The sequence below is a fragment of the Larimichthys crocea genome, unplaced genomic scaffold (genome assembly GCF_000972845.2).
Source record: "Larimichthys crocea isolate SSNF unplaced genomic scaffold, L_crocea_2.0 scaffold82, whole genome shotgun sequence".
In the NCBI taxonomy this organism is placed as follows: Eukaryota; Metazoa; Chordata; class Actinopteri; family Sciaenidae; genus Larimichthys; species Larimichthys crocea.
The window spans coordinates 121,804-182,751 of record NW_020860793.1 but is presented as its reverse complement, the minus strand read 5'-3'; the positions used below and the strand labels follow the sequence as shown (position 1 = coordinate 182,751).

At 39.5% G+C, this 60,948-nt stretch overlaps 1 protein-coding gene and 1 long non-coding RNA gene across 2 annotated transcripts; one reads left to right on the top strand and one right to left on the bottom strand.

Moving 5' to 3' along the window:
- Positions 1 to 341: 341 nt before the first annotated feature.
- LOC104917814 (cingulin-like protein 1) lies at positions 342 to 57,318 on the top strand. The gene is made up of 23 exons (XM_027277034.1): positions 342 to 542; positions 21,647 to 21,760; positions 24,731 to 24,861; positions 35,312 to 35,429; positions 35,686 to 35,864; positions 36,037 to 36,121; positions 44,710 to 45,201; positions 46,449 to 46,739; positions 47,680 to 47,781; positions 47,986 to 48,144; positions 48,256 to 48,357; positions 48,595 to 48,653; positions 49,183 to 49,330; positions 49,423 to 49,527; positions 50,371 to 50,523; positions 50,824 to 50,991; positions 51,083 to 51,256; positions 52,117 to 52,206; positions 52,341 to 52,424; positions 52,789 to 52,907; positions 53,921 to 54,029; positions 54,521 to 54,684; positions 54,852 to 57,318. The coding sequence occupies exons 6-23, from the start codon at positions 36,083 to 36,085 to the stop codon at positions 54,988 to 54,990; spliced, it is 2,697 nt and encodes an 898-aa protein (XP_027132835.1). The 5' UTR covers positions 342 to 542; positions 21,647 to 21,760; positions 24,731 to 24,861; positions 35,312 to 35,429; positions 35,686 to 35,864; positions 36,037 to 36,082; the 3' UTR covers positions 54,991 to 57,318.
- A 548-nt stretch (positions 57,319 to 57,866) lies between these two features.
- LOC113745489 (uncharacterized) lies at positions 57,867 to 58,441 on the bottom strand. The gene is made up of 2 exons (XR_003462158.1): positions 58,334 to 58,441; positions 57,867 to 57,959 (listed from the first exon to the last, which is right to left on the bottom strand). It is a non-coding gene; the product is annotated as an uncharacterized LOC113745489 (long non-coding RNA).
- Positions 58,442 to 60,948: the final 2,507 nt, after the last annotated feature.

Here is a 60,948-nt window from a genome sequence, read left to right as displayed (position 1 = left end):
AAATGATAGACAGACAGATAGATAGATAGATAGATAGATAGATAGATAGATAGATAGATAGATAGATAGATAGATAGATAGATAGATAGATAGATAGATAGATAGATAGATTTCAATAAAGATAATCAGTGACATCAGACAGCCTGTGAGAACAAGTGAAAACCAAAACTGAAATAGTTACAAGAGTTCAGGCGTGAGGCTGGGTCACTACATCTCCAAACATGGTGAGGGCGGGAGAGGTAGAGAGAGAGTTGGAGGGGGGTTCCGTAGAAATGAAGTCTTCTTCTCTCTTCTCCTCTCCTCTCCTCTCCTCTCCTCTCCTCTCTTCTCCCTGTCGTTAATCCAGCTCAGTCGTCACAGGCGGCCAGGTAAAGCGACAGCTATTTCAGCGTGCGTCAGCGACGTCGTGCGCGCGAACATTACGCACGTCTCCGGTGTGCAGCAGGTGTAACCCTGTGGACACACCCACAAGGCAAACTCCTGTCAGGCAGAAAGTGCAGCCTGTCAGTCGCAGAAGGGCACCGCAGAGGGAACGTCAGCAGGTAAGAGGCTGATCATTTACCTGGACACTTTGTTGGATTTGAACCTGTCTGCTGCCGCGTCGCTTTGTTGTCATTGACTCCGGAGCTGTCACACATCCTGTCGTTCCGCTTTCACACACTTCCGTGAGTTCACCTTTTTCACGTTTCTTGGAGCTGGAGTTAAGATGATCTAAGTTTTAGAGGGACAGCAGCTAAGCAGACACCTGTAGAGTTCAATCACAGAAACTTTCGATCCAAACTATCACCAAAGTGCAATCGAGTAAAACATCACAGTGTAGGGACTGATGTAGGGTGTCATTAATGAATAAAGCCAGAAGGTTCCTTTAAATGTGATAACAACTGGAGATTTCAAGATAAACGTTGGTAACACATATGCTACTGTAACTTCTCACAGGATCATTATTATGTCAGTAACAGTTTAGTTGGATAAAAGCAGCATAACTCAGCAGTTCATAACTTAGGAAAAGCACTTTTCCTCTTCTTGGAAGGCTTTAGGTTTTCAAAATGGGAGATTTTCGGGGAGATTTAGTAAACAGGACAGAACAGACCTTTTGTGCATTTGCTGTACTATGTAGTTATGTCAAACAACAATATTAGATTATAAGATTACTTGGCTAAATTGTTGAGCATCTATGGGATCAAATATCATAATAATGATCCCAGGGGTGTCCAGGAATGAAGCTTCATATGATGATCCCTGCTGCAGAGGAGTACAAATATTTCAGCAAAATTACAATTTTGTTCCATTCAGGAGCCTCTGAATGTCACTAAAGACTATTATTTGAATCTCTTTGAGTTACTGTTAACTTTGATAAAGTTGCCATGAACATAACTCAGGCATACTGTTGATCCCTAAAGCACGATACAGTCTGGGATAACATCATACGTCATAAGATTGAAAATCCTCACAGCTGGAACCAAACAGAGTATTAAGGGGCAAAGTGCAAGATTATATCTAAAGGTTGAATTAATCTAGGACATAACAACGTGTAACAAAACGTGCAGGATCTGTTTATCTCTGGGGTCAGGGTGCATTTATGGCTTTGGCTGCTGATTTCCAGTGCAGGGAAATACTCATGCTGTGTTTGTTGTGGAAGAACAGACTGACCAAATAACTACTCAAAAAGCACCATAGAGTTATGAGTGTTGTCCTGTCCTGTTGATTAGTTTCGATAGATGCAGTTGTTTCCAACTCCAAATTGTGGGAATTGAAAAAAAAAAAAAAGACTGATAATGAAACTCGCTGGTGATTGATGAAATTTTAGAGATAATGTTTTGTGCTATCTCAAAGTGCCACGAAGGGCGAGTCTGACTGCACTGTACACTGCGCTCTGATAAGAGACCTGCAGAAAGGAGACGTTATCTTTTTTCCAGCTGGGCGGAGGGCTGTAATGTCAATTACACAAGCTCCACCACAGTGTCAGTTATTAGTTAAAGTGTGTCCAGTGTGTAAGATTTAGTGGCGTCAGCCATGAGTCTGCATGTCACAACCAACTGAATACCATGCCTGTAGAAGAAATGCTGTTCGCTGGCCGCAAGGCTTCAACATGTTTAGTAACTGTTCAATGATGGCGACAGTTTGTGGCAATAATGTTCCGTAGTGTAACAGAAGTTCACGTTGAAGCTGCAATATCTGTGTCTGTGATGTCCATGAATATTCAAATAAATCTGATTGTTAAGATTTTTATGATTTGGTCTGTAGGTCGCCCCTGACCACAGTTAGCCACAGTGGACCTCAGTCATCATGAAACATCTTTTTTTCTTGCTATATATGGTATGTTATGTTCACATGCTAATGGTAAAGTCAGACATCCTGGACTTTGTAGTTGGCTGCCAAATAGCGTCACTGTTTGGATTGTTTCCTTGGGAAATCCAGAAGTCTGGCAGCGGGCGGTGGTTGTGTTGGCCTAAATTATATTATATCTATATCTATATATATATATATATATACACACACACACATATATACATACATATACATATATGTATATGTATATGTGTGTGTGTGTGTGTGTATATATACCACCAAACTCTCAGAGCTTTTTAGTTTCATGATTAATTGGTGTTGGAGTTGGTGGAGGCCAAACATTAGCCAAAACAGCTTTATATGGTAAGATAAAATGCCTGCTTGTTGTGGAGTTGTTCATCTCCCAAGTGGCCAAACAGACGACTAAAAAAAAAAAAAAAAACCCAGAAGATAATCATAGCTGAGAAAATGAAATCACAGAATGCGGAATCTAATTTTGGTGGCTTCTCGGCTGTAGCTGTGCTACAAGTATTAGAGTCTGCTACGTTATAGAGAGATCTCAAGCAGATACATTTGAAAATGTTTCTCTGTTTGGGCCTCCAAACTGTTGTTTCTACTCATGAAACCAAAGTTGTATTTCAGTGCTCTCCAAAGATGGCCACATGTTGCAGTGTTAGCAGGAAAAACAAAGCTCACCTTAAGTGTCTGCTGTGTCTCACGTTAACAGACTGTATGTGTGCTGTCGCTCTGCAGTCTGTATGTGAAACACTGTTGTGAGGCTGTTGTCTCACTGACTTCAAAAGCAAACAGAGGAGTCAGTCATGCATGCTGAAGTGTTTTCCCAGGCCAAGGAATTCTGAAACCCCAACTTAGTATTAGCTGTTAGGATCTCTGACTGCTGCCTATAGCTCTTTTCTTTCTATATATTCCTCCTCTTTATCTTTATCTTACTGTCTGTTTTTCTGCTCCAGTTGACTTTATTTCACGTTTAATCTCACTTTCTCGTTCTGTTTGTGTTCTTTCTCTGCCTGGCACTCTTATTTGTCTCTTCTTCACCATATTATCTTTTAAACTTTCTTTCCACTCTCATGATGTTTTCTGTAACGCCTCGTGACGACTCTTTGACAATGACTGATTTGTTCTAATGGTTAAAACCTGACACTGCTTGACTGTGACAGTCACAGGAAGACATTAGTTAGACATATCCGTTCTTGTTATTGTATACTGTGCAGTAATTGAACCTGACTGTCTCACCACATTTTCCTCCTTTGCTCTCCGCTCAGACATTTTTCTTGAATTTCCTCATACCTCTGTTTCTCCTTCACTTTCCGTCTGATCACTTTCACCCCTTAACCATTTTCTCTTCATTTATTCAGACAACTTTCCTTTTCTCCAGTCCTTCCTCACATGTCCTACTTTCACATTCATCTTCATCTGCAGATCGACTGTGAAACAAACAGATTTGATATTACGACGGGAGGTCGTGCACTGCAATTTCTATCTGTTTATCTTCATCCAGATCTGTCTGTCTCACATACTGACACACACACACACACACACACACACACACACACACACGGTCTCAGTCTTTCTCTCTTTAATGCGTTTTGATGGGACAGCATTCTTTTCCCACTTAACCAACCAGACCAACGAGAAAACACAACTGTACTCTCTCATAGTTTTGCCCAGCACACACCCACCCTCTTTCTCTCTCTCTCTCTCTCACACCTCCTCACAGTCTCTCACACATACCCTCTGCAAATAGAACATATGTCAAAAGCCTGAATTTTAGTCTGGTTACTAAAATAATGCTTTTCTTACATATTGTGCTCTTGTGTTTACTGTCCTCTTCACTTCCAACATTATTTAAATCAATATAAAGTCATTGTCTGAGCTAACTGGCATGCTAACAGATACTGTGATTGAGACGGGGTTGCACCAGCTTCGTAAATCCTTCACAAGTTTGTGTGCAAAGACTTTTTTAAGTTCTTAGTAAGTACTAGTTGCAAACTAGTGATTTACGAAATCGGGTTGCACCAGTTTTTAAGGATATCCTGGCTGGTAATAATTTAGTTGACTGACAAGAGGTTACTGCAGCATCACAGCTAAGCTAACCTTACCAATGGTGATCATTTATTGGTCTATTATTACATATTTTCCTATTTCTCAGTTTACTCATACTGTCAGCAATATTACCTCTTTTACCCCTTGGTCTTAATGGGCTATCCTGTATGTTAGCATCATGCCAACATTAGTTCTGTCAGTTAGTTGGTTTTGAGTCTGTAAATCTGCACTTGGTAAACAGTTACTATGCATTATAACTATCAGGCCTTTTAAGCATCACTGTTGTTGCTATGGTTACACGCATTTTCTGTGGCCAGTCTTCCCTCGTGTAAAACCTAAACGTGGTTTAAAAGCAGCGGCTCTGTCCTGTCCTGCCACAGTGGGCAGTAAAGAGCTCATTCAAAAAGACATAAGGCTGCGAGGATTAGCTGGTTTGGCAAATCCCACCTCTGACAAATCTTCCCTCAGGTTTTTTCAATGAGAAGCATCCGGGAGTGTCTCCCACACAGGATGTATTGGGTGAGTCAAGGGCTTTAGTGGATTTATTAGTCTGTGAAAAAGGTTTTTATAAGTTCAAAATCAAGTGTGTGTACTGTATGAGACACATAAGTAATGAGATGATAGATGATGTCATTGTTTTTAGAAAACTTGATTCCTTTCCTGCTGATACCTGTCTGTGTCTGTGTCTGTGTGTGTGAATTAGGGATGGGCGATATGGACTAAAAAATTAATCCTGATAATTTCTGGTATTTATCACAGTAAGGATAAAAATGACAATAAATAAACACCAATTCAGCCTAATCTATAAAGACTATAAATCTGTCACCAAAACAATAATAAAGGCTAGGGGGAGCTGATGTGTTGCTGTGGGCGTGTCTGTACCTGCTGACCTGCTGAATGTAACTGCTGTAAAACAATCAGGAAATATATTTCACTGATTAATAACAGCTTTATTGAAGCCGGCGCTCACTCTCTGTTATTGTTCTCTCTCTCATATATGCGTAAATTATGAGTCAGACTCACAGATTTAGAAGCTGGTACATGAAACAAACAAAGTGAGAACACACACACAGGTATATTATCAGAGTTTAGTCACCTGGATAGTCTCTACTTCACGGACATTTCAGGCTGTCGGTGTCTGTTATCATGGGATGACATATTCTTACCGTGGGGAATGTTTTTGACGATATATCGTAAACGACGACATATCGCACATTCCTAGTGTGAATATCCTCCCATTCACTAAAACCTCCATTACCTTAGCATCTAGCTATGTCATAAAACTAGAATGATGATCTCAGACTTGGCTTTAACACACACACACACACACACACACACACACACACACACACACACACACACACACAAATTATGTACACACTTCTTGCCAGGTTTGAACGGTTGCACCCTCTTTTTTTTTTACATCTTGGCAACAATGCTGATACTTAAAGGAGTCACAGCTTGTCTTATGAAGCTGTGTATTGTCTTTTTGTGATTTATCTCTCATCACAACCCTCTAACATTCATTAATATGGCTTAATGTGAATCTGCACACACTAAACCTGTTATATGACCAGTGTCATTCCTTCATCATTTGTGAGAATAAAGAATCTGATCCATTGATTCAATCCATGATCCAGAGAGAGGAGCAGAGTTCAGTGACCTTTTCTCTCAATGACACAAAGACTAAGTGTGTATTATCATGTTTCAGTGCATGTCTGTTGCTGTGTGGTGAGTTTTTGTTTGGGGTGTTGTCTGTCTGTCAGCTGTCAGGATGCTTTGAAAGAAGAAAAGTATGTGTCTGTGTTTGCCTCCATTCTCTTCACTGTTCTTTCTTTTTTGTATTTGCATATATACATATAGCAAACTACAAAGACATATAACTACACTCGGAAAAATATTAGACCTGCTAGACCATCGATGAAACTGAGAATTAGAACAAATTTATAACGACTTCTAATAATGCCAAAAAACAAAAGGCTTCAGGGTAGGCGTAGGCCTAATGAAGCATAATATTGCCTTCACTTGAATTTAAATGATCAATAATCATCCCCACCAGCTGTGTTGATAGATATGTTAGATAGAAGTGTTAAAAATACATACTGATCATGTCCAGTAGGGTTTCAATGGTTGTTGGGGGTGTGGTGGTGTGTCTTTCTGTCTATGTCTCAGTTTGAAGACTTAACCAGGAGCTTGGCTCTATGAAAATATAAGTATTTAGCTTCTGCCGCTCTAAAGTTCCACCGAACAAGATGTCTTTTGTGTGGTACATTCATTTCTATTATAATACAAATGTCAAGTCGTCTGGTATGTGGAACACCCTGAGGTGGCATCTGGCTCCCGTCAATCATTAACACAATGGAATTCATGTATAGAAGGAGAAAGTTCCCATAAACCACTAAAAAAATCCTCTGTGTGTGTGTGTGTGGTTCATTAGCGCTCTGTGTTACAAGTCTGACATCAGTCTGTTTTATTCTGCACAGGGACAATTGTCAAAGTCAGTTTGAGATTTATTTGTTAGCCATTTAGTTATGAAACACAGGCCTAATCTAATGCTAATGTGCTATTAATGATGAATGCACCAGTTGGTAAATAAACCGGTTTGCTAAAAATCTACTACTACTGTATGTATATGATCAAATAAATTAAATAAGCTTATTGCACAGTAATAACCTTAGTTGTAAAACACAAGCTGAGCCAATATAGGAAAAAGGAATGTGATATCATCAACAGTAACCAACCGTGACCTGTACCACACCGCCCATCTAGCTAGGTAGTCAACCTGTTCAACACGGTTTACCTTGGTTAAAGGTGCAGTGTGTAAGATCTGGGCAGACATGGAATATAATATTCATAACTATGTTTTCATGCACGTATAATCACCTGAAAAGAAGAATCTTTATATTTTTGTTACTTAAAAATTATCCTTTTATATTCTACAGTGGGAGCAGGTCCTCTTTCACAGAGGCCACCATGTTGAAACACCATGTTTCTACAGTAGCCCGGAACAGACAAACTAAACACTGACTATACACAGAGCCTTTCAAGTGTCGTTTCTCCTTTACACTAGGAAGGTGAGGGTGATGTGAGGGGATTGCAATGTAGGAATCACACCGGTAGATGCAACTAGATTCTGCACACTGGACCTTTAAGCTTTAATCTCAACATGGTTGGTAAACGTTGTTGTATAGCATGCAAGCTCCTGACTTGATAAGCTTGCATTTGTCACTGAAGATCTTTTCTGACAGTCGGAGCACAAAATTAGCACCAGGCACCAGCTAAATGCTAATGAAATATGTTTCACACATACTTTAAACATTCCTGACGATGAACGACTGACTGATGACAAATGAGCATGACAGTAACAGATATTGATAGCAGGTTAGCTACCGTCAATGATAGCTGCCTACACTATCCTCCAAAAGTTGCGACACGGCCTTGGTATACAACGTACTGAATGCTACATTCTGGCAAAGAGCTTGAGTATAGAATTACACGATTACAAATGCTAAACTGTTAGCATGGACCACTGGAGGCAGTGCGCTTATAATGCTGGTGTTTATTCTTTTGCCCGAGAAGAGTGTCGATAAACTCTTGTCATTTTACAGCATTTGTGTCTGGCATCACTCAACATCCTGAATGGTAAGGTGTTAGCATGGAGAACTGTCACTCATCGCAGTAGACTGTGTGTAAGGCCAAGACTTAGACTAAGTGGGTCACATGGTGATGTGGATGGTTTTCTCACATATGAGAAGCACATACTTAACATTGCAAACAAAAAAAAAACAGCAACTCAACAGTGAATCATGGGAAAGTAGGAAAGTAGATGAAGGTGGTAGGTATGTTAGCAATGAGGGTGTGAGGCCTGGTCGGCTGACACACACGCAAATTTGTTTGGAATGGTAACATCACATACTTATGAACATTTCCACTTGTGTGTGAGTGTGTGTGTGTGCACGCCTGTGTGCGTTGACATGGTTGACTCACCCTGTAAACGACTCCTTGTTATTAGACTGCGTGTTTGTTATTGTCATATCAGTGTGGTGGTATGTATTTCAGATATCTTTTTTTTTTTTAATGAAAGATTTTTTTTGGCCTTTTTCAAGCTTTATTTTTGACCGAGACAGCTGAAGAGTGACAGGAATGTGGGGATAGAGAGACGGGGAACGGCATGCAGCAAAGGACCACAGGTCGGATTTGAACTCTGGGCCCCTACTTTCACACTGAATGATAGCAACATTCCTTAAGGTTCACTGCATCAGACAGTGTGAGAGATGAGCTGCATGAGTCTGCTTCAACGTCATATAAATGACGAGGCGATTGTGTGATAAATACCTGGTAAATCAAAGCATGAAAATGATTCAAGTAGAGACGGGTCATCAACTTGCATGGTCTGTCTGTGCTGCTCCCATGTTTGGAAAATGCATTTAGCCACCAAACATATCTGACAATGTGATCTAGTTGGTGTTGCCAGGGGGCACACACCTATGGGTGTGCAGAGCTCTTCTGTAGTACAGTTTGTCTGCAATCAATAAGAAGTGCAGTGAGGATGACCAGACCGAGGCGAAGAAGAGAGCGCTATCTCCAATTTATCAGCAGTTCACATATGGGTTGTAATGATTTCTAGTTAATTGGATATAAACAAAGACTCAGCAGACTGCTTCTGTGACTGAGCTTCAGCATCTTCTGCACAAATCATAAAGTAGTACTGAAAGAACACAATGTTTTAAAAAGCTCCACTCATATGAAGGTGAAGGGAGAACAGCTCATGGGAAACAATAACAGTCACAGAAAGAAAAGCTGTTGTAGATGTACTTCTCTAAATCAGAAGCAGGAGCATGTCCACATGAAATAACTCTTGAAATGCATTGAACTTCACAGATGTATGCGACTTTTATAAAATCCACACAGGTGATCTGAATTTAAGTATACAGGGCACAAGGCCATAGTACCCATGATTCACCTGGACTCTCTACTTAAAGGAAAGTGTCTACTTCAAAGAAAAACAAGGCCCCAGACAGCAGAGAGGTTTCTGGTTATTGAATCACGCAACAACATGGTCTCAGTTCAATCTGAAACACTGCACGTCTTCAGTGTCTTATTCAAACGATTCAACAAATTTGCGGCTGCCAAGCTAATTGCGTCTAGTCATTGTTTCAAATCCAGCACCAGAAGTGTTGTGATCCGTTTCAGAAGCGCCCCAGAAGTATTTCTCCGCTCGGCTCTGCCGAGAACACAGGGCTGTTCAACATCGCAAGCAGTCTGCATCAATCTGCACAGAGCAGCTCGGCCAACTTCAGATTGTCAAAACAGCTAAAAGAAAACAATTTAACTATGTAGAATATTTTACATTTAGGAGTACATAAATCCAGAAAAATGACCAAATCTGAGCAAGTTTGGCGGGCAAAACGCTTGGGTTCTGAAACGTTCTTGGTGTGGTTTAAAGTGCATGGAGAACAAACCAAAACAGCACCACGGCCATGACGTGCCAGAGGAGGTTTCACCAAGGGATTTAGGAGGGTTGCCTACAGGACTCGACATGACATGATGTCCATTGATTTTTATGGGCCACTTTCTAACTGCCAAGATTAATAATATATTATTATTCTTAAAAGGTTTCAATTATCTGTCCTGTTCCCAGATTTACTGATTTACACATAAAATGCACCAGGCAGGATATTGATGTTTTTGTAAGTTGATTTTAACAAGATGCAGTTTTAGAAGACGTAGAAGTAAATACAAAGAAAAACATATACTTGCAGTATAATGCAGTTCGTTGTGTCGCATTTTGTAAGATCCACTTTTCTTGTTTTAAATTCTCTTTTCCAAAACACTTATTCGTGGCTTTAACTGCAGATTGCCACATTATCTCACTGAACTCAGAGTGCTTCTCAATATGTTCCCGCACTGAAATCTTCCCTTTTCTGCTTTTCATCTCATTTCATCAGCCTTTCCGACGCTCGCATTACCCACAGTAACATAATGTTCAGGCCAAACGGTTTAGATTTTAGGGTCATGAGTGGTGTTTTGGAGCCCATTTTCTACATCTTGTAATTTCTCCTGCTAATGGATGCCTGAGAGTCCTAATTATTCATCTCAGTCATTTAAAAACTGCCACAGAGCTACTCCTGAAATGCATCTAAGTGCATTTTTGCATTTTATAGCTCCTTGTTTTTTTTTTCTTCCAAGTTTTAATGAGCGTTGTTTTGCATTATGCAGTACCTCCAGGCTTCAATTTGGCATCTGGGAAAGTTGGCTTGACTCCAAGACTGTGGTCACCCAGTGCTTATTACTCATTAAGCCTCGTCGGAGGGCCGAGTGGGTGCAGGCTTGGTGGGTGCTGGGTGGGAGATGCAGTGCTTGGAGAGATGTTGTTGTTGTTGTTGTTGTTGTTTTTGTCGATGTTCTAGTTATGGAAGTGACCGAAGAAATGAGAAAGTGAAGTTTGAGATGTCTGTCCGTCTGTCTGCATGCCTAAGCCTTCTTATGTATGCATTATGACTGGAAAATGATGGTGTTTGCTTCCAAGGAGACCTTTTATTCATGAGTTATTTGATATGCCACTTCTTTAGGTAATGTTTGGTTAGTTTGAGCAACTAAAGCCACTTATCTAAAAAAAAAATACAAATAACTTTACAGACATTTATATTTCCTGTGTCATCTCAAGGACCGGCATGATGTACATTTCACCAATGTCTGTCCACAGACAGAGTAACTGGTGACCACAGACATGTGACTGCCTTTGTGTATGCAGGTGCCTAATGTCGGATAAGCAACCACATTCAAATCAGCTGTGTCTGTATATCCAACAGTTTGAGGTCACGCTGCTACCACACTCACACCCGGAGAGAGGAAAGTCATTCCACGACTGCAAAATGTCTCCTGTCAACAAACACAGAAGTCATTTGGCTGACGCTGATCTTTCTAGACATTCATTCATAGTATGTTTTAGGTGTATTCATGCAGCTGAATTATGTGACCGTATATCGCTCTGCTTGAATATCTGTTTTCCTGCCTGCCTGCCTGTCTGTCTGTCTGACAGCTCATTCATTTGATCTTTTTTGACGTGTCTTTGGGAGGAGCTCGTTGTATGTTGCAAACCCGGCCCTGCACCCCTGTGTGTGTGTGTGTGTGTGTGTGTGTGTTAGGATGTGATTGGGTGGTGTTCAGAGCTGTGCTGTGCCAAACTTTTAAATAACCTGTGGTAATACCTGTGTGCAGTGTCAACATGTCATTAATCAGTCTCGTGTGCATGCTATGAGGGACAAAGTGATGTGACCAGAGCATGTCTCATCAATTGGTCATGCCTTCCATATATTCTGCAGATTCTCTTTAAATTTGGCTGTAATCTCCAATTTGGTGCCAAATTTTCCTTGAACTTCCTGTGCTCAAACTCTCCCTTCTGGGAAAGGGGAGGCGGTTTTAGATATCTGTGTTTAGTTTCTGTGTGAGTGCTTTTCACACTGGCTGCAGAGGAAACTGGTTGTTTTGTTCTTTTTTACACATTTAATGATAGTGGAGGGAATGACCGAGACGTGAAAATTGTTAAACACTGAGGAACTGGTTCAGCTCTGCTTTAATTAACGGGAGGAGCAAAGCGAGATAGAGCAAATACAGGAGAGGTGATATGCTTCTTATTCACTGCATCATTAAGTACAGGCAAACTGGTTCTGCTGTTTTATACAGCCGGTGTGTTTATATATAGAGACAAAGAGCTGCACTGCACACTGCACAGCACACTGCACAGTCCAGTTTGGATTAGGTTTAGGATTAACTAATTCAGCAGGACACGCCTGTTCTTATGCAGCAAGGAACAGAAAATGTTGTTTGTAAGTTTCCAAAGAGTTCCCAAAGAGACCAAGTACACAGTTGTGTGTTGTAGCTGCTATGCTATAATTATATTTTTAGACAATAGTGTGGCAACAGTTTGTGTTTGACCCTTTCCTGTTTGGACATGACAAGGACCCGTTGCATAAGGCCAGGCGTAATGCTGTGGAAGAACTTGAGCTGTCTACACAGCTCACCAATGCCCTGCTGAATGGGAACAAATACCTGCAGCCAGGTTCCAACATCTGGTGGAAGGCCTGAAACCAGAAGAGTGGAGGCTGTTATACAGGTAGCAGCACATTGATGACACCAGGAGTCGCACAAATCTATTTTTCTTCTTCATTATTTTAGATTTTGGGTCACACAAATCATAATAGTTGTTATTCAGCATGAAAGGAACATGTTGTCTTTACGTGAAGTCTGTCAACCAGGGGCAAAGATCCACTTAATTCACAAATACTTAGAGCAAGCACTCACATTTTTTCCTTTTTTATTAGAAAAAAACACATGAAAAAAAGTTTGTAAGTATACCGTAGTTATTTTTGTATTACTGTCTTGCTACGTATTGTATTGATACATGATATAAAAAGACTGATTTGTGCTTGTGTTTTACCTTTTTAGCTTTAGCAGTAACGTGAATGTATTCATTGCATGTTATGTATATGTCATTTGTACAAATTCACATCTGTGTCAGTGAAGTCAGAGCTGTAGTTAAAATGTGTTTCCATCATGACGAAACATTCCTGGTGGGTAAATAAGTCTGCAGGGCGTTTCCTCGCTGTTCACTCCCAATTCATAGCTGGTTCAAAGTGTACCAGCACACAAGGTGACATACCATAGCTGTGAGTCATGAACATGGCACGCTGGGTGGAAAAGATCCCATAGTGTTCTTCAGCACACACAGATTTTGTTTGCTGAGTAATGTAATGTAATGTCTCTGACCTCTGACCTTTCATCAGCTAAAATGTGTCAGTTATGGTCTGAACCGTTCTGATGATTTGAAATGTACAGAATATGATGTGTGTGTGAAATAGTTTTGAATTGACTTTCAGTTTTTTGTTTCACAAATCAGCCTGTACTCTTGCATTTCTGTGAGTGAGTAGTTTTAGATATGCAGTGCAAAGACTGTGTAACAAAGCTGTGATTCATAACTGCGGGTGGGGACCTCACCTGAATGCATAATAGCGTTTGTTCAAACAGGGAGAGTCTGCAGTGTCTCATCTGAAAAGAATGGGACGCTGAGCTGCCTTTCCAGGGAGGGACAGTAACTCTCTTATCAGAATGAAGTAAGTTTTTTTGATTTGATACAGAAGGAGTTTATTATAAAGCTCTTCCCACGTTAAGCTATTTTTTAAGAGTTTAATGCTAAATAAATGAAATTGGCTGGCTTGTTAGTTGTATTTGTTTGGAAGTATATACTGCTTGGATTTCACTGTGATCATGTGGACCTATGCTTTTTTTTATTAAGATTTTTTAAGATTTTTTTTTTTTGGCATTTTTGAGCTTTATTTTGATAGAGACAGCTGAAGAGTGGATGTGGGGAGAGAGAGATGGGGAATGTTTTGTGAGAAAGAGCCACAGGTCGTATTCGAACCCTGGGCTTCCGCAGCAAGGACTGAGCCTTTGTACACGGGACGGCTGCTCTACCAACTGAGCTAAACACCACCTCATGTGGACCTACACTTAAAATATTAATTACTAGTGCTCCTCTGCAGCTCTACTGAACATTTTAGCCTCTTTGAGCACATAGTTTTGGTTTAAGTTTTTGTTTATTGTGCGCTTCAGTACAGCCTGTTCCTTTTTATTTGTGGTGAGTGGATGGGTCAAACAATTGAACTCAGAACGCCACTGTTTTTGCCTTTTTGTTTACTTAAGTTACATACTTATTTTTGCACTTTAACCTGAAACCTTGTTGTGGAGTTTTATTGTGGTTCATTCATCTTCAAGTACTTTTCAACTTAATAATCTCACCTCTACTTGAATAATATTGAGTCCACGGTACTTCAGCTTGAATGTTGTAGTACAGTTTGTAGTACATGGTGCTTCATTCCATAGCAAGATGTCACTATCAGCCAGAATCCACTTGTTGACCTGACCTGACCTTCACTTTACTTTACAAAATCTGAACTACACAAAGGTATTAAAATGTAATGTGCCACTTGTCTTGAAATTAGCCCATTCCTGCTCCCCACAGGATGAACCTCTTTTTATTTTAAGTCAAGTTCTACATGTTTAGCGCCATTACTTATAAGCCTCTAAGAAAAGCAAATTTTTCTGTTGTCAAGAAGCTCACATACTCCCACCCCACAATTTTTATCAATCATTAACAATGACTTTACTTCAATTAAAAGTTTAATTTTAGTGAAATAAAGGTCAGCAAACAATTCATTTCATTCATTCATTTTCATGGTCCAACAGTAAGTCATATTCATAACTTAGTTGTATTCAATATTTTGCCCCCTGCAGTGCCTCTATGTGTCCGTGAGAGGGGTCCACCCCCCTACTGTAAGAACCACTGCTAACAGTAGGTTGTTTGTTCTTCCCAACAGTTCAAATATTTTGGTGTAGTGAACGTTGCAACACCTGGCAGTGTTTTAGACTTTAGCAGATGCAGAGAGCTGCAGACATGCAGGCAGGCTTCACCCTCCTCGTATCTGCCTGCTTATCAAGGTGTGTCTGACTTGGCGCCTGCCGCAGTCGTCAGGCCCCACCCAGACACACCCTGGGTTGGAAATTAGGACTCATCCGACTCAGGTGGGGGATGACGGCTGAAACCCAACCTTAGGTTTAGTCATGATATATATTTTTCTTAGTGCTGACTTGACAGGACTTGATGATGAGGCTGTTTATATTGAGTTCTGTATTTCTGTATTAGGACAGTAATAGTCTGACTCACAGGAAGTATGCCTATTGTATAAGCTTTCCATTGGGCGACTGTGTCAGTCTGCATTCTCCTTCCCTCCCGCTACATGTCTGTTTCCATTTTCGGCCCTTGTTGCCATGAAACAACAACAACCTGAGCTAACATGCTGAAAATGAGAAGTTACCTTAATCTTAACCTGGTTGCTAACCACACAGACTTAAACACCTAGCTGCTGCTACCTCTTGTTTTTGCCAGGATTTAGCTCCTTTAAGGCCAGGCCTTGCATCCCTACATGCAAATCTTCACTTCTCCAGCACTATTTTCCAAGCACACCATTGTTAGCCTTGCCTAAGACGACTGTGACTGGTTTAAAGTAATACAAACAAGTCAGAGGGTTTATCTTCCTCTCTACCACACTGATGACTTTCTCCATAACAATAGTCTATTTGAGGATTTTCAGTCAGGATTTAGAGTGCATCATAGCACAGAGACCGCATTAGTCAAAGTTACAAATGACCTCCTAATGGCATCAGACAAAGGACTCATCTCTGTACTTGTCCTGTTAGATCTTAGTGCTGCATTTGACACCATTGACCATCAAATTCTTTTACAGAGACTGGAACATCGAATTGGCATCAAAGGAACCGCCCTAAGCTGGTTTAAATCGTACTTTTTAGATCGATCTCAGTTTGTTCACGTCAATGATGAATCCTCCATGCAGACCAAAGTTTGTCATGGAGTCCCACAAGGTTCTGTACTTGGACCACTTCTATTCAGTTTATATATGCTTCCTTTAGGGAACATCATTAGGAATCATTCTATCAATTTTCATTGTTATGCTGACGACACCCAATTATATTTATCGATCAAGCCTGATGCAACCAATCAATTAACTAAACTCCAAGCATGCCTTAAGGATATAAAAAGTTGGATGACCTACAATTTTTTGATGTTAAATTCAGACAAAACTGAAGTTCTTGTAATTGGACCCAAACACCTCAGAAACTCTCTTTCTAGAGACTTAGTTACTTTAGATGGGATCACCCTGGCCTCCAGCTCCACTGTAAAGAATCTTGGAGTTGTTTTTGATCAGGATTTGTCCTTTAACGTCCACATAAAACAAATTTCGAGGACTGCATTCTTCCACTTACGTAACATCGCTAAAATCAGACGCATTGTCTCTCAGGCGGATGCAGAAAAACTAGTCCACGCATTTGTTACTTCAAGGCTGGACTATTGTAACTCTTTGTTATCAGGCTGCTCCAATAAGTCTCTTAGAACTTTGCAGTTAATTCAGAATGCTGCTGCACGTGTTCTGACAGGAACCAAGATCAGAGATCACATCTCTCCCATTTTGGCTTCCTTGCATTGGCTACCTATTAAATCTAGAATAGAATTTAAAATTCTTCTCCTTACTTACAAAGCTCTTCATGGTCAGGCACCATCTTATCTAAAAGAGCTCATAATACCTTATTACCCCTCTAGAACACTGCGCTCTCAGGACGCTGGGTTCCTTGTGGTTCCTATAGTTTCCAAAAGTAGATTGGGAGCCAGAGCTTTCAGCTATCAGGCTCCTCTTCTGTGGAACAAACTACCTTTCTGGGTTCGGGAGGCAGACACGGTCAACACCTTTAAGAATAGACTTAAGACTTTCCTTTTTGATAAAGCCTATAGTTAGGGCTGGCTCAGGTCATCCCTTAGTTATGCTGCCATAGGATTACACTGCCGGGGGACCCCACCGAGGGTTATGCCAGCCAGGCACGGTATTGGTTGAAGATGCACACATCTCCCTTACCGAAAACTCTCTCTCTCTCTCTCTCTCTCTCTCTCTCTCTCTATCTCTATCTCTATCTCTCTCTCTCTCTCTCTCTCTCTCTCTCTCTCTCTCTCTCTCTCTATCTCTATCTCTCTATATCTTTCTCTCTCTCTCTTCTCTCTATATATATATATATATATATATATATCCATCTCTCTCTCTATATATCTCTCTATATTTCTCTATATCTCACTCTCTCTATATATATATATCTATATCTCTATATCTCTCCATATCTCTCCATATCTCTCCATCTGTGGACATGTCTCATTAATGCATGTTACTAACCAAACTTCCCCGGAGTTTCTGTGCTCTGTCGTCCAGCAGGTTCTCGTGGATCGTGGCTGCTGCTGTGATCCTGCATGACGCCCACTACATATATTATTACTGTCATTATTACTACCATATCTATTACTGTAATCATTTTTATCATTCATTATAATTCATTGTCATTTTATCAGTCATTGTACAATATGTTTGTGTTGATTTGTCCTGTACACGTGACATCCATTGCACGTCTGTCCGTCCTGGGAGAGGGATCCCTCCTCTGTGGCTCTTCCTGAGGTTTCTTCCACATTTTTTTCCCTGTTAAAAGGGTTTTTGTGGGCAAGTTTTTCCTCACTCGAACCGAGGGTCTAAGGACAGAGGGTGTCACTCCCTGTACAGATTGTAAAGCCCTCTGAGGCAAATGTACTTTGTGACTTTGGGCTATACAAATAAAATTGATTTGATTTGATTTGATTTGATGATGGGTTCAGGGCTAATAAGAGCAGAAGACGTTCTTTTAAAAAAACATAAGTGGACAATTAGTTGTTGATGATGCTGTATATCCATTTAATAAATTAATACATTTACATTTTACCAATACAGATAATAGATTTTGAGTTTGTGCTTTATACAAGTGGCATACAGTTTATAATGTACTGAGTTGTTTAAGCAGTTAAAATATGAAAGTAATGACTTTACTCATCATTAGTGGCATTAAACCTTAAACCAAACCTTTCTGAGTATCTGTCTGTATATTTAGTTCTTGTAAGAGTCTAGGTTTCTTCTTTCTCTTCATTTGTAGCTATGTTTTTCCTCTGACACACACACACACACACACACACACACACACACACACACACACACACACAGTGAGAGGTTGAGTAAACTGATCAATCAAGCACAGAAACCCTGACAAACTCTGGCCCGGATATTAACTAACAAACTCACAATCTCTCTCTGCTTCTTCATCCTGGTCGGTGGGGAGGTTGTAGTTAGGGTCATCTCTATGTACACAGAAGTGCAGCCCACCCACTAACACACACATAGACACACACACACAGACACACAAACCCCCTGTGGTCTGAGCTCAGTCAGGAAATTAGTTTTGAGTCAATCTGTCATGATGAACACTTCTCTCTCTCCTGCAGTGAGTATTTTAGAAACATTTTACGGCTCAGAGGCTTTTTAGTGCATCGGAACAGTCAGATAAAAGTTAGTTAGTTAAATACAGGTTCTAGTTGTTTATTTTCTTTTGAGGTATTTTACCATTTCTTTCTTGTCTTCTTTCTTGCCTCTGTGAGGGGAAATCTACCTATAGTTGGTATTTTTTTAAAGCTGTTTAATGGAGTTGCAACATTTAACAGTGTTGGTTTATTTAAACTCTGAGATACCTAGGTACATTTTAGACCTTTTAACATCAAAGTATTGATATGTTTAGTTAGTATTTTTCCAGCTATCTAAATGTAATCATTTGTTAGCTTAAGCCAGCCATTTGGATGCCTTGAGCATCACCTAAAAATGTTTTAAAACCTTAGTAGTTATAGAATTGGCTAGTGTTTGTCTTCTTTAAGCCTACACAAATGTAACTGCAGGTAGCCTTTTTCATACCCAAGTATAGAGAGATGAAGTCAGGAGATCATGTCCAGGCTGGCCTATGCTCCATCAGCTTCTTTCAGCTCTTCTTTCATTGGTCTTTCTGAAATAATGGCGCATGTTCTATGTTTTAAGACACATTGCTATACACTACTGCACATAGTATTAGAAATTAAACATTTGTGATTTTACAAGATTAAACAAAATTTACTTTGCATGTGCAGAAAAAAAAACTACATCTCCCATGAAAGTAGGCTAGGAGTGCAGGATCATAACTTTGTTTTGTTTATATTAATGAACTAAGCTAAGCTATCTGCTGAAGTCATTTTTGTCATCTCTGCTGTCTGAAAGCCTTTCCTGCCTTCACTCCTCTGTCTTTACAGTCAGACTTGTCAAAGCTAACTGTAGCCACCCTTGACTCATGTTTTTTCTGTTGCGTGGTGGCATTTAGCCTGCAAAAGTCTTATGGGAAATGGTGTTCTTTAAAGGATGCTTGTCAAAATTCAAATAGTGGAATCGGTGATACAGACATTAACAGCTTTTGAACTGTTGCAGTCATTTTTAATTTCATCTCAAATCGCAGACAAGGTCATGTTACTGTTGTGTTATGTTAGGTAGGTTGTGTTATTCTGACAGTGCAACCATGTCTTCTTCAAATTATGTTCATACATTACCGATTTGTTGGTGGGAAGTGTAATTAGGAAAACAAATCAGCACTGTATAAACATAATGAAAGACGGCAGGGTTGGATGGTAACTAGGAGAGAATGACAGCATCCCACATTCGTCATTTACACAAGCATGGTAGACTTCATAATGACATTGTTAAAAATATATATTTTTTATGTCCTATGAATGTCACATGCGACTTAAATACTTTACATTGAGATGTTTTTTTAAATCTTTTTAGCAGCTAGATATTCCTCTTTGCTCCCTCAGGCTCCTGTCGATGCATATCATGTTTCTCAGAGGGATTAAAACACAATGGACTTGTTTTGATTGCATTTAATCAGACAACACAGACTCACTGTGTCATGAGCACACAGCCCACTCATGTTGTGAATGCATCCACTCATTTGGAGAGTAAGGGAATTAATTGCCTGCTGTCCATCTGTAGTTTTTGTATATGTATGAAGATTGATTTGCTCCTTTTAAGATAAAAACATACATAAGAGCCACGCGGGTTAGCTGCTTCAGCGCAAGTCTTACAATGGCTCTCTGTGGCAGGTTTCAAACAATGGTGGGTGGGAAGCTTCCAGCAGCTGAGAGTCTGTTCAGTAGGCAGACAATTTATAAACCTCATCTTCAAAACAATATTGAACATTTCTGATGTTATACTGAGAGCACTTTTTGACATTGAAATCAACTTAAAAATATCAAAGATGTTCTCCTTTTTTTTTACTTTACAAGAGCAAATGTTTGTTTGTCTTTCTTACTTTTCTTACCTTTCGCACTCTTTTGCACAAAGTCTGAGAGTTTGTGTTGCTGCTATATTTGCTGGCACTTGTTCTTCCGAACAATGACACAGAACGATGTAATCCATCACTCTGAACAACGGGTTAACGTTTGCATGTGACCCCCAGACTTTCTGTCACTCAGCTGACTCGTTGACAGGCAGAAATATTCTCCTCCAGGACGCTCGAACGAACACGTCACCTGACAAACTGCACTACCTGCTGACTGGGACAACTTTCATCTCAAGCTAAATGTTTTTTTTTTTGGTGTCTGACTATGTCGGCTCGTCATTACTAGTAATAAACAACGATAAAATGTTATCTGGTGCACAGTTTCACAGATTTACATAAAATGTTTATTTATTCTTATCGTTCAGTTCTGAAATAATTAGGTGATTCATCCATTACTCAACAGTAAATGTGTCTGCCAATATTTCTATAGCTGATGAATCATCTCAGTTGTTTACAGAGGTTTGTTGTGTCATGTGATATCATCAGATAACCCTCATGGTGATGTGGTTAACAGATAGTGTGTGTTGAGTTTCAGAGACACTTATAAAAGATGCTATTGAGTTGCATTACAGGAAATGTAAAACTCTAATCTATACTAGGGGTAAAAGTCAGTCTCAGCCTCTGTGTTTCGATTTTGACCGTTCTGTTTCTAATTTTTATTTTGTGAATCCCACAACTTAATAAAAGTGCAGATTAGATTAATGTGAAAACGTCCTTCCAGCTCTCCAGATGTTGGATTTGAGGCTTTTCTCTGTTTTTATTTTAAGATTAAATTAAGTGAAAAACATATTTCAAATTTGCTCTATTTTTTAAGTATTTACGTCAAATTGAATCTTTTGGTAAAACAATAGAAATGCAATTTATGCCAAACAGACACTACAGCAGATTCAACACAGAGACATTTTTACAGTGTAAAAAAAAGCTGTATGTTAAGTCAGTTCTATTTATAGTTTTTCAGTTTTATTTACTTTGGGAAAATTCAGTTTTATTCAGACAAAACTTTAGTCCACTCAGGTGTTTGCATATCTCAGTTGTGTGCTGGTATTTGGGCCATGCTCTCATGAGGACAGGATTCATGACATCTCAGCATTTCTCTCCCATCATTCTTGTTTCTCTCCATTTCACACCAATGAAAATGTTTGTCAAAGAATCGGAGGAACACCTGTGTTGGGTGTTGTCTTAATTCTAGTTGACAAAGGCATCTAGACACTCCGGTAAAAGAATTCGCAGAATGTCCTTCAGATGAAAGACATTCGACGACCAAAGTGCACATTTAGAACAGAGGCAGAGTGTACAGTATATTTAAAAAAATATATGTTGTCACTCCCTCTGCAGCCAAAAGGATTACACTCCCTGCAGTGTTTTCATTACTGCCAAAGCTGCCGGTTGCGAAACAGATCTCAGGAGTCATGAAAGTTGATAAAATGATAAAAACAGTGTGTCTGTCTCTCTTTCTTTAAAGCCTCCCGAGTTCCAGAGAACCAAAGAGGACTTCACTGCTTCTTTGGGAAAACTACGACAGCTGATAGAAGCCAAAGTTCACATCCTACAATCCCCCATCACTGAGGAGCAACAGGTAAATGACATGAACCATTTTATTATTAAAATGTATGATTATTGTTGTGATGAAGTAAATAAAGAATACATCTCTTTCATTCCTTCAGATTGAACTGAAGCTGTAGGTGAAGATGTGTTTTATTTAGCTGGAATCTGAAACACAAAGCCTGCAGTAAAAACATTTAGAGTATTTAAGTGTCATTTTGTCTTTGCTGACATCGACACTCGGTTGTGTGTTTTTGATGCTTGAAATCTTTGCTAGAGGGTACAGGCCTAATTGCCTAACACTGCCTTAACTGCATTCCTCCTTAACAGTTTGTTTGTTTTCATTCACCCTCACTTCATGAGATTCGCTTGATTTCTCTTTCATTTTTTTCTCTGGGAATTTGTCCCTTTCTGTTTTAACGGCCCATCGTTGTCCTTTCCCTTTCCCTTCTTATTACTTTTTCCTGAAGTCATGTATAGATATCATGTGTCATCATTGCAAATACAAAAAATGTTTGATGTGTTTGATGTCAAAGTTTGTGAAATTGGTTTGATGGCCAGAAAAGCTCAAAGTTAGCAGTCCGACCGGTATATTTGCAGTCTTAAAATTGCAATGATTAATCCAAATTTGTGAGATCTTTTACCTTTAGATTAAACTGGAGGAAAGCTTGTTCATTTCACCAATCCTGACTTTTTTTGAGTCATTTTTCGAAGTTGAACAAGAAGTTGAACGTGCAAAACCTTTGTCCCCCCTTTGTCTTCTCAAGCAGCACTTATTCCCCAAAGTTTGTACGACTCTGACCTAAAGCTACCCATTTGGTTCATGAAACATCTCTGGAAATGACCTGAGAGAACAGGCTCAAGGGATATAGCTAGCTGACTGCATCGGCTAGTTGGTACCAACAAGAACACCTGCAGACAGGGAAATCCTGACATTAGATTTAGATTAAATTACCACAGCAGATATGAGTTCATTGCAGTTATATCGGTTTCAGATTGTGACGGCTGATGAATGACAGAAAGAAATGAAGGTGCAGAGGTCAGAGATACATTTCAAACCTAAAACAGTGTTTGTCCACCAGTGAAAAGATGACTTTTGGTGCAGAGATGTTCTCCTTGAATGTTTTTGCCGATACCATTCATGTCTGAAAACACAAGTATCATTTAGCCCCTTGTGAGGTTCAGTGTGGACAGTGAGGACTAAAGATGATATTTATAAGAGAATAATCAGATTTGGCTGTAAACATACCGGCAGTTTGTTTCACAAACTGAGTCACATGCAGACAGACAGGCATACGAATGGTAGATGAGGGTGATGGTAATGTTGTGCCAGAATGACTCAGTCGGTCTGTTGTCTTTCAGCCCACAGCCGCTCACTGAAGGACTCAGTCCAGACGAGTTCAGACTTAGAACCTGATTAGACGTCACCCTCTCTTTCTGTTTCAACTTTATGTCCCCTCGCCGTGTCCTCAAGTGACTCTTTGGGTTTTTCTTCTCGTCTGTCTGTCTCAATTCACCTCTTCTTGTCTGTGTGAACAGTCTGTCTTCCCGGACTCTCTCCTCCTTCAGCTGGTGATTCATCACTCTTTTTCTGTTTTATTCAACATGTTGCTATGTCTGACAAATGGAGACAGCAGGATACTGAGCGCTGACGTGTGATATGGGTACAGTCTCATATCAGATACCCTCCAGACTAAATATTATATGATGACTTATGGAGCATTTGTCTGCTGTCTTTTTATTGAACTTTTATTTCTCTCTGAGAGATATATGGCCTCCCTTTTACCTGCAAACAAAGGGAGGATTCTTTCTTTGGGTGTGTCGTTCCGAGACAGAACTTTAACTTTAAATGCAGCCTAAGGAAAGGCACTGCCTTATATCCGGAATATATCCAGAAATGAAAGTGGTCAGTGTGCAACAACTTTATTAGATTTGCTCCCTGGATTTGGCCAATGCTGGTTTCATGACTTCTTCTCTCTGTGTGTCCTGTCCAGTGAAATGATGGATTCCCCTCCTTTAGATTAGCAGAGGTGCACCTAATAAAATGTTACCCGAGTGCTCATTATACTCCAACAAGATTAAGAATCTACAGCAGGGGTGGCAAACTCATTTCAGTTTGAGGGCCACCCAATTTGATCTCAGGTAGGCCAGACCAGTAAAACCATTGCATAGTAACTTCTAACTAATTTTAGTTTTATTGTGAAAACATTCACAGTTATATATCCAGGACTGTCCTGGTTGCAAGCTGTATGTCCAGAGTCTAGACCGCTGTCTTTATATGAAATGTTCCAGGTTTCACTGCAATTATATTTATTCATATAATAATATAATTGTTTTCGTGGACATTCATCATGTCCTACTCATTATTACCTAATTACGCTTCTGAAATCAGCAGTAATTATTTAGTCATGTCAATGCGTGTCAATCAGTCGATGTGGGGTTGTTGCGAGCCCTGTAGTCACAGTTTGCGGTTCTTAACAGTTATCTGTCGTGCTGAAGAGGAAGTTTGACTTTCTAAAGAGCTCCAGTAGGCTTACTCCTTCTTTCATAACGTATGCGGCAACAAAAGTGAAAGGTGAAAGGTGCACTCAGTAGGTGTGCTGCAATAATAGCCCTCACTCTGATGAAAACACCTGTGATGCAGACATACGTACATACATGTGAGTAATATTTGCAAATTGCCTGCTCACTAACATAGCACTGGTCGAGCCAGAAAAGTTTTGTTGCATCCCTTTCCAAAAAAAAAAAGCCTAGTGTGTGCCTAGTCAGTGTGAGACATGAACATACTGTTTACGTGCTATGTGTGTCTTTAGGAAAGACACCGACACTCGTGGTAACATGCCAACTTACTGTGATCAACAGCAGACAAAAGTACTGGGCAGCTTTTAACAGACTGAAATCATGTTTTCATTAATCATGGATCATGGTCAGCAGACCTCCAACATGGCTGCTAGAGGGCTTGTTAGAAAGCTCCACTAACCTCGCTGTCTCCTCTTGTGGTCAGGGTTTGGTGTCTGAGGACAACGCAGGAAGAGGAGGATTGTGGAGGTTTGCCTTACTGAGCGAGGAGCTGACCTTTCACCTCCAGCAGCTGCAGAGGCAGACAGAGCAGGAGCTCTGCAACATACAAACACAGTGAGTCAGTGATGTGTTATGTGCTCGGGACAAGGAAGCTACTGTGTGCTGTGTGTGAGAGCACACAGAGCCTTCATGTCTTTGTATCAGTGTACGCTCTCCTCACAGGGACACCTCGGCAGGGTGGAGGTTTACTGATGACTGATTAGTTTCTTGCTCATAACTCAACACCGATGCACATTGCTAGTATTATCTATAATCATATCAATTATAATTTTCTAATAATATTAAACACTCTCTTAAAACATGAGTTAGCAATCCTGTTACTACTCCCCAAACTGAAAAATATGATCATATATGATCCTAAGAAACTCTGATACGCTGACAGCAGCATGCATGTTTCAGATCATGTGAAGTCGCTTGTAACTCTCATTTGATTCTTACTCAATTATGAATATCAATTCTATAGGCAAGAAATGCAGTCAGAGTAATATTAACATAATATACTAATCACTGTTTCTCAAGTTTGTAGTCTCTCTTTTTCATCCTGGCACTCCTCATTGTATCGTACAGTATTCTCTATATCCCTAAAAATCGAAATAAACAAATGTTGCATGTTGATATAATCCGTTTTCCTCAATACTGGACTCTCCTCGGTGTAAATAAGGACCATGTTCTGTAGTGTCTGAACATGTGAGTAGGAGGCAGCTCCGTGTTAGTTTGTGGGGTTTTGTCACAGAGCTGAAACACAAATGTGGGAGTTTCACTGTATCTCATAACACCAGCAGGTTCTGCTCGGCTGGAGAAAACAACAGGATCCTGCCTGCTTCTGTGTGTGTGTGGCTGAGAGTCAGAGAATGAATACGAAAATGAATTGGTCTTTCATGCATTTGTTGCCTTGTGTTTACTCTTGGTTATCTACCTTTATGAGGACCAAATTAGACTTTGGAATCAGATTGTTGCATGTACACGAGTGAATGTTGCTCCCCAGTGTTCATTTTGTCACCCATTTTTCAATTTAGTCTTAGTCTTGTGTCAAAGTTCATTCTTAGTCACTTTTAGTCTTTCACAAATCATTTTTGTTAGTCATATTTTAGTCGACTAAAATTTTAGTCTAGTTTTAGTCAAACGTGAACACAGGGTATTTTAGTCCAGTTTTAGTCAAAACATTTTAGTCTTTTTCTATTTATTTCAGGAATTATTATTTTTTTGTTTATTAATTCCAGTTCACTTGTGTTCCACAGCTAACATATTGATTAATTGTCTTGATTGAATTGAATTGAATGAATTCATCTTCAGTGCAACTTTGCTAAGTGTCTTGTCTGTTGTTTCAATACACATTTAATATGCATTTGATTTCATTTTTTAATCTACTAATAGCTGGTACATCCTATTATGACATGTTCTGTCATCTTCTACATGCAATTGTTAAATTTCAATATAAATAAATTGATTTTATGCTAGTTGCATTTACTAACATGTTAAAATTAAGATGAATTCATCAAATTCATCCCCATCAAATGGGGAGGCTAGACTCATTCTTGACTGTTATGCCATATGCACACATTTTAATAACGTTGGGCTGCAAACGGGTTCGGGCTCTACAAAGCTGTCAATCAAAACGGGCTGGGCTGGGCTCGGGTCGAATTCTATTGGGCCTGACTTCTAAGGCCCGTTTCATGCTCTAGATTGCGCTGTCCGTACACCGTGTTTCTCCTGCATGCTGTTCGTTTTCAAGCCACAGGTGCGAGAGCAGCAAGAGGATCTCAAACGTGTGGCCCTGACGTTGCTACAGTAAAAGAAGTGCTGGCACAAACACATGACAGCAGGACTGGATGTTGTTTTTTTCTTATATAGTAGCCGAAAACGAGGACGTTTTTGTTCTTGCATGACATTTTCGTCTCGTTTTTATTCGTCAACAAAAACACACACTGGCACATTTTTCGTCAGTGTTTTTAGAACATGTATCGTCTCGTCATCGTCTCGTCTTCGTCAAGGGAAAAAGGCTCGTTGACAAACATATTTCGTCTCGTCTCGTCTGACGAAGTTAACACGGTTGCTACCTAATCTATTTTTTATCTTAATAATCTTATATATTGTGTCTCGCATGAAAAAATCATATGGAACTGAGCACTGATATTATAGCACTTAACAGTGTGTCACCTTCTCTTAGTTGATCTGTAATCTCTATGTAAAGTAATGCAGACTGTCACTATACATCACTTCTTCGCGATAAGCGGAGACATTCATACATCGCTATTGTTTCAGCATTATTACAATGCGTTACAGGCCATCATGCTAAACTTGTTTCACGTGTGTACATTGATGCTACTGCAGTATCACAGCTCACTGCACTCTTTTTTAATTGGTTTGAAGATGTGACACCAGTCTTTGTTTTCTGAGCAATTCTGCTTCATCTGTTTTTAAATGTTTAAAAAAGACCAATATGGGGTGTTGTTTAGCTCAGTTGGTAGAGCAGCCGCCCCATGTGCGAAGGCTCAGTCCTCACTGCGTTTAAATCTGACCGGTGGCTCTATATATATATATATATATATATATATATATATACCAATATAACCCTACTGACAAAAAGCACAGAAACTGTGTAAATCTAGTTTTCGAAAGACTGTACAGAGCGAAACTTTGGTAATGTTAGCTCATGCTAATTAACGTGAATGTGGTTTCTAAAAAAAACAAAAGATCTAATATAAATTTAAATCCAGTGTGTGTTAACCAAGCAGCGTCTGAATCCCCATTACCTCACACACCTAAAGTAAAGGATACAACAGATTTTTCTTACTGTAAAAACGATAGCCATGTGTGAAAATAAGCAGTGTTTAAACTTTACTCAAGCTCTCGCGTTATGCCCGTTCAGTCCCTACTAACTGTATAACTGAGGGTGAATTTTTATAGAGCTCACCTGTTCAAATGATATTAAAGCTTAAAGTGAAGAAACCCAACACACACAGCAACTGTTCTGACAGACTAATTAGTTTGAACTGTCCCTCGGCTTTAAAGGTTTACCACTGCTTCCACTTTAAATTACATTAAATGTGGAGCACATGCAGGAAGAATGGTAGTATCCGCATGAGCTCTACACATGAACATTTGCTCATCACAGCAGATGAGCGGAACGGAACAGAAAACTGTATTTAACGTTCGCTTACAGCTCACAGATGCTACGGCCATCTTTTTTTTCCCCCCGTCAGGCTGGTGAAAGAGTAAAAGTATCTAAAAAGTTAGTCACTGTTTGAAGTTCTTTTCTAATTTTAACTGAGAAAGTGAGACTTCCTTTTCAGATTCTGTTACCACTTGTGCTGCGTTGACAGTAAACGTTCAGATGGGAGTAGGTGGCTGCCGCCTCACCCTGTTCGCTCGTACTCTCTGTACTCCTGCCATGACGAGCAGTTTGGCAGAACAACACTTCAACTGGTCTCACTTCTGTCAGACAAGACAAGCTAAAACACATCTCAGGATTCAAGGTGTGCCAACAGAGACACACACACTCACGCACACGCACACATTATTCCGAGGATAGTCCAGGAAATCTCATTTCTTCTGTAACGCTGGTTCTCATTGCCGAGATTCACAACTCGGATCAAAGGCTTAAGAGTTGGAGAGTTCTTTCTTTCCTGATAGAAACTCTTACATGTCTCCATCATGTTGCCCTGCCCCCTTCTCATATCCACTTACTGGAAGAAGAAGACGTCACCCTGCTTGCATTTTACAGGGTTTTTCCTCCGCATTAAGGGAGGCTTATGTGGCAATGTCAGCGCTGAGGCAGGGTTGGATTCTTATGTAGAAAAAGAGGATAGAGCTGCCGCTCTGGAGCTGAGATAAGGCCATTCTTTATTTTTTTTTGGGAGGGGGGGGTCCCCTAAGTGGACGTTAACAAGCTGCAGGAATAAAGCAGCTTTCATGCAAAGAGTTTATTTAAAACTCTGCTTTAGTTAGGTTTCTTTGTCGAGGTGATAATGAGTCCTTTTGAATAGTTTCCATCCTCTGACAAGAAAAGCGTGCTGTTAGAAGTGAGAGCAAGTGTTAACCTTCACAGCTTGACGGCAAAGCTAAAGCAGTCTTTAATGGTGTTTGGTAGCAAAGTTTTCACCAGCAAACACCAAGCGGGGTGCACAAAGAGCCTTTATGTGAGCGTTGCCAAAGCTGCTACTGTAACTAAACAGACTTCATTAGAACGTGAACGCATAGTCGGTAGGTATGTCTGGGATCTGGGACCGTGTTTGTCGTGATTGACTGCTGTCTCGACGCATCACACCTACCTGTGCTGTTTTTTATTTGCTCATCATACCTTAGCTTCACCTGATCTGGGCTAACATTTGTTTTCCGGCTCCAGTCCAGCTTAATGTGTGGCATTCAGATAAAATGAAAGAAGATGAAGGAGACCTGTTCCCTCTTTCAGTCAACAAGCTTCTTGTGAGTCTCCAGACTTGTTTCTTTGAACTGAAAACAAGCTGTCCATGTACAGGAATGACACGCAATCATTTAGTGTGTTTTGATGTTCATCTTCCTGCTTTCTGAGGAACTATTTAATAAACATACTTTCATTATAATTATTTTTTATTAGCACAACCTGCCCTGTTGAAGTGCCTTTGACTTTTGACCTTCCAGTCTGTGAAGTATAAAGATATATTGTGAAAAGTAAACTAACTATTATTTTTTAAATGTACAAATTAGTTAGAGATAATTAGAGTTAGAGACAAGACATTTTAAAGCATCAATCCACATTAAAAAACAGCCTCTATTAATATCTATCCATTTAGTTTTGGTAAAGTGTTGAGAAATCTGGTGAAACATGAAGAATGATAGTTTTATAGATTTTATTCAAATGTTCAGTGTGTTATCCGGAGTAACTGTTCCTTGTTTATTAATCTGCCTTTACTTAATTAATAGTTCTTGTGTTATTGATAGAATTGTAGAAAATATGTGTCTGTTTTCTGAGGAGCACGCAGATGTGAGAACAGTAGAACCAAAACTAAAACAGATGCTTTATTTACGTAGATTTTGATAAATTCTGATGTTCCCACACAGAAGTTTAATGACATATCTCAAAGCAAACCTGAAGTCCTGCTCCATTTGAAAACAACAAGACTTCCTTTATTATCTGCAACAGTGCATGAGTGAAAGGAAGCTCTCACACACACAGCGGTGCAAACCAACCCAGCAGCACGCAGTTTTGGAAAAAGAAGCCTGATTGTGATGGATCATGTGTTGTTTGGTGGTATTTTCCCATAGATAGACAGAACAAGTCTTTACTCTGGTTATGCAAGGAGACTTCAGCTTGTTGCCAAGACTAACAGGCAGACTGGCAGTTTGTAGAACAGCCAGCCGAACTCTGTCAACCCTCCCCTCGTCTTTTTCTCCCTCTTCTCTAAAGGATAATCTGTTCACTCCTCTTCAGAACTTTAAATTCCTCTGATATCGAGCACGAAATCGACCAACGAAGTGGAAAAGCTCAAAAGCTTTACTGATTTATCCTCTTAAATATTTAGGCCCTTTTTATCCAGAGACCAAAACATCTCAATTTCAGGCAGCACAAAGGTCAGAGGTCACATTGACCTGAAAACTGAGGAGGAAGAGAGGAGGAGGAGGAGGAAACATGTACAGGAAATAAGTAATGTTGTCTTTTTCCTGAATAACCTGCTACCGAGGTGTCTCTGAGCAATGCACTCAAGAAGTTAAAGTCATTTGAGCACCAATGTTCACTTTAGAAACTTAGTGCATTTTAACATAGCTTTCAACCACATCTCATGGTCTTCATCAGTGAGTTCAGACTCAGTTGCCATCACATGAGTCGCATTATGAGAGACATTAAATATGTCCTATTGAAACTGAGTGAGGTTTTTCTTTTCTTGTGTAATATGCTTTCAAAATCGAGAAGATCGACTTTATTGATCCTGCACTGGGGAAATTTACTTGTTACAGCAGCTCTACACTGCAAAAAATGTCTGTGAATTTTACAGTGAAAAACTGCCAAATCGTGATAGTAAAAGACTGTAAAAGATATGAAATATGACTGTTTTATTGTATACATTAAAACACAGTCATATTCCAAAACCTTTATTTAAACAGCATTTTAAGGGGATTTATACAGAATAAAGTATTTTATATTAGAGTCTGTTAAGTGTACAGTAAAACACTGTAATATTCGATTTCATGGTCTTTTACTGTCATGGTTTGGTGTTTTTTCACTGTAAAATCTACAGAAATTTTAAAATATGGAATAAAACCTCAACCTTAAACGTGAAGTCAACAGTACTAATATCCTTTTACTGTAATAACAAAAGAGGTAATACCGTATTCACTACGGTAAAATTCTGGCAACCACAGCTTTCTTTCTCTCTACTATTTCTTTGTTTGTGTTTGTTCATTTATTTCTTCTTTCACATTCTTTATATTTTCTTTCTCTTTCTCGTTTCATTTTCAGACCTGTTTTTTTTTTATCTTTTCTCGTTTAAATTTTTGTTTCACTTTTTTTATTCCCTGCCTTTCACTTTCTTTCTGCCTCTTCGATTTCTTCATTTATCTCCCCGTCTTTCAGGGTTGTGTATTCGAACAAAGCTAAACATGGTTTCTCCCTTCTCCCCGAGCCATTCTTCATCATATCTGTCTCTCCTCCTCTCACCCTGTCAAAACATTTGTACATTCCTCTCATCCTTTTTTTCCTCCTTTCACGTGTTCTTGTTTCAAGATGTTTGTCTTATTATCCTCCCTTTCCCCTCAGCTGTTTGTCATTTTCCTTTCTGCTCTTTCTCATCCCTTCTACTGATTTTTTCTAAATATCTTTACATCACTCCTCTTCACCTCATTTTATATTTCTTTGTTTTTCAGAAGAGCTTTTTATTCTTAATTCTGTAGCTGAGTATTTTCACCAATCGTTTCAGGAGTGAAACTACACGTTTTTACTTTATTGCCAATACGTAAAGAATTTTAACACAAACAATATGAAGCAGAAGATTCATTAACATGTGTGTTCATTTACATACAGGTCTGTAGCATCACCTCTGTCCATGATAGGAACACTTTATGAAGTACTATTCATTAAAATGGATCCTTTCTGCTATAAATACACACGGCAGATTCATCCTGTGTAACCTCGACACGGTGAAAATTACATATGTGACAGGCTGCAAGTGGTGAGATACATTAATGTAAATAAATAAATAAATAAATAAAAAACACCCACACATTTTTCACCTGCAATTATGGAGTGAAATGTGTTTGTCACATACATTCAAGCAATTATGGAGCCCTATTCACGCTTTTCTGTACGTAAGCACCTAATCAGAATACACTGACAGCTGGCAGAGTGTGAGTGTGTGTGTGTGTGTGTGTGTGTGTGAGTGTGTAAATTTTAAATTGTCAGCAACACACACACACACACACACACACACACACACAGATATTCATTGGTAATTACTGTCTTTTTACACCGATGGATGATGTTCTTCATCACTCATCACACACACACACACACACATACACACACCCACACAGTGTTTTAATGAAGTCACTTGATTGGCTAAGATCATTTTGATTGACAGGTGACACTGTAGTTCATTTGCATGAAGCTTCAAAGTCTTGAAATCTCCTTGAGAGTCCTCTCAAGATGTTATTTTCTTCTAAACATTCAGCTGAAGGATCACGCCACAAACAAGTTACAACCATCCAGTCGAACCTGGAATCTTCAGTCATGTTATTTATTATACAGGTAATTGAAAACAGACGCAACAGCCCTAAAATGCACTAAAACAAAAACATTTTTCTGAGAATTTTCCCTTGAGGAAATTGGCTAAATTTCTGCAAATCTTATTCTTTTTATTTCTTATTAAAACCTCCTGTAGAAAAAAGATGTATTAAGATGCTTCAGGCAGCTATAACTTTTATTTTGAAGAGAAATAATGAAGAACAAAGGTTCATAATAGCTCTTTCAATAAGGCTGAGATCAAATGCTATTATACTGTGACAGAACATTATGTTATGTGTCATGCGATAGTCATTTGACGCTGACACCAGTGTTCAGCCATGATTTAGAGGATTTCAGCAAAATCATAACAAGCGATTTTGCCGTGTCCACTTTGGAAATCATCCATACTGATGTTGATGCGATAAAAGAGCTCCTCATTTATAGTTAGAAGAAGACATTTTAAAACTTCAGACAGCGGTCAGTCATGAACACGCAGCTGGAAACACAGATCAAGGCACTGTAACACAGCCTTTTATAGCAGAACATTAAAGACATATTACAATATTATAATAATGATAAAAGTCCTCTTAAAAAATAGTCCCTATTTATTTGTTTGGACATTTATTTATACTGCATGCGTAAACCTCCAACTCTCAGTCGTCATCAGTGTTTCAGATCTGCTCTGTTTGTTCCAGTAAATCAGAGATCGTCATCATCTTTTCCATTCACCTCAGCTTCATGTCTCACAACACTTCTATAACACACACACACACACACACACACACACACACAGCGGAGTCAGTGGGCCTCCTTGAAAACCTCATTAACAGGATGTTAATATATTTCCCAGAAGGCCTTTGTGTCGTTGTTTGCGTCGTTTCCACTAATTTGTCTTTTCTCTACATGTGGATGTCACTCCTTCAGTCGGTTCATCAAAGGCCTCCCCTCAGACAGGCCTCCTCACAAACAAAACACTTCTCTGCCTCTCATCACCTGCTGCTCCAACACTCTGCCACAGAGGCTTAGTGCCTCCCAGTGGACACATCGTCACCTACACTCCGCTGCCATGTCTGCCTCTCTGGAACTACTAGAACTAAACTAGAACTATCACTGCTGCATTTACTCTCACTACTACACAGTTACACTGCTGCTACTGTCACAACTATTAGCAGTCTAGTTACAGCTGCTCTTACAGTTTCTACTACTATAGTACAGATACAAACAACTACAGTACTGATGCTGCTGCTACAAATACCATTACCATACTACAGCTTATACAATACTATTGTTTTTTCTACTGCTGCTACAAGTTGTATTGTGCTGCTACCACTACTTCACACTATCACATTGACTAACATCACAAGTACAGCAATACTACTGCAACTACTGCTACTACTACTATAGTGTTGATGCTCCTAGTACTATTACTAGTACTTGCAGGCTCCTGCTATTTGTTGTACTACTTGCAACCATATACTAAAACTACCACCATGACACTCTTGCTACCACTATTACTTCTATTGGTACTACTAATATCAGTCTGACACAGACTAATATTTTGTGCTACTACTACAAGAAGCACTGGGACCACAACAACAGCTATTACTGCTGCTATAGAGTTACACAACAAGAACAACTACTACACTACGGCCAGTAATATAATTGCTGCTAGTAAAACACATTTTGCTGTTACTCTATACGTTATACATTAGTTTTACAGTAGGTAACAGTAGTGACTGATAGGATGTAATCCAGATGTAAACAGCAATACATGGTGCTGTGACTCGTGACTTTTTGAATATTTGGCTGCTGTAAACAGGGAACTTTAATCCTGCATCAGCTGTTCGACTCTGTGTGTATCTATGAAAACACGGCCGTGTTTGTTCAAGGAAGGAGTTCCATGTTAAAGAGTGTCACAGGAGCCTGCAGGTTAGTCAGGGATGTTTGATGGGGGAATGTCGGCAAGATGGAAAGTGTAGCGCTTTGAGGGAAAGAAAAGAAAGTGAGACCAGAGGGTTGATGGTTCCAATCCAAAGACCATAAACTTTTATAACCACTCCTGAAAACAAACAAACAAAAAAAAAAACGATAAGCTGGTTCAGTCGTTTATGCTCTGTCTATCATCAGTGTTGTCTCAGGCAAATCTCTCAGCTGCGAGAACACAAACAGAACAGAGAGATACGTCCTGGCCTGCTCTTTTCACTGAATGCAGGAGCTGAAAATGTAGAAAGCAGCAGCACCTGAGGGCTAAAAGCTCCCTTTGTGAGCTTTCACAACAGAACAGCATATGCTCCATGTTAGCTTTACACATGTGTGTTTTGAATGAACCAAAGAAAAGTTCATAGCAGACTTCTTTTCATCTTAATGTGTGCATTAAAGCGCCTAATAAATCTGTCCAAAAGTGTAAATTCAAAAGTTGTGTTGGAAATGTCTCAAAATGATTGAATGTATTGACCATTATCAACCTCTTAGTTCACTCAAGTTGCCGTTTTGAATGAATAAACGGTAATCGGAATCCCATATTATTAAGCTCAAAGGCCAAATGTAACCAAAATCACTAGAATTCAGCCCACAAGTCCACTAATTTATCATAGTGTAATTAATCAGAACAGAAATCAAAATGAGCAAAGATGAAATGTTATATTTGAAATGTAGATTTTAAATCATATTTCCCAGCATTATGTGTTTTGTATGTTAGATTTTAGCTGTCAAAACCTGACACAGTCAGAACTGTAATTAAAGAGCTCAGCTCGGAGTGTGGGTGCACTTTGTAAACTCGACGTTTTTGTTGTATCTGTGTGTTGTCAGTCTCTCTCAGGTTGAAGGCCGCCGTCAGCTGCTGACCACTGAGCTTTGGGATCTTCAAGAGAAAAAGAAACAAACTGAACAAGAAGTGAAGAGGAACTCCAGCCTTCAGGCATCCATTGTGAGTAATACCATACACACTGATCATAAAGAAGAAGTGAAAAAATAAGTGTGGAAACTATAAACTCTCTTAAAATGTGTAACCTTTCTTAACAAGGTTACAAAGTACAAACAAAGTTAATTCTGGAGTAAATCATCAGAGAACAGAAACAATAAAACGTGTGCAGGAAAGTCAGCCAATGTAATCGCTTTATTTCCTCAGACCAGCTCCTAATCAATCCATTAGTAAACCCCTCGTCCATTATTTTCCTCTTCAGTTTCAGCTGTGTGCTTGTCGCGAGCTCCAAGCCTCCGTCACTGAGCGTTCGCTCCAGTCAGAGAGGCTGGTGTTCCAAGAGGAGGCACTGAGCGCGCTCCGTAACTTGCTGACCCAAGACCTGCAGAGGTACAAGGAAGAGACGCAGAGACTGACCTGTTTCAGACAGAAAATTTTCAGGTACAGTCCCACAGGTGCCATACTCAGAAAATAACTGTCAGGAACTGATTACTTTAAACGATTCAAGTGTTGAGTTTAGTTTAGTTTTGCTTGGTAGAGTAAAAATGCTTTGTTTAGTCAAGATGACTTTCCCATCCAAAGATTGCTGAAACACTTTATACTTTTCCTTTAGGTCAGGCGGAAAGGAAACGTTCACCAGTGGACAGAGTCAGCACAGCATGCAGGGAAAGAACGAGACGGAACAACAGAACAACATGGTACGGTTCAATTCCTCTCTAATCCGTTGTCTCTCCTCACTTAAGTTTGTTCTCAGAGTTTTGTTCTGCTTTCTCGATCTTGGCACCGTCCGACCTAAAAAAAACTAACAGTGTGCATTGTTTGTATGTGGTCAGGTTTTTGGGCCTAACAAACCAAACAACACACCCTAGCTATCACTCTGTAGGGTTAGAGATCAGCTAAAGCTTCAAACACAGCAGATCTTTTAGTCTTTGTAAAATCACCCAATCAAAAAATAGAAGGATTAACCTGATTGGTCCTGGGATAATCCCACTCTGTGTGAAATGGTCTCATGCTGTATTTACTTGATAAAGGTAAGAACGTTGCGTTTCCCGCCGCAGGTGTTGAAATTGTAAAGGAGGACATTTTGTTCTTTGTTATCTTCATCTGGATTCCATATCTAATCCGTGACATAACTGATAACTCATATCTGCAAACACAGCTCATTCAGTGGACATCGATACAGATAAACCCTTCCTAATGTGTCCCACCCAGCATTTTCTCACAGTCATGGTAGTTAAGCTATCTGACAAGGAGAGATCAGGGCTGTGGATCTTGTGTTACGACCAGGCTTGTTTGGTGAGCAGTAACATAGAAAGGGATAAGAAATGAAATGGAAAATGACACTTCTCTCAGGTTCGTCAGTTTATTTTCTTACTTAACAAAAGGAGGTGAGGAAAAATGGAACAAATGGGTGCACGAGTGCTGTTTAAAAGAACAAATAAATATAACAAAAAGAGAACTCTAACAGAGCCTATTCTATTCTAAATCACTTTAAACAAAACCAGAAAAAAAACCTCACTATCTAACTACTTTTATCAATAACCAAAAAACATCGAAAACAGCACCCCTAAAACTAATGAATCTAACAGAAAGTCTTCTCATATGTAATCAGTAATTCTAAATCAAAATTAAACCCTGCCCAGTCCCAGAAATATTTCCTTACCAACCATCACAATTTTCACACACAATTTCACACTATATACAAGGCGAGCTTACGAAACAACACACACAGACAAAGCCGCCACGATGCTCAGGCGGCTGCAGTTTAAATGCCCTTTTGGGCATAGCGGACTGGTCGGCCGGGAGAGGATGCGGAGGATCTCGCAGCCAATCCCAATCCCCTCGGCTTCCGGGATCGGCGCCGTCAGGATCCAACCCCTCACCAACAACTGCAGACCTGAACTTACATAAAGGAAAGACACCACACACACATATGCGCCAGGGCGAAACGGCGGTGCCCGTAACACTTGTATAATGTCGCTATGGCTGCTGATGGTCTGAGAGATAACTACAAGTAGACTGGTCCTTCCATTTGGGCAACTGAGATCTCTGGTCATAATTAGATGAAAGTTTTATGCAACTTTTCTGAATTTGTTCTTCGTGTTACATACATGTATAGAGAGGATTTAGACTTAATGTTCAGGATTTACAAAGGTCTTCCTTCCCTCACACAACAAAGTGAAAGAACCTGAGTAAAGAAGTTGCATTTAAAAGTCAAACTTAAGTGTCACAAATATCATTTTTTACAAAATGTTGTGGGAACTTTACAAATTAACTCTTGGTGGCTTGCAAAGCATACCAAACCAAAAGCCCATAAATAAATATTAATCATTTGCGGTTCCAGATTGTTCCAGTAGTAAAATTCATAAATGTTTGATGACACGACCAATCAGAGCCTCATTTTATTTCTACATCTAAACCAGCAAGAAACAGTATCTACTGAAATCTCTTACATAGTTTCATAAACCTGAAGTTTTAGGATAAAAATATACAGAATTAGCTGCATAAAAATAACATTTTTGCATTTAAACTGAATCTAAATATTTAGTTCAACAGGGTGAAGTTCAGGATACAGTACATTAGATGAGAACCAACAAAGCAGAAATGAAACACAAAAAGAAAGTCTGGGTGCAGTTGTGTTGAGGTGTCACTTTGTCTGTGTATGTGTGTGTGTGTGTGTGTGTGTGTGTGTGTGTGTGTGTGTCTGGCATCGGTCCAGCTGTTGTCAGTCTTTCTCCGACAGCCAGAGTGGAGACAGAGGAAACATCTGCCTGCTCATCTGGCTCTGTCTGTCACACACACAGATGCAGACCTACACACACACACATACTCTTTTAGCATCTTTTCCCTAAAAACAAACAAAAAAAAAACAACCTCATAATAGACTGACACGGTTGTGACAGGAAACGATGAGGGAAGAAACCTGGTTTGGAGTCTTATTATAACAGGAAACCTGTCAAAGTGTCATCACAGTTTAACTCGTGAAGCTTAAACACAAACAGCCAACAGGCCGGCTGCCAACGCGCTGCATCTCCTGCACGGAAATACAGCATGCATCCAGCTTATGGTGCTCAGAAAACACCTGATCATTCAGGAGAAATTAAAAGTTCCCCCCAAAAAAAATCATCTGAGTAGATTCTCAAAGGGGGCATTTCATAGTTTGCTTCTTCACATTTAACAGATGAATTCATTCGGTGTCAGTTCGGATTAATTTCAGTGGATACTGCGGATAATTAAGAATCAACACATCCGTTTCAATCCTCCAGTGTAATCTTCTGTTCTGAATATTTTCATGAAAAGCACACTAAATGTCACTTTTACACACTCTTATTGCACCATAAGAGTCTTAACGACAAAGAAGTCTGTTAATTTAGAAAGAACCAGAGTCCCATATGCTGCCAGTCACTAGTTTTGCAATCAGCAGACCTTCAGCATGTAATATCAGTCTCACAGTAAGTGCCTGACCCATGTAAGAATCTTCTTTGAATCACCTTCATGGTTGAAAGAAAAGAAAAAGCTTTGTACTTAACAGCAACACACATTGGCATACATCAACACTTAACTGTAATTTTCATATTTCAGTGTCAGTTCTCCCAAAAAAATCATCAATTTTATCACATTCACTGCTAGTTCCTCAACATCTTGTGGCTTGGAACGGCCCGCTTGAACGTCTCTATCCAAGTGATAGAGACGTTCAAGCGGGCCATCAACCCACTTGAACGTCTCTATCACTTGTCAGTGCCTTCCAAAACGGTCACAAATGTCAAAAGTATTTTCTGATTTGACAGTATTATTCAGGACAAAACACAAACACCTACGCTTTTTCCCATTTGTCCATTGTCCTTTCTGTTTGTGAACAGCGTACAGAAACATATTTTTTACTCGTCTTACGCTTCATCCCGGCAATCTCGACGAGCCGCTCAGTGACCTTGAAGGTTCAGTGACCTTTTTATCAGATTATTTGTGGTTAATCTGTCAGAAAATGAGCCAGGATTTGTATAATCACACATCATTTTGATTAGATATAAATCTAATAGTTTTAGATTATATTCAATACAAAAGAGGTTTTAAAGTGATTGAGCCTGGAAGGACTTTGGGGGGGACCTCAGCCACATCTAGAGCTTCACACAGAAGGTTTAAAGTAGGATTAGACTGTTGTGAAAGAAGTAAAAATATTGAAAAAAATAGGAAGTTCCCCCCCAAAAAAGTATTGATCTTGTACCGTTGTATTTCTATTTCACATTTAGCTCTGAAGCTTATTCTGAACTCTGCTGTCTTTTGACTTTTACAGCCTCCTGCACCAAGCTGAGACACACAGTTCATATATCAGGAGGTTCATATAGACTGTTCTTTCAATTATTAATAGTATAGTAGTAGACTATAATTACAGTGTAAGAACAGGTATGTGTGTTTGTAGTTGAGCTTTGTGTAAAGCTAAACTGTTCCAATTCAACACTTTCCACATCCAACACTTTCAATAATTATCAGCAACATAAAAAGTTCTCCCACACCTAATAAAAAAAAAAGCATAAAAAAAAAAAAACACTTGTATGAAGGTAGGACATAGCTGCGCTCAGTCATCAGATGAGGATGTCCGAGGTGTAAAAAAGCCTTTATAAAGATCAGTGTGGAATACGTGTAATGCAATGTTAATATTTCAAATCACAAACTGTCCTATTCTTATATTATTTGTTTTTACTTGCATGTGCTAATTACAGTATGAGTCATTATGATTTGGCTGATCTCATTTGTAAGACAGAAATTAAAATGACTATGCAGTATGGTTAATAATAGATGAAGTAATTATATTACAATTACAGTTACATTACAGTCTATCAAAATTTCCAAATGCCCGACATGATGTTTTCAAGTCTTCTTTGTCTGACCAACAAATATATCCCACAGTGTCACATAAGACAAAGACAAGCAGTGAGTAAGTAAAGTAAGCAAGTGAGAAGCTGGGATCAGACCATTTTTGGCATTTTTTGCTAGTGATGATTTTTTTTCAGCTCTACATGAACTCTGTTTATGTATTGCTGTGTATTGCTTTTAAAAATGATACGCTATTTCAGACCAAATTTGAACAGTTTTTCTACTGTTGCTATATGCTTCAAACCCTCCACCCACAACGTATACCCTTTCTAAGCTGTTATTAATTTCCCGTGTTTAACATATCGCTAATAGATTTTTTTGCATTTGATACTCTAAACTCCATACTAAATAAAATGAACCCACACATCTGAGCTCATTTCTGTTACTGGCACATTAAAAGACGGGATCAGTCTGATCCGATTTCATCCTGATTTCTAACAAATGTTCCTGCTGAAGGGATAATTGTGGCCTGAGCAAAGTGTGAAAACGGGCAGGACAGAGCGCCCGTTGGTTGATTAATTTCTGTTATTTACAGCCATGGAGAGAGTGAGAGAGGGGAGTGGGAGAGATGGGGCAACAACAACAACACAGGAACATATTGCCAAGCAGATTGCTTCAGGCCGAACTTAGCTCGACGTTTTGCTCTCTGCGAGAGACGTACGTGTCCAACACAAGACTGCTGCCACTAATTAGTTATTTATTTAATTTTTTTATTATTGTGCCATTGTTTTCTCTCTCTGCACCACGGACAGTTTTGCTTTGGTGTAGCGTTCAAGTGCATCTGCCGGTTTACACCTGTGTCACCGACAGCTCGGACAACAGTTCATTTTTCTTTATGCGTTTGATGTTGAGCTGATTCGTGTCTCACAGTAATACGCAGAAAGTGAAGAAAAGTGAAATGTGAAGTGAGAAAAGTTGTGAGCGCTGAGGGTAAAAGTCATGTTTGTGAGGAGAAGAATCACACACACACACATACATGTTACACTGGCAGGCAATTACATGCAGAGAGACTAAAAAACAATCTAAAGAGAGAAAACAACCTGAAATAACCAAAAATAAAGCACTATGAACAGGGAGAACACAACCCAAGGAGGCTGAAAGATATTGGAACACAATCATGAAAAGCTATGAAACCAAACTGAAAAGCTAGAAAACAACCTAAAGAAGCTAGATAACCCTCTGAGAAGAAGCTTGAAAATAAAAAGACAAAGCATTAAAAGCTACAACACAGACCAAAGAAAGTAGAAGGACAGTAGCAAACATTTCGAGGGAGCTTAAAAAATAATGAAAATCTAGAAAGCACACATTTCCTCCCTTGTGTCCTTAGAGGACCCGGTTCCGTCCCTTGTGACTGAGTTGCTGTAGTCACTGTGAGATGTTTATTTTGCTAAAATGGACCAAAAGAAGTTTGTCTCCATCATCATTCTAAAACCCTGTTACTGTAGAAGCTGACAAACACAGAAATAATGAGAAAATGCTAAAAATGGATTAGCTTTGGCAGGTTTGGTCCTGACAGTTGATCAAATTGATTTTTTCCAACTGGAAAAAGTTCTCGTACTTTCTATTGTTTGGTGTGCAGATGGCCGAGAGCTGAATCTATGTGTGATCTCTGAGTAAACCAGCCTGTCTATCAAAGAAATCCATGTAAGAGCCCACAAACATTTCCAACACCTTCCACACCAAATTAGATTTTTCTTTGTATAATATTGAGGAGATGGAGCCACGACTGTGCACAGTTAAAGGGGCGCTGTGCTGATTTTACACATCAAGATTAATTCACTCATCAGGAGGAGCACTCGAAAGTCTGCAAACAGTTATATAATGTCTTCTAAGAAAATGACCCCTGCCAGCTTGGGCTTGGACTTGGAGACAACAAAATTTGACAGATAGGCTGTGCTTCCAAATGGTGGTCTGGAAGATTTAGCAGGCAGGGTGACTCTAATAAAAACAAAGTTGCATTTTGGAAAAATATAGGATAAAGGGTTTTTGAAGGTAGAGATACCTTCTAAAATGAGTGGCATACCCCTTGAACAGAGGTTATGGATAAATCTAAGGTTTCATTTCAAAATGTCCAGATTTTTATGTTGGATTGCTCATAATCAATCCATTGACAGATCTTCCTCATGTAAAAAAAGAGATGTTTACATATGTCATGACAGGTTTGTAATAGATCATATCAGAAAATGTGTTTTAAAAACTCACTGCCTCTGAAGAACAATTATTCTGGGGGGGGAGGAGGGGACCCCAAGCAGTGCCCTGCATCAAACATCAGTGAGTCATCCACTGTATTTCCCACGATGCACTGCTGTCATATATCTGGGTCAGATGGTGTTCGGCTCTACGCCATATGTCTGTACTGTAGTTAGACCGCAGGGAATGGAGGACCAATGTGTGTTTGTGTGTATGTGTGTGTGTCCAGGACTTTGGGGAATATGGATCTGGTTTTCCTGAATGAAGCTCTGCCTGCCTGTCTGTCTGCCTGTCTGCCTGCCTGTCTGTCTGTCTCTCTGTCTGTCAGTCTGCCTGCCTGTCTGTCTGTCTGTCTGTCTGATTGCTCTGTTTGTTGATCGTTAATGTAAATTTAGATTTCTTGCGGAGGCTTAAAAGGTGAGGAGAATAAAAAGAAAAATCATTTTCCTTATTTGAGGCTACGCTGCCCAGAACCAGAACCAGTGAGGGTTTGTTCAAACAGCAATAATTACTCTTAAAAACTCTTAAGGACAAGTTCAGTGTAGATAGACGTCAGATCAGCAAGTACTCATAGGGGTTGTTTGCACCATCAAATTACTTTAGCAACACTGATGTCAAACTCATCACAATAAATGTACTGTACATAAGGACAGTACATTCCTGTGTCCCTATCTCCTCATTCCATAAGTCCAAACTGAGCTAACAGAGCAAAAATAATAAAATTAAAAATCATCAGCTCAGAGCTAATCCTACCACGGCCTGTAAACATTTTAATACCGTGGTGATTAGCAGTGATCCTATACCCCAGACACCCACCCACCCCTCTCAGTCCTCCGAGGCCGCAGCTCCTCTCCCACCCCAGCCTCGGCTCACCGTCCCTGGGGGAGTCGGCCAGGCGAGTCCCTGGATTAAGGCCACTCTGTGCTTTGGATCCTCGAGCCCTGAAAGTTAAACCCCTGGACGCTCGCCACTTCATTTCTCTAAGTGGCATCAGGCTCCTTGTTATGATTGTTAATTAAAGTTGGATTTAATCAAGTGGCTTTTTGGCAAAAAACAAAAAATGCTGCCATTTTATGTGTGCGAGTTGAGTGGGGTTTTGAATTTTGGAGTCTCTGTTTATTTATTTATATATCTGTCCTTTTATTATCTGTGTGAGAAAGTGGGATGTTGTGCTCCAGGGGTAGGGGGGTGATTTTTTTCAGATGAGCGAGCAGATGTTGCACTTTCTCAAGAGGGATTTATGTCAGGATAGGAACACTGGCACGTACACACACACACACACACGCAAACACACACGCAAACACACACTGGGCTTCATGTCATTATGTATGCATTTCATGTCAACAACATCTACTCACTGTAAAGATGGGAAAAGAAGAGGAACACATACTATAAACGTGCTGCGTTCAAGGAATCATTGAAAGTTCAAATTAAAGTGATACAGTTTTAATCTCTTCATTGGAGATCTATGTGTTTGTGTAAAGGAATTGCTTCCTTACTCGTTCTGGTATGACCAGTAGTGAGTAGCTAAATATAACAAAATGTACTAGTTACCGGGGCAGTGTGCTGACTTGGTGACTCTTTTCTACTTTTCTACTCTGCTTATCACACCTATTTTAACATGATATAGATACACATTTAAATGTTTTTATAACTAAAGTGAAACAGTAAGTTAGCACACCAAGAGAGTTTGTTCTGTCCTGCTTGCGGTCCTATTCCACTCAGTGTCAGTCAAGTTGTAAAAGAGTGCTTTTAGGGATTTAGGCGTGCTTCTAGCAAAGATGAGTGGGCTACAGAGATCTGCTAAGCTCACTTTAATTCCTAATAACCTAACTGAACTTTTCAGTTTCTTTCTCCCCTTTCATGTGTGTACATCATCTGGTGTTGAAGTGGATAATATCTACAAAATGCTCTGTGTGGAATTTTCTTTTGCTCTATTAAGATGTATGTATGTGAAATTCATTTAATACCTGACAGATCAAGAAGCTTCAATCCATTGATGCCAGATTTATTCTGAAATCCAACATTGTTCTTTAGCAGCCCTGCACATTGATTTACAACAACCCATAATGATCTAGTGTACCCCAATCAAAGAGAAATTTACCATGATCTAAACTGTACGGTAAATTTATATTGCCTGACATACCACGCACCCCAAAGCTTGTACATATTCTGCTTAGACTTCCAGTTAACAGTGCTTTGGGGATATTTTCACCTCTTTCAGCACGCACCCAAGTCCTCGTCCTTCCACTCACCACTTAGTCTGCACCAGACCACCAACAAAGAAGAGGCAGAATACTCATGGAGGGCCAGTCAAAAGAAACCATCTGCAGGCCTGTCCCGCAGTTCAAACCTGCATCGAGCCGGCAGCATCAAAGACCTGATCAATAAATTCTCTGGTCCGAATCACGTCTCTTCTTCTGGATCCCCACAGAGCCCCTCTTCTGGAACAGCAAAAGTTGAAAAGTCTGCTTCCATAGAAGCTCTCGAGACTCCAAAATCCAAGTCTTGTCCATCCACACCAAGCAGCGTCAGCCAAGAGATTAGTGACGTTCCCGACATCAAGGAGTCAAGAGACACCCAAACTAGTCAGATCACTGCAAGAATTGATTGTCCAGTAGGAGGCAGCGTGGAGAAGACTGATTCAAAACCAAGGAGCCAAACTCAAATCACGGAGTCTGGTAGAGACTCAGTGGCTGACTCCGGCATGGGATCGGTAAGCAAAGAGAAAAAAAACTCCTGGCTGACCATTTCGATGGGCTTGCATGGAATGATAAGGCTGCATCTACTCTGCATGAAGACATGCCGTCTTGGCGTGGCACTGCAGGTTTTTTAAATGCATGATTAAAGCGTCGATCTCGAATCTGCACGGTGACTCAAAAGCATGAAACCATGGCGCAATTCTAAAGCACGTGGTCTTCAATTGTACTAATCAATATCGCCTCAAACTGACTGACAGGTTTACTTCTCATTCTTCTCTTTGATTCTTTTCTTGTAACTGAGCTTCCCATGGACTAAAATAACAACCTTTTGATGCTATGACTATGATTTTTGCTGCATGATAGAATGTGGGATAGATGAAACTTTTGTGCATTTTTGCGTTCTGTTTGCTTGTTTCTGTCTGATTATTTGCTTGCTAAGTAGTGATAGCCCAGCAGCTTATTGCAGCATATTGTGTACAGTAGTATGTGTAAAGGTAAAACAAGGCATTGTTTTGTTTCTTACAAGTAAGTCTTCAAATGAAAATGACTCATAAGTCCCAAATCAATTCCAATCAAACGAAGCTGAACTTTGTGGTCTAAATAAATGTGTCGGTCTGCGCTGCCAAACACAATGTGATTGCGAAACATTATGGTATTGAGAAAACACAGTCTGAAGTTTTAATCTATTTAGTTTTGGATCCTGGGTCAACATCTGCAATATCGACCTAGGCTCTTGGGTCTTAGAACCATCCATCGTGCCAAAATGATGGATGATGATGATGGACGTCTTAGAAACATTGAATACATTTGAGCATTTAGCAGCTAAAGAGTCAAAGAAATTCTCAGTTGGTGGCTAAATTTGAGCTTAAAACCTTAAAACCTTCTAAGCTGATATTACCTGTGTGTCAGCACTGTGTGTTTGCCAGCTTGTCGTGGAATTCTGCTTCCTAGTGGCCAGAAAAGAAGTTAGCACCTTGATGAATTTTTTTTGTCCCAACAAAATGAAATCATTGTGTGAAATAGTACTGCATCTGTTCTTTTTTTTTTTTGCACCACCCTTTTTTTGCAACTTTTTCTTCAACCTTTTTCACAACATATTCATCTTCTGTCTGCTGTCAATCACTGACAACACCAGCACATGCTCAGTGAATTCATCCCTATCACATTTTTTGTGATTCTTTTCTGCTTCTGCTGATCCAGTAGCATGTGTTTTTATGTTTCTTACATGTTTGTCATCCCTTCTTCTTCCTTTCTCCTTCAGGAGTCTGAATTTGATTCAAACAAGCACCCTGACAGCCCATCAGAGGAGGAACCCTCCACACCACGAGCCGTGACAACCACCCAGAACCCCAAATATCAGCTGTTCCTCAACAACGACATGAGGACCAACGGGGTGAGCGGCAGGGATGCAGATGGTCCGGGAGGCGGCGGGTTGGTGGGGGAAAATGGACCCAGGCTGGCCCGATGGGAGACCACCCGGCTGGGGATGAACCACTACAGAGGGTCCCTGGAGTCCCTGACCTCGCGGGACTGGGACAATATGTCTGACAGGGTGGGTGACACAAATCACAGACTCTGTTTGTCTGTGAATCAGAAAAAGGAGATTAATTTATATGATAATAAGATGCTATTACTCCACAAACACAGAACAAGTTATTAAACAGTGCCATCTCCTGGACAAACCACAGCTCAATGGTCTCTTAATGTCTATGCACTGCAAAAATCTTCATTTTTTTATTATTATTATATTCTTATTATTATTCTTATTCTTTATTATCGAAACGCTCACATTCTTATTTTTCTTAAAACAAGTGAAAAAAATCTGCTTATGCAGTAAATAGTGTCATTGTCCTTTATTCTAGTGCAGTAATCTTATTATGTCTGCAAAATGTTGCATGCTTGAAAAAAGTCACTAAAAGACTGTTAGGACTCAATAAGAAGTCAACATCTAAAACTTTGTCATTTACAGGTTATAAAGTCAGAATCCTGTTGAAGTGATAAATGTCTTATTTCATTTCCAATTTTTGAACAGCGCCATCTCCTGGACAAAAAACAGATTTAAGGTTTCTTATTGGCTGTCCGGATGACCTGACACAAGACTATATTATACCAAAATTTCTCAACTTCTTCTGCCTTTTTACCACATTTTTAAAATCCTATAATTATGAAGTCATCTAACAACAAAATATTTGCCTAAATATGGTTGAGAAACTCTGAATTGTGTGCACTGAATTGAATCTAATCAATATACACACCTTTCAAGTTACAAATGAATAAACATTATAATTAACATCCAATTTTATCACTGTAATACAATTATATCTTATATATTAAAGTAATAAATGTCCTATTAGTGCAGCTATTTATCTGCCTTTAACATATTCCTGTTTTGTAATAATCATGTCTAAGAGCTTTTTGATTGATTGATTTGTTTTTTTGATTTTTATTATTAACAACAAATATGATACCACTGTTGTGTTGTTTCTTTACAGATGGGTGTTGTTGACAGCCCTCCCAGAGTGTTCAACAGTCCTTACACCACCACAACCACCTCCATGGAGTACAACCCCATGCACCGAATGTCTGACTTCAAGGTTTGTCATTTGGTTTCTTGTTTCTGTATCTTTATAGATTATTTTATTTGTCTTAATTTCTCAATTTTGAGTGAAATAGTCAAGGCCGGTGTTTGAAATGCATACATGCATACAGTAGATCCAGTGAAAAAGCAAAGGGGGATTTGCATCATTTGCAGAGGGATACTGACCCTCTTCTGTGCCCCCCCCCTCCCCCTCCTCCAGGGTGGACTCTCTCCTGCCACCTCAGAGATGAACCTGTACAGCTTCAACAGCCGCAGCACCAGTCCAGTGTGCCTGCCCACGCCTACCCTTGCCTCCCCACGGCACCGATTCTCCGCCTATGACAGTCTGGTGAAGAGGAGGACTGAGCTCAACAACCCTGTATGTTTACTTATACACACACACACGCACACACACAGATGACACACGCTATCATCACATGCCGCTATATATGTTTTTCCCTGTTTGAATACATATTCTTTGTTGCCACAGGTGGTGTCCACCCACTACAGTATGCGCTCTGCCACTCTGGGGGGCCCTAATAAAAAAGACTACATAGAGGAGTTGACCAAACAGCTGGACACCTGCCAGAAGGTAGGAGTCATCTGATTCATTGGGATTCAAACATATGTAGCTATATTGTAAGAAGTCATGTTGGGATTGGAGCTAACAATGAAGATCATCTTGGCTTGTACTTGAGTACTTGAGCCAAAATGTCTGCTAGACATTGTCTGCTTTAAAGGTTTGGGGATCTGAATTCATGCATGTGTCACAGCTGTCGACATTCTAGAAAAGAAAACAGTATTTTGACGGTGTGTGTGTTCTCTGTAGCGTAACCAGTTCCTGGAGGCAGAAAGTGTGGAGATGGAGAAGGAGAGGAACCAGATCAGGTCAGACATGATGTTCTTTCACTTTCTTTCTTTCTATTGGCTATCATTCTCGCTGTTCTCCATCTTTGGTATCATTAACTATTCACCTCGCTGCAGTGATGTTAAGCCGGACTCAGGGCGTGGACAGTACACTGTGACATCACTGGTGGGTGTGGTTGTGTGCTCCAGATTCGAAACCTTTAACTCAGCTAAAGTTTTTCAGCTTTACGTTACCGCTTGAAGAATTTGTATTAAGTTGTTCACGCTTTAAGTTTTAATTTTAGGAGTAACTCAACACTGAGGTGAAACACATTTCTTAATGAATTCCAAGCCTTTTTGCACCTGTAACCACACCTACACTTGATGTCACACTGTACCGACCACACCCTCAGTACATGTCCTCTGCACCGTGAGAACTTCAACCACCAAAGGTCAACAGTTCTGAGTTGGTTTTAAGTTACTCTTCGACTCATCTCGTTCCTTGGCTTCGCTCCTTCCATTTCATTGTAAATCTTGTGTGAGTCTGACTGATGGATGTCTCCCTGTGAAGGTTTGAGATGCGCGGTCTGCTGGTGAACAACGAAGACCTGCTAAGGACCAACACTCAGCTGACCAATGAGTTGAAGAGGATGAGAGAGCAGATGATAGAGATGGATAGAGAGCATCAATCAATGGCCGAGAAATACAGAGAGATGGAGGTGTGAGCACATGGATGGATCAGTGGATGGATGAACTATTACTCTTGCTATCCATGTGGTTGCATAATTAACTGTTTTCTTTTACTGTGCAGATTGAGGTGAAGGATGCCCGGGAGGTGATGGTGGAGGCCAACACTCAAGAGTACGCCTTCAATTTTCTCGAGCAGTCCCTCAAAAACAGGATCCAGGACGCTGAGGTACACTGAGTAGCAACTGAAGTCAAGAACTAGGATGGATGGATGCATAAATACGCTGATGTTGATTTCTACATTAGAGTAATCCTTTAGGTCCTCGTGTGATAACATGGAAAATTTAAATGCACAACTCAGTGTACAGCTGCTTTTTTGTGACTAAAGCCAAGTAACAATAATTTAGACTAAAAGTTAGAATTCACCACTGCAAAGTTTTTGAAGATTACAGCAGATGGAGAAATATATTCTTTCTGTTCAATGAAGACCATCATCGAGCTTTGGAAGAATTCTCCCTTTATTGAGAGTTGCAGAAATGCATCAGATAATCAGATAATCAAGTGGCTTTTTCACTGATTAGAATTAGAATTCTCCACCCATAAAGGAATACTCAATCCTTTGGTTTATCCAAAACACGATGGACAGCTAATATGGTAACATTGTTTTGAAGAGTAACACTCCCTGGAAATCTTGTTTTTGCTCATCTCTAGTGGTTTAACTTCTCACTTAGCTAAAGTGATACAGTAGACCTGAGCCGACTTTTTTGTAATATTTACCAGTTGATGAATCTATTTTATTTGACCATGACAAAGTGTTCTCATAAGAGAGGAAAGGACAAGACAACAATCAAAAGAAAACAAGGTTTCAATAAAAACGATATCAAACTGACAAGAGAATTTTGATATTTTCTCAAATGCAGGGAGCCATTTGTGTCCAATTGGAAATTAATATTAACACTATCACTAATAATCCATAGATAATAGGTAAATCACTGCGGTCTGTCTGACAGTAAGACACACATGCTATATGAGGAAACAGAACTCTGAACTCTGTGTGTTGTGTTGTGTTCAGGAGAACCTGGAGAAGCAGACGCAGCACGCCCAGACTCTGTCTGAGAAGTTGTGGAGGACAGAGAGACAGCTGGAGGAGCTAGAGGTCGACAGAGACACCAGAGACAAGAAGACATCGGACCTCCACAGCACCATCCTCAGACTGGAGACAGAGGTACAGACACACAGACACCTTTACAGGAAACTTTCCTCAGATATTCGCTGTAAAAGAAAAACATAATGTAAAGAAATATTTTTGATTCTGTACTTCTGTAGATGTTTTTATTATTTTCTGCAGGCTGGTTATCAGCTTCTTAACATCATGTCAAAACTGCCTCAGGTCACCATAAAGAGGTTCAAATAAGTCCTTAATATAACTCCGCTCCGCTCTCTGAGCTGACGTTCATTTCAAGTTGTCATCACATAATCACAGATGTTTGTATGTATACAGAAAGTTTTGTGTGTGTGTTTGCAGCTGGGTGATGCCCTGCAGGCGTCCACGCAGGCTTCAGCGGAGCTCAGCCTGCAGCAGAAGCTGCGCGATGACAGCCAGCAGAGGGTGGACGAGCTGGAGGAGTCTCTGCTGGAGAAGGAGCAGGAGGTGCAGAGACTGCAGGCCCTCGTCAGCAGACTGCAGGGAGAGGTACGTCCAGTACTTTGATTTCTAATAAAAGACGAGGAGACCTCTGGTATGAATGCAGGATCAGAATCTGTGTGTGTGTTTGCGTGCGCAGGTCTCTGGGAAGCTGATTGACAAGGAGCAGACGCTGGAGGAGGAGATCCAGCTGAGAGAGAGGATACAGCTGCAGTGTAAGCAGGCGGAGAGGATGGTGGATGACCTCCACATGGAGCTGCAGACCACCAAACAGGCCAAGGAAGACCTGATGAAACAAGTCAAACAGGCTCAGGTAACCATTTGAAATCATTTGATGTCTCAAAACACTTTCTGACTTCTCTGTTTGTGGCTCTCAGCCCATTGGTTCCTCCTAAAGATGTAAATCCTTAAAAACTGCTCGCAAATATATAGTTTGTTTCAATTTAATTAAATTTTCTGAACAAATGGGTATTTTTTTATCTATTACTACTCATACAGGAAGATATAGGACATTTATTGCAGACTATTTTCAGCTGCGGATTAATTCACATTAGCTTCTGGGGTCATTTTTATTGCAAATTAATGTATGTAAAGGATAAATCTGTCCTTTAAATGCATTAAATATCAAAATAAATCTCAGCTATGAACAGCATCAACACAATTATATGGAGGACATTATTGTAATATCAACCTGTGTGGGATTTCAGACTGCTAACTAAGCTTTTTTTAAAATTATTTTTCCGGGTGAATTTAAAAAGTCTCAAATCTTTCCGATTCTCTGAATGTTTCATCCTTGAAGTGAACTCCAGCTGTAGATCAGACAGTATCCACAGTGTGTTTGCATACGTGACCTCATGATTCAAACAGAGCTGTCCACTCGCATTAATCTTTCATGCAAAAACCATCAGAGTTCGGGGTTAATGAGGCATTAATTATGCTAATCCTGTTTAGCAATCAGCGTGCTAATTCCATAATCCCAAATATTCATCGTGTCGCTATTTCTGAAGATACTTAATCTGTCCCGTTTCTAAACAACCTGAGTGTGCTCTGCTGATGAGACTGCAGGAGGTCGCCACGGTGAGGACTGACCTCAGATCAGAGCTGTCTGAGAAAAAGTTTGGTGTAGTCGTTTGATTTCGATGACTTATCCTTCCTGAACTCTTCTTCTCTCAGGAGAAGATGATCGACCTGGAGAGTGATCTGGAGGAGCTGCACGACAGCGAACAGAGATGGGCCGCCAAACACAAGAGAGCTATTGAACAGGTAAACACAGCGGAGACAGCAAGTTAATTACTTTTATTCATTTACAGGACTTTAAAAACGTTCAGGTATATTTGATCCATCATATGTATTAGACTCATTAGGATTCATTAAGACATTTCTGTGCTTGCTGTCAGACTGAGCAGATACAGCTGAAGCTTCTTCAGGAGAAAGATCTGAACGAGCTGTTGGAAACTGAAAAGGCCACCATGGAGAGACAGGTACTGTGTTTCCTGTTCATTTAGCATGACAAAGAAACATTTTTGATAACTTACATTCGATTGTTATGAAACTGTGAGCAAGCGGGACATTTGACGGCGTAAAAATGAACTTGTCATTGCCCTCTGGTGGTTAAACTGTGGAATGGAGACATATACAAAGATTTGTCTGTTAGAAGCTTACGTAGGTGAAAAATAAACAAATCTGTATATCCACATAGAATCAGATTACTTAAAATCACAAACATGGTTTAAAAAAAATATACTTTTAAGTATGTTAATACCTCACAATAGAAGAATAAAAGAAAAGTGAGCAGACTGCTCGTTCGACCTATTGTCTAATATGAATCTGCCTGTTTGTCTCTAGCTGCGTGAGCTGCGTCTGGAGGTGGAGGAGCTTCAGAGCAATAGAGTTCAGGAGGACGTCATCTCCAGGACGGAGAGCAAAGTCAAAGAGCTAGAAAACACTCTGAGGACCGAGGAGAGGTCAGTCATGTGTCTTTTTCTTGTTAAAGAACATGTTGTTCTTGAAGCTTTCCTATCTATGTTACATATCATACAGGTCCTGGTCACGCCTGTAGGTCTGGATTATTTAGATTTATAGACTAATTGACTGCCATCCCGCTTTATCACCACTACCATAATCACATGAAAAAATACTTTATTATGAGCATTAATCTCAGAGACTGTTCACATATTTGGTACAAGAAACAGACTTGTATTATGATATTATGGGAGCATAGTTTCTGTGCGGTCGCTCACTCTTTAATACGTCGGACACACACTCGACACACTTCTGTATTGAATGGCTTTTCATGTATCAGGAAAAAAACTCACATGCCCGAGTTTGATGGACAGCTTTCACACTAATGAAGCCAACTACACAAAGGCAGAGCCAGAATTATTTTGAACCAAACCAAAAATGTAAGAATCTACTGCCCTACATAGAGTAAGTGCAATTTATTGAAACATTCTGTTGGCACTCAACAAGTACAGCTCCTTTAGTCTTATGTGCACTGTTAAAACCACATCAAGGCGAACCAGTTGGACTTGGATTTAAATTTTTTAAAGATTCTGATGTGACCTGTGTTGTTTTACTGAAGGATTAAAGACATTCACATGTTTACTGGTGCGTGATAATAGATTAGTAGTTTTAGTTTTAGATCGATTAAATACAAATCATGTATCAAGGATTCCTGATCACAGAAGTTTTGAGACTTTTAGACTGACATTAATCTGCACTTAAACTGCATTATCAAACACCACACACACTGTAGTGTATCATTGTTGAGTGTAATGGATTACTTACCTCAAGCAGTTTTCAAAAGTCTGAATCGACGAAGTGTCGTCGACTGTGTGGGATAGAAAAACACATCCAAAATCTGCACAACAGCAGTGTGGTGTGCAAAACAGTTAGCAGGGATATGAACATGTCAGTAGCAGTACAGGCTGTGTATGGTACATGGAGCTGATGACTGATGTGTTTGTCTTCTGTGCAGGAACAAATCTGTCCTGACAAACACCATCAGCAAACTGGAGAGGAGGATCAACGAGCTGAGCGACCAGATGGAAGAGGAGCACAGGATAGCTACTGAACAGAAAGACCTGGTAACACACACACACACACACACACACACACACACACACACACAGCATTGTTTTCTCTCGTGTTTGTATGACTTTGGAAGCCAAGTGAATCTTTTGAAGTGTCTTCAGTGTCATTTTTGATAGATGATATCTTCTTTTTTTTAATGTATCACTTTGGAATGAATTTGATCTTCCTGGCCTTTTTGAGTTTTATTTATATCAGCATGAGAGCATTCCCATTTTAGGACATTTCTATCCTGTAAAGAAATGTCTTTTTGAAGTGTTTCCCTTTTTAGCATTCTGTTTGCTTTCCCATTACCCCAAAGGGCATCTGGTCTGCAGCAGGCTTTAACAAACAGTTCACAGCTGTGTGTTTGTATAAGGACATATTAGCTCACGTACACTAAAGTAAATGCTGAGTGTTTGTCTGTCAGCGAGCACCTTGAGGTGTTAATATGTCGTCATCCAATCCCGTGTCCAAACTAACCGCCATTCTGTGATTGGTCCTGCAGATGACCCAGAGGATCCGCTCTCTGAAGCGTCAGCTGAACGAGACGGAAGAGGAGGCGAGCCGGAGGGAGGCGCAGTACCGCCACACCCAGAGAGAGCTGGCCGAGGAGAGGGAGACGAGCAGCCGGCTGCAGAGGCAGCTGCTGGACCAACACCTGCAGACAAAGTACATACTGTAACACACAAATTATATGGAGTCATCATTTGGTAACACGGAAGCATCAGACTGGTCATTCTAGTTACCAGTAGTGTTGTTTAAATTCCACAAAATACACACAGTTCTGTCATTTTTCTGGCACACACTCAAACACCTCGTCTCTGCCTCTCTAACAGGCGCAAAGAGACTCTGACGATTCGTCAGACTCTGGACAACCTGAGGTTGGACCTGAGCGTTGACGACGACGAAGACGACAATCAGCTGCCGCCACAGCAGCAGCAGCAGCAGCAGCAGGAAACGATCACCAAAGTCTGAACCCTCTCACCACCCACACATTCTCTCATCACAAAACATAAAACAGGTCACATCTTTACACAAGCGCAGTCAGCCTGTCTTGACATTGGACATTTGTTTAAACCTGCCAGCACCACTTTACTTTATGACAGTGATAAGCAGGAGGTATCTGCAGGCTGCACAAGACAAAGTCCATTCAAAAAGACTATTGGGGAAAAAACAATGTGTTGTTTGATTTTTAGTCTCTCGATGAGAAAATAAATCAACTTTTCTGGGGGAAAAAAAGAACCTACATGTGACCACACAAAAGTCTGCCAGGAACTTTTCCTTCATCACTGATATAGAAAATAATTATTATGCATTTAATTATGGACACTATTGCATGCGTTTTAGTTTACCCATGCACATGAGTAAAATACTCACAAACGTAGCAAGTCTTCAAGTTGAACTCACTTGATTTTCCTCTGTGATTTGTATTAAACTATAAAGTTCTTTCTCTCAAGAAATTGTTATGAATTTACAGACATTACCTAATCAGCAGGAATAACGAGCGTCATCATGTTACATAATGTAATTTAATGTAATATAAAGGATAAGCAGTTATAAATAAATGAATTAAAGAATCACAAAGAGCAGGGATGTAGAGAGGAGCTCCTGGTGGACTCATAGCCTTCAACAATGGAGTCAAATTCACCTTTTCTCCTTTTCTATTACATAGACTATTAAATAAAATCATGTTCTGCTTCTTTGCCAAAGATAAACATGTATAGGAGCATGGTGCAGACATACATGGAGGGAAAACTTGCTGGTGACAATAATGACATTATAAGGATTTCATTAGGGTGCCTTGTAGCTTTTAATCTGTTCTTGTAGTTGTTACAACAGCTGCAAATGACATTCTAGAGTGTGACTTTTATACATAATCCAGGTGAACGGACACTTTGAACTCTGACAGACTTCAGTTTGATGTCACTCGTTGTGGGATCTTCATCTTTTTTTCAGTTTTTAGAAAAGAAACTCAAAGAATCAGTTCTTCCTCGTTAATCAGTCAAACATTTCTGATTTTGCAGCATTTGTTATCGTTTGGTGGTCTTTCATAAGGAGGGATTTTCCATGTTAGAAGTGTTCAGCTTAAACATGTAACGCATTCATCTACAGTATTTAAACATATCCTGCTGGTTGCTCACATATTACAAGGTAATGACACACAACATGGTCTAACTGTGGAGGAGGGCTCTTTGGATGAGATGTTTATGATTCATACACACAAAATAAGATTATTTATATTGAACACTTTTTGTGTTTGTGATGTTTTTTATGATTTGAAGATTATTGAATTCATGTTTTTTGCAATTGCTTGTGGGACAAAAAGTGATTTTAGATGAAATGTTATATTTTAGAGTTTAGTTTTTTGAGGGGGTTTGCTGCTGTGGTATTGATTATTGATTATGTATTGTATTGAACTTACTGTGCCTCCCACATGCAGCATCTGTTCATGAGAAGGAACAGCAAAGAACAGAACACACAAAACACACTTCCCATTAATCTACATTTTTTTAAACAGTTTTTTGTTCAAATTTGTTTAAACCAGACCAAAAATAAATAAATACAATTTTAATTTTTTTTTGTAATTTTATTTTAATATCTGAGACGTTTTAGCTCTCAGAAGTAAAGATAAATCTTAAAATACAGTTTGGCTCACAGATGTGAAGTGTGGACGAGGCAAAAAAACAGTTTATATGCTACGTTGTTTTTCTGTACCACTTGTTTAATGTTCTGTATGCTCTTATTTTGGAGGAAATCATTTTTTCTGTGCGCAGACAGAAACAAACAGGGTTAGGTTTGTTAAATTCAAATAATCAATTCAATGGTTTCATTCATCAAGTGCTGACAAAATGTTAATTGATACTTTAATTTGAAAGAAAACTAATTTCCTCCTTCTGATGGAGTTGTGAGTAAAGTGAACTCAGCCATGTTTTAACACTCCCCTGACATCTGTCATTAAAACATGAAGCTAATATTCAGATACAGTTTGGATTTTCTGTTATGTTTACATTTGTTGAGTATTTTTTTTTCTTCTTTTATTTTTGGAAACAGGATCATCAATCACAGGTTTTGTCAATGAAAAGAGTTTCTGCTGTTGGACACTGTTTTTGGCTCATCTTTTCTCACGACAGAAAGTGAGCTTGACTGCAGATATATAAAAAGTATACGAATACACTGACTTATTTTCATAATTACACCACATATTCTACTGGTACTGCTGTTCTCGGGTATTTATTTTTGTTTTTCACATGCTCTCTTTTGGTGAGAAGTTTCAATAAATTCTTCTCTACTGTGAATTCTGGGCATCGTTTGTATGTTTTTTTTTGGTGAGGAATATACAGTATGTGACACTATCCAATTGAGTTGATATAAAACATCTGATAAAAACATAGAATCAGTATATTTTTACTTCTGAACTGGGAGGCGTCCTCTGCTTGTCTCTCGTCTGGTCTGTCTCGGTCTGGATTTGTTTCTTCCTGGTTTCCTCTCCTCTCTCTAAAGGACAAATGATGGATAAAGAGAGACAATACTTAATAAACAGAGAAATTATTCACTGTACAAGAATTCTGATAATAACCTGAAAGAATATATATTTGTCTTTTTATAGAAGATGATTAACAATGCGTCCTGTACTGTAATAATTATTATAATATCGACAAATATGTGTTTACCTTCTGAAATCAATGGGTTCACACAGCATACACAGCCTTTGCTCATCTCTTGTCTCGTCCAATCTGGGTCTGGATTTGTTTCCTTACAAGAAGAGACAATAGTTAATAAACAACCAATTCTGACAATAACGTATTACTATTAATAGTACTTACTGATCAATGAAATAATACATTCATTTACCTTTTGAAATGAATGGATTCACACAGCCTATGCTATGCTCTTGTCTTGTCTGGTCTCGGTCTGGATTTGTTTCTTCCTGTTTCCTCGTTTCTCTAAAAGCCGACAAAGAGAGAATAGTTGATAAACAACCAGCAGATTTAACTGTATGAACTCTGACAATAAGTTAGTAAAAAAGGTAAATGACAGATGAGAAGGATAACAGTATTATTAAAGAGTCATCAGTCTGTGTAAGATTTGTTGTTACATGTTATCAGAATCAGAAATCAGAAAAAGCTTTATTGCCAGGTATGATTTTACATATACAAGGAATTTGTTCTGGTGTCGATAATTGCATGAGAAACATTCTCTAAATATAAATTATTAAAAATTAAAAATATTATATATATATTATATATATTATATATATATAATATATATATATATATATATATATATATATATACACACACAAATATACAAATACAACCTTTCCTGCAGGTCTCAAGGCCCTGGAGGTCAGTGGCAGCAGCGTACCAGATGGTGACGGAGGGAGTGAGGATGGACTCAATGATGGAGGGTGTAGAAGTGCACCATCTTGTTTTTGACAGGTTGATTTTTTTCAGCTGCAGCAGGAAGTACATCCTCTGCTGGGCTCTCTGATGAGGGAGCTGATGTTCAGCTGTGCTCATCTCCATTACGAAATGCGCGTGCATCGGTAGTCATGGAAACATAAATGGGGCGTAGCCTAGGTGACATTCGAGCTGCAGTTCTGCGAAGTGCTCATTTGAACTTGGACTTCCGACGAGTTAGGCTGTTGAAAAGGTCTCTGTCGGAAAGTTGAAATGGACTGGAAAACCTCTCCTGAAAACTAACTGTTGGCTTGTGAGCTGAATAAAAACCCTGGAGAGAAAAGGCTGGACCAAAAATCTACCTGCTGGGAATTACATGCTGTTTTGGAGCCCCGGTTAACCAGAATCAGGCGGTGGATTTTCATTTTAAAAGTAGACTTCTTTATGTTGTGCCAATTTAATAATTCGTGAAACCCTTACATGAATATATATGTATATATATATATAATTTATATATATATATATATTATATATATATATATATATATATATTATATATGTGTGTGTGTGTGGTGTGTGTGTTGGTGGTTGAATGAAAAAAAATAAGTCAACAGAATTTGAACTGGGCTATTAGGAAAACAGTTTTTAGTGACACTCAACGTTTTCTCGGTGTTTCTCGGTGATTATTAGATGGTAGAAATGGACTGAATGTCCCGGGACAGTCAACATATGTGTAGTAATTTAAAAATACTTTATATATTCTATTTAAGACCACCATTTTATTAATAATTTGCACAAATTTATCGATACAAATTTGGCGACCGTTCCATTTTCGAATAATGCCAAAAATACATTATTCTCTGTCACCATAGAGAGAATGGAATGTTTAGGACCAAACCTGTTATTTAATGTCAAATGTAATCATTTAAATTTAAGTTAAATTTAATGGTCACATAGAAACATACAGCTACAGCAGATATTACAGGTATTAAAAAGCACATATAAGTGATACTTACAGGGCCGTTTCTATCTGTTTGCGGACCCAATGCGAGATGCTATTTTGGGGTTCTAATTACGAGATCAGGATCTCGTAATTACGAGATAAGGACAGGTGCCTCATTGGCCACTGCACTTCAGTAAAGTTAGAAAGATATTGGCACTTCCGCTTCCAGGATCAATTACTCTTAATTAAAACGTTGTTAAAACACAAAACACACATATTTTCAACCGTAGTAAGTAATGTGCTCGCACTCAAAACAGCACGTCCTCTCAGGTTGAAGTGTCTGCTCAGACCGAAGGATTTCCCTCCCTGCGCTTAAATTAGTGTGTTTCACCAGCCAATAGGGAGACAGCTGGAGTGTGGACCAATCTTGGGTGTGTTGCTTCGTCGTAGATTGTTTCTAATTTTATATTAGCGGGATGTTTTATATACTATAAATATGCCTTATAGCATACCTGTGTTACGGTAGTTGAGTGGTTAAGTACACTGCTACCTGTTGCATTTTGAACCATGGGACGCCGGTTAGCATCCCGGCCGCCACACTCTTGCGACATGTTATATTATGATTTTAAATTAAAATTAATTAATGACTGTTACAGTAATAGAATCTGTGTAACCAGCTGATTCTCTTATTGTAACATTTAACAAGAGTTGATGGGTGAATAGGCTAGGCTACGTGATTAAAAAGGTATAATATAAAATATGATAATAATGACTTGAGGATAACATTGGTGCATTAGTTAGCCTATTAAACGCAGACACCTGGTGGTCAAAGCCAGTGTTGGTTTGGCTTTCACCTGAAGAAGACTTTGAGCGGGATTCGGAGCATGGCAGCCCACTGAGCGGGAGACGAGATGGATGGCCAAAGACCACAAGTAAGTTCATTTCATGATGTTGCTACAACTCAAAGCACACAGTTCATATAGTTTCAATATGCAATTTGTTTGTATGCTGGCAAGGATGTTGAGGTGACCAGATTTCCCGAATCTAAAACCGGGACACTCTGCGAGCGACCGTAATGTTTGTCATAATTGGCCTGATTAATCAGAACCGTTATACTGTACAGCGGCCGAAATGAATTGCAACAAGTTAGATACATTATGTTTTATAGGATTGTAATAACGGCTCGTTGGCTATGTGATTACTGGGACAGATTGACAGTGTGTAAACTGGGACATTTTAGCGTCCCAGCGGCCCTTTGTCAGGACTAGGGACACGCAACTCAAAATTGACACAGACAGCTAGCAACACAATATAGGAGGTAAGTAGCCTACGTTTACTGCCCAAAAATATGATATGATACTATACATATAATAATAATGATATAATAATGATATGAAACCTTGTATCATCATAATTCTGTCTGTTGTCTGACTCTTTCCTAATTTTACTGCACTGTGACACGAGTACATGTAGACAACAAGAAAATACTTGATTATTCTCCGTGATATGAGTGTCAAAATGATAACTGTAGGCAAGCGCGCATGTTCACGTAAAAACGCATGTGCGTGCACGAGCATTACGGTCGCTCGC

What these genes read in the sequence shown, in the direction of transcription:
- LOC104917814 (XM_027277034.1), top strand. Translation starts at nt 36,083, where the DNA reads ATGCAGGGAAAGAACGAGACGGAACAACAGAACAACATG. An exon ending in ACAGGATCCAGGACGCTGAG is followed by an intron (nt 49,528 to 50,370) that starts GTACACTGAGTA and finishes TGTTGTGTTCAG; the next exon opens with GAGAACCTGGAGAAGCAGAC. An exon ending in ACTCTGAGGACCGAGGAGAG is followed by an intron (nt 52,908 to 53,920) that starts GTCAGTCATGTG and finishes TCTTCTGTGCAG; the next exon opens with GAACAAATCTGTCCTGACAA.